The 72,089-nt window shown below is 37.1% G+C and overlaps 4 protein-coding genes across 5 annotated transcripts; 3 read left to right on the top strand and 1 right to left on the bottom strand.

Moving 5' to 3' along the window:
- Positions 1–15,030: 15,030 nt before the first annotated feature.
- On the bottom strand, positions 15,031–20,663 carry LOC124185541. The gene is made up of 5 exons (XM_046576416.1): positions 20,657–20,663; positions 20,128–20,244; positions 17,043–18,995; positions 16,781–16,924; positions 15,031–15,041 (listed from the first exon to the last, which is right to left on the bottom strand). Exons 1-5 carry the CDS (start codon positions 20,661–20,663, stop codon positions 15,031–15,033), a joined length of 2,232 nt encoding a protein of 743 aa, XP_046432372.1.
- Positions 20,664–20,988: 325 nt separating this feature from the next.
- Positions 20,989–45,551, top strand: LOC124185540. The gene is made up of 4 exons (XM_046576415.1): positions 20,989–21,013; positions 21,338–21,454; positions 22,587–23,728; positions 45,423–45,551. Exons 1-4 carry the CDS (start codon positions 20,989–20,991, stop codon positions 45,549–45,551), a joined length of 1,413 nt encoding a protein of 470 aa, XP_046432371.1.
- Positions 45,552–47,842: 2,291 nt separating this feature from the next.
- LOC124184303 lies at positions 47,843–50,373 on the top strand. Of its 2 annotated transcripts, XM_046573852.1 has the most exons (7): positions 47,843–47,947; positions 48,040–48,281; positions 48,674–48,874; positions 48,965–49,012; positions 49,114–49,394; positions 49,881–50,061; positions 50,169–50,373. In XM_046573852.1, exons 2-7 carry the CDS (start codon positions 48,041–48,043, stop codon positions 50,366–50,368), a joined length of 1,152 nt encoding a protein of 383 aa, XP_046429808.1. In that variant the 5' UTR covers positions 47,843–47,947; position 48,040; the 3' UTR covers positions 50,369–50,373. The 2 variants fall into 2 exon arrangements, with proteins under 2 accessions (XP_046429808.1, XP_046429809.1); XM_046573853.1 differs by lacking the exon at positions 47,843–47,947 and having other exon boundaries at positions 47,957–48,281.
- Positions 50,374–56,350: 5,977 nt separating this feature from the next.
- On the top strand, positions 56,351–63,210 carry LOC124185539. Its single transcript, XM_046576414.1, has 8 exons — positions 56,351–56,366; positions 56,630–56,668; positions 60,643–60,894; positions 61,011–61,496; positions 61,599–61,754; positions 61,838–62,055; positions 62,667–62,826; positions 62,924–63,210. Exons 3-8 carry the CDS (start codon positions 60,687–60,689, stop codon positions 63,208–63,210), a joined length of 1,515 nt encoding a protein of 504 aa, XP_046432370.1. The 5' UTR covers positions 56,351–56,366; positions 56,630–56,668; positions 60,643–60,686.
- The last annotated feature ends 8,879 nt before the right edge of the window (positions 63,211–72,089 follow it).

Here is a 72,089-nt window from a genome sequence, read left to right as displayed (position 1 = left end):
TTAAGTCTGGTCCATCTCGAGCTAGCACGGCCACAGGTTTTTTTTAAAATACGCCAAGTAATTAATCCAAAGATGAGGAATTCCAAGAGCCTTCAATGAGCCTCAATTATGACCCTAAAACTTTTCCGAAATTTCACGTGTTTTCCGTTTCTTTCGGTGTGGCGGTTCCAGGTTTATGTCGAGCTGGCACCGCCACAGGTTTCTTTTGAAAAACGCGAAGCATTTAATTCGAAAATAGAGCATTTAATTAACCTTTAATTAGCCCTTGATTATTCCATAGGAGATTTTTCGATTTTCGAATGTGGCGGTTCCAGCTTAATATGGCTCTTTTGATATTGCTCTTATTCTGCACGAGTAATCTATGATGCGTTTATATGGTTGTTGTGTAATTCTATCTTATTGAGCAGATAACTGGCATATGGGGATATCCGAGCGGTATGCTCGGATAAGGGTAGTTATGAGGTCCTCGACGTCATTACAGTTAATGCCTATCAAATATTGGAAAGCGGGGCCTGTAGCCTTTGATTGCGCAAATTTGGCGAAAGTCATTTTATCCGAAGCTTTTACAAGAGTCTCCACGCGATGTAATTGTTCTAGGAATGAGTCAAAGGGCATGTTGTGGCCGTCGAAAGGGGGGATTGTCGGCAAGACATCTTTTACTGACCAAAAATTTGATCCAGTTTCGTTAGTTGGTGCCATGTTGATTTAAGCAGGGTATTGCAAGTACAGGAATAAAAATATCAACTTAACACTAAGACTTAGAGTAGACTTACAGGGCGACGGTACACGAAAAAACAGATTACAGCATGGTTGTAGACAGCTGGTCGCAGGTGAAACTTGAAGAGGCGATACACGTCATGCGTCGGCACGAGGAGGGTATAGATGAGGTACTCCGTGGCGTGTGGATAAATAAGTGTGGTAATCCGGGTCTTAGGGCGATACTACTCTCGGGTCTAGATTCTCGTCTTAACAAGGTTGCAGGAGTCCGAATGAGCGGGAGGGGTCCATTCAATATTTGCCGGTTCGAAAGGTGATGTGTTCAGATGCGGTGTGCGGCTTGACTTGGCTATCGCACTGAATTTGCACTCGCTACACAGTTATTCGACGTCGTACGTAATGATGAATTTCAATAGTACAAAAATGTGACGGAGTTATTGAAATTGGGGACTCTGCAGAGCCTATGTTCGTGGCGAGTTGAATAGGTTCAGCATGCCTGTAACAGTACTTTGGGGCCGGAGTTCATTTGCAACACGGCTATCACTGATTGGTACGGCGTTAGAAATTTTGAGCACTGAACACTTTCGTAGAAAACATGCAGCAATGCACTGAGGGGTAGGTCGACAGGCAAAACCGCTGCCACCAAAATGTTAAAGGGTAGAATGCGTAGGCTCCGATGAGCGGTAATCGGAGCTTACTCCACGCCCAGCCAAGGTGTTATTTGGCTATTATAGGGTCCGTTCACGTCGACTATGCACTTGCGTGCTACTACTCCCAATGCAGGAAGTGAATGGAATAGAACGGGATCGGTATTTAGGGAAGGTAAACAATTTAAAGTATATGATTGTTTATTAGTAGTCAATCCAACAGAGTCGGTAGAGGGAAAAAGGTATAGTTTTGGTTTAGAGGGATAGGTGTCTTACTTGGGCGCCAGGATAGATCTGCGAAGCTTAGCGGGATATAGAAGGTAAGCTAGCCGCGAGTTAGAGAAGAATCTGCTGACTTGCGAACCATAAGAGTAGACTACAGAGCGTAATGTAACTAAGAGTGTGGGAAAGGAATATGAAGTCTGGAGGACGTAACATGTTCATCAAATGGGAAAAAAGTGTTCTGAAATTTTTTGTTCATTTTCTGAAAATTTTTCTCGTGGTCAACGAATAAATATGAATAATTGCTCAATATTAATAATAAATAAATGAATAATTGATGAATATATGAATTTACATGGTATTCGCATTTTGAAACTTCGATCTGCCCAATATCGTATTCCTAGCGAAACGTCTCTGCTTCATGAAGGATCGCCCTGGGTGTCAAACGCATATATTTACAACGGTTCTATGCCCTCAGTTCTATCCTACGGCTAGTTCATTGCGGGGCTGCAGCACAGCCCTCAAGGTCTGGTGCCTGTTTGTCCAGGTATCAGTTGCATATTACCGTCTTAACAGCTTAGCGTCAATTTTTTCCGTACAATGGAGATAACTTTGCGTTTTGTTTTCTCATTTTTTTTTGATACGTATTAGACATTGAGGTATGGATCAATTCTTTGTAAACCTCCAGATGGTTCTTATAATCATTAAACGTGATGCTATTTACCGTTGAATTTTTACATCCTTGACAGGCTTACTCACTTTACCAGCGTTGCCATATTTTCGGTTCATCCTCATCCGTGGTGGTAAATGTGTACCGTTTCACATAGATCTATCGTATTGATGAGGAAATGTCTTTGTTTGATTAAGGGTTGTCCTTACAGCAGTTCTATGTCCGCAGTTCTATTCTACGGTTAGTTTATTGTGGGGGGTGGCGGTGAACCTCTCAAGGTGTGGCGTCTGTTTGTCCAGGTACCAGTTGCATTTTACCGTCTTGCCAACTCGGCATCACTTTTTCAGTACAATGGAGCGAACTTGGTATTTTGTTTTCTTATTTTTTGCTACGTATTAGGCATTGTGGTATGGACCAACTCTTTTTAAGCCTTCCCAGGCGGTGCTTATAATCGTTAAACGTGATGGCGTTCAACGTTGCACTTTCGGCATCCTTGGCACGTTTGCTCACTTTGACGGTAAATGTGCCCAGTTTTACTTGTATCCCTGATGAATTCGGTTATAATTTTTCCATTGTTCCCATCCTTTATCAGGCCCCGAGGTGTGAAATGCTCGAGACAAAAGAGGTAAAATCTTTCTGATCCTTGTGAAGCTTTATAGTGTAAGTGGCGATGCGTAATTTGAATATTCGCGGCCTTATTAGGCCACTAAAATGTCATATGAGAGGAGACAGGTGACGCGGCGCCCAGTGGCGTTAATTGCCGATACGGTCGCGGTACTCGCTCGGCCAGTGAAAGGGGGAAGATCTTCGGTGACAACGGGATCTCTCTCTCTTTCTCTCCGGGGACGTTGAAGAGACCAGTTGAGTGACAATCCATAACAACCTGAGAAGGAGGAAGGGAGGGGAACGTGAACTGGATACCGTCGGCATATCCCGATCGATTTGACCACCTGACGAGTCCAAAAATTAATTCTCCGCCAACCCACCACCCGAGAGTCCCTGGAGTTTAAAAGAAAGAGCCAACAATCGACAAAGCACCTGGTCAAGATAAGTTGCCAACACAATTGTAATTTCGCACTGGAGGAATTGTACTGCTAGGGAGCTGACTACAGGTCGGAAAAACGTTCCAGCGAAAATAGCTTTTAACCATTATGTGTAGTAATGCGCCTGGTGTTTCTGTTTTGTTAATATAGATATGTAGGTAGATGTACATGGATCGTTAGGTGATTTTTGTTATTTACTCTCTCTTTCAGAGACGAGACCGATAATAAATTATTCAGTTATTTTCTTAAGGGAAAATTAGACGTCGGTTTATTGTATCCATATCCCTAGGATTTAATATTCTTTTTGCTTTTGTATAATCTCATAATAAGGTATTCGGATATCCATTGGTTCAGGCTGTAACCGATCGGTGGGTCGTCCGGGTGAGTTGATATATCGACAGGATTGTTGAACCAATTGTCGAGTATAGTTGTCGTGGCTATACGAGTAGAGAAAGCAGGAAGCGGGTAAAGAAACATACAAAATATATAGTACACGAATAGAAACTCTTTATTAAACTTTCATATATTTATATAGTACGTGATTCTTGCTCGAGATTTCGAGAGCGACTGACTCGCCTCAGAAGGAGACCGAGGTACATGTGCGCGCGCAGGCGCTTACAGTCGAGCAGGATAGCCAATCTCAACAAGGATTATGCCTCCACTCGAACGAACCGTATAGATTATTTACGTCAAAATACATGAGATACGATTCCACGTTACCAGGATCAAAATCTTTGCCCATAAACCTGTTACTGGCCCGAGCGTGTCGATTAGAACATTGTGCTACGCAGCTTCGAATGCTCCTTACGATAAATAACGCCATTTCAGGGTCGTCTAAAAGTTGTAAATTTACTCCCGTGTATTTCAGCATAGCGTCGAAAGCAAGTCCAGGCTAAATCATATGTTTTGAGACATCCGGTCAGATCACCGTTTTTACATTTATCAATCTCTATAGTTCTGCATTGGCTCTAAATGGAATTCTCCCTAAACATTTTTAGCATGCTCGTAATCGCCGTTTGAAATATTTGCATCTCAGTAGATGTAATCATCATCTTGCTCCTCCGTTCGCGCAATCGTATAGTCGGGTAAGCCTTTACCTGATTTTTTCGGCGAGCTAACGTGTTGTGCAACGAAATTTCTATACTTTGCGCTTTTTAAATCGTCTCGAAGACTTCAACGAGTTTCTACTTTTGTGAGTACTTTATAGAATGTATGTGATAATGAGGATTATATTGAAGAATAAAATTTACAATTATTCATCCTGTATTTTACAGCAAAATAAGATTCATAATATTTTTACATTTTCCCACCAGATAAATTTATATGAAAAAAATAGATAAAACTTATAAAGATATATGCATAGTTGTATCAAATTCTATTTTTTTTTCTGGTTATGTAAATAATTTCATTTTTAATTCTATGTATAAACTGGTATATAATTGTAATAAATTGTATTTCCTAGATAGTTAAATAATTGTATTGAATATTCCATTTTAATTCTATGTGTATATCGCCATCGGGTCCTGGTGTATAATGCAGGAGGCATCTGCGACAACTGGCGATCTTGTCATCCATTTTCATATTCTCAGACAGTTTATCCCACATATCATTGATGGCGTTTGGTGCGAACGTGTAGATGAATGCTTTTGGTAAAAAAGCTATATCCTCAGATATCATTGCCCTTAAACCGTCCAATTCTTTGTACAGACGGAAGGATTTCTCGAGGGAGCTGGTACACTCCTTCAAATACCAACTCCTAAGTCGCTGCAGATTTTCAAAGGCGCAGTTGTATGCCGGGTAGTATTCAGGATTGTCATCGTACCAAATCGATCCTTTCTCCGCATGCTTCCAGATATTCTTCGATGGGAAGTATCCATGTTTCAAGTCATGCCAGGATGCCGCTTCCACATGCCTCAATTTTTTCAGTGCAGGGGATTTGATGTGCAAATCTTCCATATTAATAACCCTCGTTGTACCATCGATGATCTCCGTCAGCCATGCTTTCTTCTCCTCCCCTTTGACGTATACGTAATACGCACATCTCACCATTTCTCTCACAATCTTTGGCACATCCTCGTGCAATTTCTTGCCAGCATTCCATGATATTCCGTGGTAATTGTGTGTCAACCAGACATTAGTAGCTCTACATTCAAGTGATAAGTTTGCCAAATCATAGGGTAGCTTGTAAATGATGTAATCCAGACCCGAAACTTCTCTAGCATTTTTAAAAATGCCTTGTGCAGAAACAGGTGTTTGACAAAGTGGCTGTGAAGAAAAGTCTCCATCTTACATCGAGCATTGGAAACATCACGCAGAGTCGATCGGTGGATTATTGCTTAATCGATAATGCTGTGGAGGCACCATATACGAACCACAAACCTGTGGCAACACCCGGTAACAATAACTGTCGGTAAGATCAGTGGTAACAATTTCGTGGTGATTGTGTGACGAGGAACAATAAAAAATTTAAAATGTCTGCTCATCCGACGGTGAAAAAATCGAATTGGCTACTCATCTAACTAAGCAAAAAATCAAAATGGCTGCTCATCTGACTAAGCAAATAATTCATTGTCAAACTGAACTGAGTCGGATTATTGTAGAATTTACGCGTTATATGTTTATCGGCATTGGCCAAATATGACGAGAGTTTGTCAAGACTGCTGGCCATGAAACGGAAGGAATCGATAAATCTGAAGCTCATCATCGACCCTTCGATTTTTATTTTGTATTAATTAATTAATTTATTTATTTTCGAATTCATTAATTTTGTGAGTGCGCGTGTGTGTGTGTCAAATCCTATGAAAATAGTAATCATGCGGAAAACCGCGGAATGATCAAACGGACAGGGGGGAGCGAGGGCGTAGCGCCGCGGGTTTAGGGGGGAGCGAGGGGGGCAGCGCCGCGGTTTTAGGGGGGAACTGCGGGCCAGCGCCGCGGGTTTAGGGGGGTGCGAGGGGGGTAGCGCCTCGAGTCGAGGGGGAACGAGGGGGGAGGTCTGTGTGCCGAGGGGGGAGCGAGGGGGGAGCTAGGGGAGAGCTAAAGGGGAACTAGGGGGAACGCTGCCATTGTGTGGTCCAGAACTGTCGTATATACACTACTTCTGTCGATAAGCTCTGCATCGAAATGTTGCGTCAAGTGCGCATCAGATTGCACAACAGGCAAAATTGATTGCGAATCAATTTGTCATTCGAATATTATGCAACGATTACATATATATTCATATGTTTATTTACGTTATAATTGATAACAACAATGGTGAGTACGGGCGTTAACGTTGTATTAAATTTATGTATAAGCAAAATTAGGCGTGCGTTACGCCGGGAAGCAGTATTGAGACTGCTCACACGGCCGCTCGCCGGGCTCGGCGACAGTGCATATAAAGTGCATATAATCGCGTAATTTGAGCACTGCTGCCGATAAGGAAGCCAAGCGCGTAAGGCGGGCTACGCTACACGATGAATTTCGTACTCATTTAAATGATCCCCGGCAGGTTCCTACGAGAGGATATAAAACTGTTACATTTTATGACAAATGTTCCAGCTCTAACACAAATTATTACCAATTCTTGCAATGCGGGATGTCCGTGACAGGTGGTGCAAAGAGATCCGCTTTGAGGCAGATCAATAGATTTTGAATTACTCTCGTCTTGGCGTTTGGTACATTAAGAGGTTCTATTATTTCAAGTTTTGTTGCGATTTTTGTTAATTGCGCTTTTTGCCATGCAATATTATTTCTGTTGGCACTTTTTTGTGATGGTTCTTTGCGGAGATTAAGTGTTGCGTATTTCTTGCGATCGAATTTCGAGTGTAGAATATTAGTGCCTTGCCGAGTAATGGATAGCCATTTTGAATGGCGTTAACAAGTGCTCGAAATTGGTTTGCCGATGACCGTAGTGCTTAATGATTTGATTTCATAACGAAAAATTATGATTAGAGTCAGGATTTTGTTTAACGATCGATTTGTTATGAATATCATACAGCTAAAATCCAGCTGTAACAGGTCAAGTTTCGTCTGTAGATTGTGCAGTGTCGCTTTTCGAATAGTGTCGCGGATCATCATGCGTGAGAGTTCGGAGTAGCGTCTGTATTGTTTCGGATGTTATGAATAATGTTACGAATTTCGGATGCGTTGCGTTTATGATTAAGCTTACGAAATGATGAGTTTTGGATGAATTGTGTTCACGACTAGATAGATTTGCTTTATAATTTCGATTACGTTGTTGAATTCGATTATGGTTGTTATTACGAATTGTTAATTCGACTTCACGGTAACGACTACGCTCTGTATTACAGATTTTATGATAACGGTTACGATTAGAATGGAGAGTTACGGTTACGATTACGCTTTGTGTGAAGGAATTACGAGTATGATTTGATTTGATTTCGGTTACGGATTTAGTTGACGAATTTATTACAATAAAGTATTACGACTACGGGCAAGTTTAGTAGAGTGCAAAAGTTACGGTTTGGTTGAGGGTTACGAATTAAGTTAGTTACGGTTAAGATTACGATATCGAATTTTACGATGATGATTATGCCTCAGTGAATTGGAATTTGACTTCATTGCATATTAACTGCGTTTTGGTTTGATGTTGACGATTGTGCTATGATTTACGGATTCACGACTATGTTTTTTATTTGGATCGAGTTTGTTTGATGAGTTAACTGTTCGATTTGGTTGCACTGTAATTAAAGTATCCAATTTCTAATTAGTAGTTAGAAAGTAAAATTTTAGATCAGTAACGACACAGTTGAGGAAATGTTTTGTTGAATTTCGTAACGTCATAATAATTTTCGATGTGCTACAATTTTACATTAGAGTCTTTTATTCAGCAACTCTTATCAAGAGTATTCATTGAGTCACGAAATACTTTGTATCGCGTTTAAAACAGAAAATCAATTAGGATAATTATGAAAATTCTTTATTTCAATAAGAGCATGTTATTTTGTTATTCCTGAACAGCGGAATCATGTTTGTTTAATTTCGTTTAGGATTGTCGCAGCGTTCTGACAACTTTTTGTTTTATTATCTTTCTTTTGCACTGCTAATGTTGGCAGAATATATCATTTTTGTTTTATTTCGTTAAATTAACGAATAGTATCGAGTGTCTCTCTCTCTCTCTTTCAGATGACCCGTACCCTTTTCACAATACTGCAGTAAGCGGAGGTGTAGCGATAAGACCAAGTTCGAGTTCGTAAAAATTAGTGCAGTGGTGCACCTGGCGCCCAAATAAATTAGTTACGTTACGACCACTTGATCTGGGATCACCGCGAACGACAAATTATTGTAAACATTGGTTCGTAGTTGTCAACTTCTCTAGTTGGGCGATAGAGTAGAAAAACCTAGGTTACAATATAAATGTTATTTACAGACCGTGGCTAGAGTATTTATTAAAAAATATCTTACTGCCAGTATATTCGACAGATATTGAGTATAAATCTTCCTCCACAGTGGACAGGATATGCTGGTTCTTATCACAGATCACTGCACCGACACGTTACCGGCCGAGGGGTTCTAATTGATTTACCCCAGGGTGACCGGTCTATGTGCTATTTACTGACGGTGGGTAGGTCATCGGTTACAGGTCGATTTACCCCAGGGTAACCGGTCTGTGTGCTATTTACCGACGGTGGGTAGGTCGTCATCGGTTACAGGTCGATTCACCCCAGGGTAACCGGTCTGTATGTTATTTACCGGAGGTGAGTGGGTCATCAGTTACAGGTCGATTTACCCCAGGGTAACCGATCTATGTGCCAGTTATCGGCAGTGAGTGGGTTACAGGTGAATTTATCCCAGGGTAAAGAGGTGGTACTTTCCATCAACTTCTCACCGATTCGCATGCCAAGATTTTCAATTTTCTTTGAGCTTTCTCATCGGAAAATCTCCCAGTTTATCGTGTGAAATGCGAGCATGGGGGTTATATGTGTATCGGTCCCTTGAAGCCGATAATCACCCCTTCAACACCCTGCTCCAGCTCGGAACAAGCATCCTCAAGTATGGCATTTATAACAAACCCAACAATGCAAAAACCAATCAGAATAGTGCTGACGTTATGTTGATGATCAGCAAAGCAGAAAAAAAAACATCGAACGTCGGGGGCAGAACGCGCCTTATTATTATTACTAAATTAGAAATACCTAAAAACTATGGGTACAGGTTTTGGGTGCGAAATACCATACGCAGACAAAGAATGAAAATTTTGGAAGACTTTTCTTTATTTATAAATTGCCCAGGCAGCACACTTGCTTCATTTATGGAGCTGCTAGATCACAATGAAAACGTCAATGATATATCTGGTTAGGTACATAACTGATATGTTGTATGTGCCCTTCAAGGTACGTTGACGTTGGTGTAATGTAACCGCTACGTGAAAATGCCATGTTAAATTCACAGAACAGACGTGACGTAACATTTGTGTCTCAAAGCATTCGTCTTTGTGTGGTCCAAAGAATTGATATATCTGTTACATAATAACGTATACATAAATAAAATATATCGTCGTTAACGTCACAGATATGTGTCAAGGGATTCATTCTAGTGTGTTTCAAAGTATTTGTATCTTCGTTACATAATTATTTTCATGTAACAATTATGGACCATTGCTAATGTACTTCATATATTCGAACGGTTCTTTTTTTGTGTGTTTCAAGGAATCGATAGTCTTATTACATAATTATGTTTACGTGAGAAAAATCTTCAACCTAACTGATACATATATATACAAGAAAAAAAATATTCGTCTTCCGAACGAACTCTAAAAAATGTTTTTAGAGTTTCTTTTTTGACAAGTACTTGCAGCTGTTACGCCCCGACGTACTGCCTTGGCGTACCTTTTTAAAATTCCATTTCATTTCATTTCTTTGATTACTTCAATGCGCATATATCATTTCATCAAATCTCATATTCGAATAACAGCGAGTTCCACCCCTCCTGGCAAAAGTCACGTAGAGACCAACAACGATCCCTAGTATAAGGTTCAACTTTCGTTTATTTAGCTGGTACCAAGAACTGAAATGAGGAACTGCTGAGCTAGCATCAGTAGCGCTCAGCCTGGAAGTATCCCTCTTTTTAAATTAAAATTATAATCAATAACTAGGATAAACCACTACCCTTAGAACTATCAAATTTAAATAGATCACTCATTGGAATGTATGAATGAATGTGTGAACATTGCATGCGAATATCTTTTGTTCATATTTTTAATATGTCACCGAGGAGATTGAGAATCGTCGGAACACCGTTGGAGAGCGTGAGGTGACGCTGACCATGTGGACTTGGGCGCCAGAAGGTCGCCTCGCTCCTCATTGGCTAATTACCGTTGTGACCAATTACAATTGCAGCCTCTTGGACCCTCGGGCCCAAGAAGCCGCGTCTTTCGTCTTTCAAGTCGCGAAGTGCGTGGACGTAAACCCGGATTAGCCCTCTCGAGCAAGAGTAGCGTTTGGAAAATCTTAATTGTGACCGGCCTAAAGTCTCGCGCTAATTCGTTAAATTCGAGCTTCAGTTAATCTGTTAATTGCAAAAGACTCACTATCTTCTACATTTCCATCTTTTCTGTTCTTCACTAAATCTCGTCATTTCGCGAATAGACATTTTTATGCAGTTCCATTTTCCTTAATTAAATCAAGTTCGGCCCTGATTCAAACCGAATCAGGTAATCTTAAGTAATAATAATAATAATTACACTATCATTTTCAATAAATAAATCGTTCCAATTAATTTCATCATACATTAAAATCAGAAAACAGACACTTTCAATTATAACTCTCGGTAACAAGATATCATTCTAAATTTACAAAGACTTAGTGACCAACGTTCTACATCACTCGATTCATCAACTATTCCAAATTTGAGGTGAGGCCCCTGGTCCAACATTCTACCGACGCAGACCGACACGATCCGACGGCTCTCAATCTCGTCGACCGATTCACCCAAAAGCTAAGTCAATCCGAGTGTAAATCTTCTAAATTAGACGAATTCTTGTTCACCTTGATAATCAAAACTACTTCAGTAAATTCACAAAAACCAAGCATAGAATTGGTGGCTAGCTTCACTACCCCCAATTAAATTCCACTTATTGTTTCCAAGAATTAACAAATAAGACTAAACGATTAAATATATATATTAAATATATATTTATATTATTAAACGATTTAAGATAATCTAAAAAGAGAGATACAATACAATACAATATTCACGACCAGCTAGTTATAACCATCGTTCAGAATATATGTTCCTGGTACCAAATAATAATATCCATTAGAATAGAACAACACACGATTTTTAATAAACTTGAATACTTCATAAATTGTTATTTTTGGCATATATATATATTCATCACCATTGATTGTTACCAAACATTTCAATAACTAAATTGAACCAGAATATACTTCATCTTTTACCAGTTAAATCTTTTTAAACATTTATTTTGAGCGACCCTCTTCCCATTTTCTTTATTATAAAATAGCCTCAACTATTTAAACAAACCTCACAGACCTGTACAGGTCTATAGCAACACGATCCTACAAATTACCGGCTTACCGGAAGGTAAGTCTTTCTCTTAGTTTTAATTATTATTCATTGTCGTTACGTGGGAGCTAGATTATTGAATTAATCATTAACTACCACCGCTCAGTTCCACCCTCACCCCCACGTAACACAGCCATCAAACCCAATCGAAAAAAGAATTATGAATTTTATTTGCATCACCCGCTCGGGCCCCGCGACGTTGAGGGTTCGCGGCCGCGTGGCGGCGGTTGCTGTGTTAAGTGGGGGTATAGCGTGAGTTAGTTAGGATCGAGCGCTTGGATAGGTAGGACATGTTGTGAAGCTTTTCTTTCTGTTCGTGCGTCGCGATTGCATCATCTTTTTCGTTCCGCGTAGTTTCAAGGTTCGCGCGTGCCTAGTTTTGGTTTGTGGGGACGCGGTCCATCCTCCGGTGATCGGAGGTGCCCGTTCCCGGGGCGAACGTCGACGCGGCGACAGATCTGTTGCTCGAGCATCTCAGCGTTGGATCCCCGAGACGTCGGGGCCGCTGGATGCACGGCTGTGGGCCATCTTGGACGCTCCCCGTTACCCCGCTTCCACGTGACCGTCGGAAGTTGCGGCGTTTTATTTATTTAAATCCGTACTTGGTAAACTAGTTTAATATTATTGAATGATCATTCAATTTAGTTAAGAAAAAACATGTCAGCGAATTTATTGCCTTGTATTCTGTCAATTTGATTTGTGTTGAATAAATATTTGACTTGCTTCGGCTTTTCCTTCTGTCTCGTGAGGCAAATTATGCCGCAGCAAGTATCCTGTCCTTGTCTCGCAAATTAAGGTTTTATTCATTCGCCCTCTCACTCACTCATCCCATCTCGATTAGCGTTAGAAGAGAACTCTTGATAAGTGATTAAACACTCGAACAACCATGCTAAGAGCGTTTACTTATTTCTCGCTGTAACACGTTGAATTTTGATATGCTCTTACCTGTATATTAAGCAAAATGCGTGTAACGGCAATATATACTCGTTTCCCACATTGTTACTTGTATGACACTACATGTTGAATTTCTATATTCTAGTATCTTTGTTATGCTTTGGCATTTCAAGCTGGTTTCGTTTATACACATTCTATTTCAATGTTCTGGGTGGTAATAAACAATCCTTTCTATATATATATATATATATATATATATATATATATATATATATATATATATATATATATATATATATATATATATATATATATATATTCATCGAAAGGTTGTTTTGAGAACCGAAATTTATGGTGTGTATAAATGACGAAAGATCATCTGAAAAATCCACTTATGTGTTGTAGAACACGAATTTTCCCCAAAAAATCAACACTTTTCGTGCAATTGTATTTTCAACACCTAATGGTTGTTTTGAAGACCGCACATGCTGTGCGTCTTTTCAGGACCAATGTCAACCCATTGATTGCATAATTGTAAAATATTCTCCATATAATTCCTAATACATAAGTGAAAACCAAATTGGCCAAAAAAATTTTTTCAACAAAATAATCGACGTTGAATATAGAGAGGTAGTTTTCGGGTCCAGCAATTTCATCAAATTACAGTGACGTTAGCAACAATTTATGAACGATATTACATCCATTGGCATGTATCCAACAAGGACTCAACAATTAGGCACAAGTTTGGCACAAATCTGATCTGTTCATCACATTTTTTGCGAAAAAAGCCTGGTCCTAGAATACTACATAAAATGTAGAATCCTCATATAGGTAAAGGTGCTTATCAGACCGAAATATTTTCCACTGAAACATAATTCAGGATTGAAATTGATTACCAAACGTACAATTTCTAAACAGGTATATATGCTGTGCGACACCACTTTAATGATTTTTGAAAATTTTGATAGTTTTAGGCTGATTTTTTAAAAATAACTATGTGGGTCTGAAAACTGCCATTAGATACGTAACGCAAATATATTTCAAGGTACCTTCCAGGACTCTGGGTGTAAAGGTTCTATTCAGGACCCCAACACACATATTTTGTGATCGAACGAAACGTGACAACTAAGTAGATCCATCACTACACGTGCAAAAATACATATTATTCGACAGCTTATATCATTTTCTATGAATTCAATAGCCTTTGGCCAAATTTGAGAAACAATAACTTTTGTGAGTCTGGAAACTGCCATTAGATGAATAATGTAAAAACACTTGGCGGTGCTTTCCAGGACTGTGGCTGTAAAAGTTGTATCCAGGATTCTGATATCCAAGATTGTCACAATTTATAGCAAACACACTTCACTTATCGTAACTTATTGCGTCTCTGATTCCTTGCCCATAATATCCTTTACATTACCTTATCGTAATCTATCATGACCTACCGAAATTTTCAACCAAGGTACACGTTTTGCAATTTATTTGAATGTGGCAATAAAATCCATTTCCACATGTGCAATACCGAAAAATGTACAGAGGAGTTTCTACTCAACAGCTTACACTGTGTCTTATAAATTCATTAGCTTCAAGTCAATTTAAAAAAAAATGTTGTTTGGATGTGGAAACTGCCATTGCATATATGATAATATAAATCTAACGGTACTTTCCAGGATTCTGCTGTAAAAGTTGTATCCAGAACTTAAGACACCAGGGGAAATTTTCGATGGGACATAATCGATTTCGATTGAATATTTTAGGGATTCGTGGCAAACACGATAGACTCATCATGTTTTATTGTGTGTTCGACTTCATTCCCACAATATCTTTGAATTCCTTATCGTAGCCTCTCATGTTACATTGAACTTCTCAACTATGGCAGGTACTTTGCATTTTATCCAATACTAGAAATAAAATCCTTTGTCACACATACAAGTATAAAAAAGATACAAAGTTGCTCATATTCAATACTTTAAATTGTTTCTCACGAGTTACCATTAAATGTATCACAAAAATACATTCAACGGTGCTTTTCAGGACTCGGGTTATGAAGGTTTTTTCCAAACCTCACTTCTCCGATGCGCAAAGATGAATAATGTTCTACTAGTAGTCGAATTATACTCTCATAATTGTTCGTTTGTGTGGAATATAATGAAATAAATGTGGAAACAACCTCTGCATGAGAATTCACTTTTCCTTTATCACTATGTATTGATTTCACATATACATATATTGTTCAATCAACAACGCGATATCTAGGAAAAAGTGAATGAATAGTACAAAGACTACTCTTTAAACCATTTTTTGTACTTTAATGTCTGCCTGAAAAACAAAATTTGGAAATCAATAGACATGAAAATAAATTACTCAATAGGTCGTTAGAACAACCTTGACATGAAAAATAATTCCTCATCGATTAGAACATAGCAGTGAAGTTCATTTGGATTTACAAGTATAATGCCCATAAGAAAGGAGAAAACTCACAAGGTTAATAAAAGGAAAAATATTTCAAGCAATTGTGGAACCTTTAGCCACTCTTTTTATTTTATTCACAGGTATAGAAATAACAGTAAATATTAGCTTCTGTAAGCCTATTGGCCTGAAAATACTCAGTAAGACTGTAGTGCTATACCAATCCCTGAATACGTATCGATATTTATAATTTGTACAGATTACAGTGTACATAATACGGAAGAAAAAAAATTGAAATATTTTATTTTACCAAAAACAAAAGTGAATCATAAAAGAAAAAAAAAATACGTAGACTATCGTTGAAAACATAAAACAAATAAATTGATATTTCTTGAACTATTTCTTTTACCTCAAAATTAAATAATGGCGTGAACATGGACATCGTTAAAGAAGAGAACTTGTGATGTCTTGTACATAACAATTGCAATACGAATCGATACATGCATACAATATTCCTGACAAATAACATCCAAGTTCTTCTAAACAATGTTTACAAAAACGATCACATAAAATAGTAACAAGATTAATCACATATATAAAAAGATAGTTGTTGAAGAGAATTTTTTTATCAAGTAATGCACCAAAAGATTGCTATAAATAGTACGTAGTGTGAACAGGAACTCTTTTATTATTATATCTAGTATCACAGTACGTTAAAATTAAGTTTTCGGTTATAGAAACAAAAACTAATCTTTGGTTTACAAACTTTAAAAACGACGTACATGTCTTTATCACGATATATCAGCTATCAAATCTGTTATCAGATATCATTGAAGTAAACAGTTTCCAATGGTATTAAAATGAGCATCACGTTTTAAAGGATAACTCGTGAAATATCATTGTTATTGGATAATTAGTCACTTATGAAAGTTCAATTAAAATTAGCAAACAAAATATGGCTTTCAAAAAAACTGAAAATGAAGATTTCCTTATGAAATGCGGTACATTATTTTTGAATAACAGATGTTTTGCCCAAACAGCTGCCCACTCGAAAAGGAATTCGAATTGCAACGTTAAATCATTACAAGGATGTGACCTGATGTGTGGTCTCCTTCACTTCCTTCGGCCACTTTGTCTATCATTGGCTGTTGTTCTTCGGTTTTTTCGTATTCTATTATCAATCCAAGCCTTTACTGTTACAGCGTTGCGATTTTGTAAACAATCGTATTTTTTAATTTCCTTCCGAATATGTGGTAAGGGTGGTACAATGTAATTTTCTATTGCTTCACCAAATGAAGCAAGAACGGCCTGGATTTCATCTGAACTCCATCTGCGGCGCTTTGTTTTCTCAAATGGTGATGCTGAAAATTCAAATCAAGATTGCCGAAACGATCATGGAATGACATCTGATGAGTACATAACCAGTAATATCTCGTATAAAAATCACACATGAAGCTTATCTAGTTTTCTACGAAAGGCAACCATAGACTCACTTGTACCTTTTTATTCTATCACTTCTTACAGTTAGTCGTTTTTGCTTAGAATCCCGCATTTTAAAATCAAAGCAATGGTACTATAAAATGCATTTAAGATACGAGACAATGAGATCTTGGAGTTGATGAAGTTGGTATAAAATGCTGTATACTCACTAGAGCGACGATTCGCTAGGTATCCGTGATCTTCAGTTTTTCTTTTCCTACACAAACTTTGATCCGTATCATCATTGAAATCATCCAAATTATTAATGTTTTCGATGTTATCCGAATCATCTGCGGCATTTCCTTTTGTCATGTCTGAAGAAAGAAAAAATGAAAATAGAAATAATATACCAATCAAAGAAAATAAATAATTGAGCAATATAATCGCAGTTTTTACATTTGAAGTAGGTAATAATTATTTGTTTCTACATACCATGGTCACTCTCATTTTCGTCGCAAAAATTGTCGTTTTGGTGATGACTAGACCGTGCTTGTGCGTGTTCCAACATTTTTGATATATCGATGAGTTCGCGACTTGGTATTGGTTGTCGATATATAGTTTTGTGTATCTTTTCATGATGACCCATGTGTTCACATAGATTTTCCAGTGTGTTTTTTGATATGTTCATAGTGGCATATTCAGTAGCCATGTGCTTACGTAATTTTGTTCCTCTCAAAGCTTCAGCATCTTCTGCTCCACATTTGCTGGAAAATTCTCTCATGAGTTTGCATGCATCCAGATGCTTGTGAGCTTTCTTGTCCGAGCTTGTTCCGAACACAAATGGATTTTTATCGTTTACGCCAACATTTGATCGTTCCGCTAATATGGTATTGAAATCTTGCAGTAATTCTACGTCCAAAATGACTGGTACCGTTCTATCAAGCTTTCCACGAATGAAAAATCGAACATATCGTTCGGCGTATTCCTTGTCTGAAGCACATAAAGATTCGAACAAATCCTTATTTGTATCTTTATTCAAGCGAACGTAATTCTTGAAATCTTCAATTGTAATTCTTTCTATTTCACCAGCCCTACGACGGTTGAAAACTTGAGTTGTGATGAGCGTTGCCTCCGCTAATGACATCCATGCGTCTCTGGTTACCTTTACTTCCAAAAGCTCTCTAGCAATTTCTCTTTGTCTTTTTAAATATATTTGTAACAGAGCAATATCATCTTTTTTTGGTAAAACAACCTTTTTTTGCCTTTTTTGTTGGGACTGTGTCTCTATAACAGTTTTATTTACACTGCAACCGTAATCTTCTTCGAGTAAATTCAAAAAGTCTATAGTCAGCTGTTTCTTCTCAGCATCAAGTCGTTTGATGCAGTCACTTTTTAGAATAGCCCCAATTTTCTTCAAGCATGTTCCAAGTGCCGCAGCTGGAGCTGGAGTTTCATAAGTACCGTCTTCATCGCGGAATTTAGCCACTTTATTCACTGCTTTCAGAGCTGTATCATAAAATTTAGGATTATACAGAGATTGCAAATCCGTAATTTCTGGATCTAGGTCTTTTAATGCTATCACAAACCGAGCAAGTAACCTCAATTGACTTCTTATCATTTTATCTTGATGTGGATGCTGGTATTTACGAGATAATTTGTTGCCAAATAATACAATTAGTCGATCATATCTAGCAATATGACCTTCAGTGTCATCTCTCAGTACGGGTAAAATTCTGTTGCTCATCTTGAAAGATGCTTCAGGGTGGTTACGTTTAACAAGTTTTCTCCCCTCTATCAATATCGTTCGAGTATTGCCGCTCTTTGGATTTGCACAACGTTGATAATGATGACGAATATTGCTTTTAGCATAAAAACCTTTACATTTCGAGCATGGTACGAAGTCCTTACCAGCCTTCTTCATTTTTGCCTGAGGTCTTCGACAGACAAATAACTTTCCATTATTTATAGTGATATCTTTGTTATGTACCAAACTGCCTTTGTTTCGAAGCATAGTGATAAATTTTAGTCGCTCAGGGTTTTTTGCAGGTAAGTAACTGAATTTTTTCACTTCAGTTTCGTCACTGTGTACTCGTAGCAAATGTCGAGCAAATTTGGTTTGTTTTTTACCACAGAAAATGCAATAATATAATTTTCCAGCCCCTTTAGAGCCGTTTGACGGATCTACGTTGAGATGGGCATCGTCACATCCGATACTTGTACGGTTTGCAGATGAATTCAAGGTAGAATTTTGCGATGTATTATTTTCTTTAATTGCACTTCTATCATGAGAAGAGTTTGGTACTTCATTCTCGTTCACTTCAGGTTCCTCCAGCTGTTCATCAGAGTCTGGTATTTCGTCAGTGTCGTATTCACTGTCAGTCATCGGAACATATTCCGAACTGTCATCTTCATCCTCGTCCTCACGATCATTTTCGCTTGTTTCATCTGGAGTAAAATGGGTGAGAAAAAATTATAAAGTCATATTTCGGAAAGTACCTACACATGTATACATGTGTACAATCGAATTAAACTTAATCAGAATAGTATTCTTTTTATACAAACAAAAATGTCCCTCTAATTTGTGGATTCGTCCGCACTGGCAATAAGTTTCAGGCGAATGCAAAATGTTACCCGTTGAATGAATTCTAAGCTAAGGATATTCATATTTGAAATGGCGTAATGTGTGTGTTGATAATAATGTGTTTATTAAGCTGCTTTCAATATCATAAAAAATTTCCGTTTAGTGCAAAGCTTACAGGTACCTCTTGGGCATTGACCAGTGATGGTCAATCAATTCATCCTACGACAGAGCTAACAAATTACCTAATCATGACTACAAAAGCTTCCTTATTCAAGACAGTAGGTTCTTTCTGTTTCCACGAAGTTGGCAAGCCAAATATACCTCGAATACACTTTTTTTCATTTCAAACTGCAAGACCTCTCTCATATAATGGCTAGTAATCAATAGTATAGTATCACTTGACAAATAAGATATTCCACGAGTCTTACAAAAGGAATTTGAGTCTTGAATTTGTACATAAAATCTACACTCCAAACTTTTTCAACAATTTTTGAAGCACCCAGTATAATAACCAAGGGACTAGTTTTCTAAATCTAAGACTTGTAAGAAATTAAACAAAAGAAAATCACTGGTACACGGTCGCCACAGCAGAAAACAAATCAATAGCTGTTATGTGTAATTGGGAGATTAACTCAAAAACTGAAAACAAATTACTTGTTGGAATGATATTGAATTTGAACATTATATTGAATAATCTCTCTTCAAAAGTGAAACATGAAACTTGGGCAGATTTGCTATCTGGCTTGTAATAAGCGCTTCACCTAACTGGCTCGCTATCGTTATGAGGTTTGTACTCGGTGGAGTAATACTCCTCAAATTGATTCTGAGAAGATTGGACGTGCTCAAAAATTGATTAGAATATTATTTCTTGCGTTTGAACTCCCGGCCAACATGACAAAAATTGATTCAACTTCAATGACTGAATTCTTTCCCTTAAGAAAAAAATTTCTAGCTATACACAATGCAACCATGATGCAGAAGTTTTTTCATCCTCACCTGTGTTTCCTGATGCTTTTTTATTCTCTTCCTCTTGGAGGGGGAATTCGTTGACCTTCTCAGCAGGTTCTGCGTTATCTGATTTCGCAGCCAACCCTAAGAGATATTCCTTATCGTCTGTGACAAAAAAAATACAAAATTCAGACCACTACTGAAATATATTAAAAAATAACTCCCAGTGACCAATACGGATCGATTTTCAGATTCAACACTTCTGACTAAGAAAATCAATTTTTATCCATTTTTTAGCAAGCTTCACTGGGGCCTTTTTCACAAGGAAACCTTTGTTCAAAAATTTTATCTTAAAAAATCGTCAACGTGGTGCGAGGTTTAGTCAGGTTACGATATTACAATTTTCAGTTATCAATAGATTAATTACAGACACGTGCTGTGTCAAATTATCACTAACTCTACTTAGCAAGGAAATCTGTAACGATTTGTAAAATTATCGTATACGAAATATTGATCAGTTGTACTCACCGCCTGAAGAAATAACTTCTACTTCATAGCTGGTTGAACGATACTTTACCGTACATGATGAACCCTGCCTACGAATGCCCTTTGTAGGGCAGACATCATATGACCCGTCCGAATATTGGATTAAACTCAACATTTCAAATCACAAGATCATTCGAAGATCGAACGGGTGCAACTGCGTGTGCACCAAACCACGCTTCTACCTTAAGTTTGAATCGCTGGCGTCTCCGAATCGCGGGCAACTTCAGCCAAAGGAGAAAATTGTTGCAGCCGGTCGCCGCTACTGGGCGCATGTGATTGGTCGGCCACTTTGTAGACGGATTTTGATTGGCTCTGAGATCAACGAGTAGGCAGCAGTTACAAAAGAAGGAAATTAAAATCAAAATGTTGAGTTTACTCAAATTATGCGGTAGAAGTTATTTTTTCAGGCGGTGAGTACAACTGATCAATATTTCGTGTACGATAATTTTACAGTTCGTTACAGATTTCCTTGCTAAGTAGAGTTAGTGATAATTTGACACAGCACGTATCTGTAATTAATCTATTGACAACTGAAAATTGTAGTAAGGTTTCCTTGTGAAAAAGGCCCCAGTGAAGCTTGCTAAAAAATGGATAAAAATTGATTTTCTTAGTCAGAAGTGTTGAATCTGAAAATCGATCCGTATTGGTCACTGGGAGTTATTTTTTAATATATTTCAGTAGTGGTCTGAATTTTGTATTTTTTTTGTCACAGACGATAAGGAATATCTCTTAGGGTTGGCTGCGAAATCAGATAACGCAGAACCTGCTGAGAAGGTCAACGAATTCCCCCTCCAAGAGGAAGAGAATAAAAAAGCATCAGGAAACACAGGTGAGGATGAAAAAACTTCTGCATCATGGTTGCATTGTGTATAGCTAGAAATTTTTTTCTTAAGGGAAAGAATTCAGTCATTGAAGTTGAATCAATTTTTGTCATGTTGGCCGGGAGTTCAAACGCAAGAAATAATATTCTAATCAATTTTTGAGCACGTCCAATCTTCTCAGAATCAATTTGAGGAGTATTACTCCACCGAGTACAAACCTCATAACGATAGCGAGCCAGTTAGGTGAAGCGCTTATTACAAGCCAGATAGCAAATCTGCCCAAGTTTCATGTTTCACTTTTGAAGAGAGATTATTCAATATAATGTTCAAATTCAATATCATTCCAACAAGTAATTTGTTTTCAGTTTTTGAGTTAATCTCCCAATTACACATAACAGCTATTGATTTGTTTTCTGCTGTGGCGACCGTGTACCAGTGATTTTCTTTTGTTTAATTTCTTACAAGTCTTAGATTTAGAAAACTAGTCCCTTGGTTATTATACTGGGTGCTTCAAAAATTGTTGAAAAAGTTTGGAGTGTAGATTTTATGTACAAATTCAAGACTCAAATTCCTTTTGTAAGACTCGTGGAATATCTTATTTGTCAAGTGATACTATACTATTGATTACTAGCCATTATATGAGAGAGGTCTTGCAGTTTGAAATGAAAAAAAGTGTATTCGAGGTATATTTGGCTTGCCAACTTCGTGGAAACAGAAAGAACCTACTGTCTTGAATAAGGAAGCTTTTGTAGTCATGATTAGGTAATTTGTTAGCTCTGTCGTAGGATGAATTGATTGACCATCACTGGTCAATGCCCAAGAGGTACCTGTAAGCTTTGCACTAAACGGAAATTTTTTATGATATTGAAAGCAGCTTAATAAACACATTATTATCAACACACACATTACGCCATTTCAAATATGAATATCCTTAGCTTAGAATTCATTCAACGGGTAACATTTTGCATTCGCCTGAAACTTATTGCCAGTGCGGACGAATCCACAAATTAGAGGGACATTTTTGTTTGTATAAAAAGAATACTATTCTGATTAAGTTTAATTCGATTGTACACATGTATACATGTGTAGGTACTTTCCGAAATATGACTTTATAATTTTTTCTCACCCATTTTACTCCAGATGAAACAAGCGAAAATGATCGTGAGGACGAGGATGAAGATGACAGTTCGGAATATGTTCCGATGACTGACAGTGAATACGACACTGACGAAATACCAGACTCTGATGAACAGCTGGAGGAACCTGAAGTGAACGAGAATGAAGTACCAAACTCTTCTCATGATAGAAGTGCAATTAAAGAAAATAATACATCGCAAAATTCTACCTTGAATTCATCTGCAAACCGTACAAGTATCGGATGTGACGATGCCCATCTCAACGTAGATCCGTCAAACGGCTCTAAAGGGGCTGGAAAATTATATTATTGCATTTTCTGTGGTAAAAAACAAACCAAATTTGCTCGACATTTGCTACGAGTACACAGTGACGAAACTGAAGTGAAAAAATTCAGTTACTTACCTGCAAAAAACCCTGAGCGACTAAAATTTATCACTATGCTTCGAAACAAAGGCAGTTTGGTACATAACAAAGATATCACTATAAATAATGGAAAGTTATTTGTCTGTCGAAGACCTCAGGCAAAAATGAAGAAGGCTGGTAAGGACTTCGTACCATGCTCGAAATGTAAAGGTTTTTATGCTAAAAGCAATATTCGTCATCATTATCAACGTTGTGCAAATCCAAAGAGCGGCAATACTCGAACGATATTGATAGAGGGGAGAAAACTTGTTAAACGTAACCACCCTGAAGCATCTTTCAAGATGAGCAACAGAATTTTACCCGTACTGAGAGATGACACTGAAGGTCATATTGCTAGATATGATCGACTAATTGTATTATTTGGCAACAAATTATCTCGTAAATACCAGCATCCACATCAAGATAAAATGATAAGAAGTCAATTGAGGTTACTTGCTCGGTTTGTGATAGCATTAAAAGACCTAGATCCAGAAATTACGGATTTGCAATCTCTGTATAATCCTAAATTTTATGATACAGCTCTGAAAGCAGTGAATAAAGTGGCTAAATTCCGCGATGAAGACGGTACTTATGAAACTCCAGCTCCAGCTGCGGCACTTGGAACATGCTTGAAGAAAATTGGGGCTATTCTAAAAAGTGACTGCATCAAACGACATGATGCTGAGAAGAAACAGCTGACTATAGACTTTTTGAATTTCCTCGAAGAAGATTACGGTTGCAGTGTAAATAAATCAATTAAAAACAATACAATAATAAGGAAAAATGAATAGATGTTTTGTTCAATATCTATAACTGTGTATAAAATAAAAGGAGTGGCTCATGGTTCCATAATTGCTTGAAATACTTATCCTTTCATTAACCTCGTGAGTTTTCTTCTTTCTTATGGGCATTATACTTGTAAGTCCAAACGAACCTCACTGCTATGTTCTAATCGATGAGATATTATTTTTATCATGTCAAGGTTGTTTCAACGACTTATTGAGTAATTATCAAGTGAATAATGACATTTAATTTTTGATGTATTTGTGTACATGCTGACGTTACATTGGGTGCTTTCCAGCTACTGACACAACCATTGAACTCAAATAATACTGGAACGCACTTTCTCATAAGCTACTGCAGTAGCCAAGCGTGCCGAGAGCCATAAGCTGCGATTGAAAGCGAATAATTTTTCGAAGAAGTTATCGCAATTTTTGTTAATTGAAGTTTTGAAGCAAGCATTACTTCGCGTGCGATTAAATATTGAATGAATTCTGAAAGTAATATCAAAATTGAAAATTATAAAATTATTATCAAACATAAAAAATTTGCGATTATATTTATTTCAGAAAATATTTGAAGGTTCAATTACACCCGAAAAAAGTTATTTGCAAAATTTCAATTATCAAAGAAAGCTATTCCTGTAAGAAAAAAAATTGCTCCACATGATAACCCTGAAGTGATACACGTTTTAGAGTCCTGAAATCAACCATGGTATTACGAAATACATACTTGGGTGAACAGAACACTATAAACTAACAATATTCCGTAAAATCCAGTACCGAGGTGAAATTTGAGGCATCGAATTTGCCGTCGGAACCAAGTGTACTCTGTGCACACTCTAGAAAAACTTTCTTTTTTGTAGAAACCGCGTTAACCTGAAAGCAATGCGTGTCGGAGTCCTGAAATCAACCGTTGCATGACACGATGCACTTGCTTCAGTTACTTGAGAATGTTGCGTGATATCGTTTAGGGTAATTCGGCGATGAGCTGTGATTTCTCATATGAAAAGTAAAGTACTGTCAAGACCTGAGTTTGCCGGAAAAAACGTAGGGGTGTTTTTGGAATTATTATTATTACTTTGGACATTGGAGAAAACCCGATCAAAAAATCGTAAATGAGCCGTAGATATTGTATTCATCCCAACGCGTAATTTACAACCGAAATTCGTATCTCGAAGAACTGCATTTTACAGACGGCGGCGCGGGGGGTGGAGGTACTTCGAATGGTAGCGGAATGGAATGAAAATCTGATGTGAAACGAGCTGTTATTCATAAATAAAACGATATGTCATTACTTCAAAGCACAATATAACCCCAAAGATCTGCGTTTCAGTGATGCTCATACTCTACTTCCAGAAAAATGCATTCATATATTCTGTTGCAAAGACTGTTGTCATCACCTGCAGAGTATGGTGTGAAAAATTGGAGTCATAGTTTTAATTTCCTCGTTTGATCTCAAAAGAATGTCGAGAGTCCTCACTCTTATTTGAATACATATTATTCTCAGTCCTGAAAAGAACCCTTCCATAAAACATAACGTGACCGCAATTTTCATATAACAGGTAATTAACATGAAGGTGAAATTATGAGATTGGATTCCGATGCATTATGCAGTGTACTGGCATATAACGAAAAGTATCAAGCGATGGAGGATGCAATGCAGTGTGTATCCGTTCATAAACAAGCGATTTCTCGTAATGAAATGTAAACGACGCTCCCGAGGTTGATTATCATAACCTCAATCGTCCAAATTTAGATAGTTTTTCATTTACGCGATTGACGTCCTAGAAAAATTCATACAGGATTTTAGTGAAAGATAATGGTTGCATACAGATAACTAGGACGTGAAACACTCAAGTATTCACAATTAAATAAGCGATGCATGTAATGTCCTGAAATGAACCCTTGCATAACGCAATACATACGTGGGCAAAGACAATACTTTTATCGTACATTTTCCCGTAAAATTTATAACTGAGTTAGGATCCCAGCCATCAAATTCTCAATTCAAACCGAGCGTACTCTGTGCACGATCAAGAACAATTTTCTTTTTCGTGGAAACCGCGTTAACCTGAAAGCAATGCGCGGCCGAGTCCTGAAATCAACCGTTGCATAGCACGATGCACTTGCTTCAGTTACTTGAGAATGTTGCGTGATATCGTTTAGGGTAATTCGGCGATGAGCTGTGATTTCTCATATGAAAAGTAAAGTACTGTCAAGACCTGAGTTTGCCGGAAAAAACGTAGGGGTGTTTTTGGAATTATTATTATTACTTTGGACATTGGAGAAAACCCGATCAAAAAATCGTAAATGAGCCGTAGATATTGTATTCATCCCAACGCGTAATTTACTACCGAAATTCGTATCTCGAAGAACTGCATTTTACAGACGGCGGCGCGGGGGGTGGAGGTACTTCGAATGGTAGCGGAATGGAATGAAAATCTGATGTGAAACGAGCTGTTATTCATAAATAAAACGATATGTCATTACTTCAAAGCACAATATAACCCCAAAGATCTGCGTTTCAGTGATGCTCATACTCTACTTCCAGAAAAATGCATTCATATATTCTGTTGCAAAGACTGTTGTCATCACCTGCAGAGTATGGTGTGAAAAATTGGAGTCATAGTTTTAATTTCCTCGTTTGATCTCAAAAGAATGTCGAGAGCCCTCACTCTTATTTGAATACATATTATTCTCAGTCCTGAAAAGAACCCTTCCATAAAACATAACGTGACCGCAATTTTCATATAACAGGTAATTAACATGAAGGTGAAATTATGAGATTGGATTCCGATGCATTATGCAGTGTACTGGCATATAACGAAAAGTATCAAGCGATGGAGGATGCAATGCAGTGTGTATCCGTTCATAAACAAGCGATTTCTCGTAATGAAATGTAAACGACGCTCCCGAGGTTGATTATCATAACCTCAATCGTCCAAATTTAGATAGTTTTTCATTTACGCGATTGACGTCCTAGAAAAATTCATACAGGATTTTAGTGAAAGATAATGGTTGCATACAGATAACTAGGACGTGAAACACTCAAGTATTCACAATTAAATAAGCGATGCATGTAATGTCCTGAAATGAACCCTTGCATAACGCAATACATACGTGGGCAAAGACAATACTTTTATCGTACATTTTCCCGTAAAATTTATAACTGAGTTAGGATCCCAGCCATCAAATTCTCAATTCAAACCGAGCGTACTCTGTGCACGATCAAGAACAATTTTCTTTTTCGTGGAAACCGCGTTAACCTGAAAGCAATGCGCGGCCGAGTCCTGAAATCAACCGTTGCATAGCACGATGCACTTGCTTCAGTTACTTGAGAATGTTGCGTGATATCGTTTAGGGTAATTCGGCGATGAGCTGTGATTTCTCATATGAAAAGTAAAGTACTGTCAAGACCTGAGTTTGCCGGAAAAAACGTAGGGGTGTTTTTGGAATTATTATTATTACTTTGGACATTGGAGAAAACCCGATCAAAAAATCGTAAATGAGCCGTAGATATTGTATTCATCCCAACGCGTAATTTACTACCGAAATTCGTATCTCGAAGAACTGCATTTTACAGACGGCGGCGCGGGGGGTGGAGGTACTTCGAATGGTAGCGGAATGGAATGAAAATCTGATGTGAAACGAGCTGTTATTCATAAATAAAACGATATGTCATTACTTCAAAGCACAATATAACCCCAAAGATCTGCGTTTCAGTGATGCTCATACTCTACTTCCAGAAAAATGCATTCATATATTCTGTTGCAAAGACTGTTGTCATCACCTGCAGAGTATGGTGTGAAAAATTGGAGTCATAGTTTTAATTTCCTCGTTTGATCTCAAAAGAATGTCGAGAGTCCTCACTCTTATTTGAATACATATTATTCTCAGTCCTGAAAAGAACCCTTCCATAAAACATAACGTGACCGCAATTTTCATATAACAGGTAATTAACATGAAGGTGAAATTATGAGATTGGATTCCGATGCATTATGCAGTGTACTGGCATATAACGAAAAGTATCAAGCGATGGAGGATGCAATGCAGTGTGTATCCGTTCATAAACAAGCGATTTCTCGTAATGAAATGTAAACGACGCTCCCGAGGTTGATTATCATAACCTCAATCGTCCAAATTTAGATAGTTTTTCATTTACGCGATTGACGTCCTAGAAAAATTCATACAGGATTTTAGTGAAAGATAATGGTTGCATACAGATAACTAGGACGTGAAACACTCAAGTATTCACAATTAAATAAGCGATGCATGTAATGTCCTGAAATGAACCCTTGCATAACGCAATACATACGTGGGCAAAGACAATACTTTTATCGTACATTTTCCCGTAAAATTTATAACTGAGTTAGGATCCCAGCCATCAAATTCTCAATTCAAACCGAGCGTACTCTGTGCACGATCAAGAACAATTTTCTTTTTCGTGGAAACCGCGTTAACCTGAAAGCAATGCGCGGCCGAGTCCTGAAATCAACCGTTGCATAGCACGATGCACTTGCTTCAGTTACTTGAGAATGTTGCGTGATATCGTTTAGGGTAATTCGGCGATGAGCTGTGATTTCTCATATGAAAAGTAAAGTACTGTCAAGACCTGAGTTTGCCGGAAAAAACGTAGGGGTGTTTTTGGAATTATTATTATTACTTTGGACATTGGAGAAAACCCGATCAAAAAATCGTAAATGAGCCGTAGATATTGTATTCATCCCAACGCGTAATTTACTACCGAAATTCGTATCTCGAAGAACTGCATTTTACAGACGGCGGCGCGGGGGGTGGAGGTACTTCGAATGGTAGCGGAATGGAATGAAAATCTGATGTGAAACGAGCTGTTATTCATAAATAAAACGATATGTCATTACTTCAAAGCACAATATAACCCCAAAGATCTGCGTTTCAGTGATGCTCATACTCTACTTCCAGAAAAATGCATTCATATATTCTGTTGCAAAGACTGTTGTCATCACCTGCAGAGTATGGTGTGAAAAATTGGAGTCATAGTTTTAATTTCCTCGTTTGATCTCAAAAGAATGTCGAGAGTCCTCACTCTTATTTGAATACATATTATTCTCAGTCCTGAAAAGAACCCTTCCATAAAACATAACGTGACCGCAATTTTCATATAACAGGTAATTAACATGAAGGTGAAATTATGAGATTGGATTCCGATGCATTATGCAGTGTACTGGCATATAACGAAAAGTATCAAGCGATGGAGGATGCAATGCAGTGTGTATCCGTTCATAAACAAGCGATTTCTCGTAATGAAATGTAAACGACGCTCCCGAGGTTGATTATCATAACCTCAATCGTCCAAATTTAGATAGTTTTTCATTTACGCGATTGACGTCCTAGAAAAATTCATACAGGATTTTAGTGAAAGATAATGGTTGCATACAGATAACTAGGACGTGAAACACTCAAGTATTCACAATTAAATAAGCGATGCATGTAATGTCCTGAAATGAACCCTTGCATAACGCAATACATACGTGGGCAAAGACAATACTTTTATCGTACATTTTCCCGTAAAATTTATAACTGAGTTAGGATCCCAGCCATCAAATTCTCAATTCAAACCGAGCGTACTCTGTGCACGATCAAGAACAATTTTCTTTTTCGTGGAAACCGCGTTAACCTGAAAGCAATGCGCGGCCGAGTCCTGAAATCAACCGTTGCATAGCACGATGCACTTGCGTCAGTTACTTGAGAATGTTGCGTGATATCGTTTAGGTTAATTCGGCGATGAGCTGTGATTTCTCATATGAAAAGTAAAGTACTGTCAAGACCTGAGTTTGCCGGAAAAAACATAGGGGTGTTTTTGGAATTATTATTATTACTTTAGACATTGGAGAAAACCCGATCAAAAAATCGTAAATGAGCCGTAGATATTGTATTCATCCCAACGCGTAATTTACTACCGAAATTCGTATCTCGAAGAACTGCATTTTACAGACGGCGGCGCGGGGGGTGGAGGTACTTCGAATGGTAGCGGAATGGAATGAAAATCTGATGTGAAACGAGCTGTTATTCATAAATAAAACGATATGTCATTACTTCAAAGCACAATATAACCCCAAAGATCTGCGTTTCAGTGATGCTCATACTCTACTTCCAGAAAAATGCATTCATATATTCTGTTGCAAAGACTGTTGTCATCACCTGCAGAGTATGGTGTGAAAAATTGGAGTCATAGTTTTAATTTCCTCGTTTGATCTCAAAAGAATGTCGAGAGTCCTCACTCTTATTTGAATACATATTATTCTCAGTCCTGAAAAGAACCCTTCCATAAAACATAACGTGACCGCAATTTTCATATAACAGGTAATTAACATGAAGGTGAAATTATGAGATTGGATTCCGATGCATTATGCAGTGTACTGGCATATAACGAAAAGTATCAAGCGATGGAGGATGCAATGCAGTGTGTATCCGTTCATAAACAAGCGATTTCTCGTAATGAAATGTAAACGACGCTCCCGAGGTTGATTATCATAACCTCAATCGTCCAAATTTAGATAGTTTTTCATTTACGCGATTGACGTCCTAGAAAAATTCATACAGGATTTTAGTGAAAGATAATGGTTGCATACAGATAACTAGGACGTGAAACACTCAAGTATTCACAATTAAATAAGCGATGCATGTAATGTCCTGAAATGAACCCTTGCATATCGCAATACATACGTGGGCAAAGACAATACTTTTATCGTACATTTTCCCGTAAAATTTATAACTGAGTTAGGATCCCAGCCATCAAATTCTCAATTCAAACCGAGCGTACTCTGTGCACGATCAAGAACAATTTTCTTTTTCGTGGAAACCGCGTTAACCTGAAAGCAATGCGCGGCCGAGTCCTGAAATCAACCGTTGCATAGCACGATGCACTTGCTTCAGTTACTTGAGAATGTTGCGTGATATCGTTTAGGGTAATTCGGCGATGAGCTGTGATTTCTCATATGAAAAGTAAAGTACTGTCAAGACCTGAGTTTGCCGGAAAAAACGTAGGGGTGTTTTTGGAATTATTATTATTACTTTGGACATTGGAGAAAACCCGATCAAAAAATCGTAAATGAGCCGTAGATATTGTATTCATCCCAACGCGTAATTTACTACCGAAATTCGTATCTCGAAGAACTGCATTTTACAGACGGCGGCGCGGGGGGTGGAGGTACTTCGAATGGTAGCGGAATGGAATGAAAATCTGATGTGAAACGAGCTGTTATTCATAAATAAAACGATATGTCATTACTTCAAAGCACAATATAACCCCAAAGATCTGCGTTTCAGTGATGCTCATACTCTACTTCCAGAAAAATGCATTCATATATTCTGTTGCAAAGACTGTTGTCATCACCTGCAGAGTATGGTGTGAAAAATTGGAGTCATAGTTTTAATTTCCTCGTTTGATCTCAAAAGAATGTCGAGAGTCCTCACTCTTATTTGAATACATATTATTCTCAGTCCTGAAAAGAACCCTTCCATAAAACATAACGTGACCGCAATTTTCATATAACAGGTAATTAACATGAAGGTGAAATTATGAGATTGGATTCCGATGCATTATGCAGTGTACTGGCATATAACGAAAAGTATCAAGCGATGGAGGATGCAATGCAGTGTGTATCCGTTCATAAACAAGCGATTTCTCGTAATGAAATGTAAACGACGCTCCCGAGGTTGATTATCATAACCTCAATCGTCCAAATTTAGATAGTTTTTCATTTACGCGATTGACGTCCTAGAAAAATTCATACAGGATTTTAGTGAAAGATAATGGTTGCATACAGATAACTAGGACGTGAAACACTCAAGTATTCACAATTAAATAAGCGATGCATGTAATGTCCTGAAATGAACCCTTGCATAACGCAATACATACGTGGGCAAAGACAATACTTTTATCGTACATTTTCCCGTAAAATTTATAACTGAGTTAGGATCCCAGCCATCAAATTCTCAATTCAAACCGAGCGTACTCTGTGCACGATCAAGAACAATTTTCTTTTTCGTGGAAACCGCGTTAACCTGAAAGCAATGCGCGGCCGAGTCCTGAAATCAACCGTTGCATAGCACGATGCACTTGCTTCAGTTACTTGAGAATGTTGCGTGATATCGTTTAGGGTAATTCGGCGATGAGCTGTGATTTCTCATATGAAAAGTAAAGTACTGTCAAGACCTGAGTTTGCCGGAAAAAACGTAGGGGTGTTTTTGGAATTATTATTATTACTTTGGACATTGGAGAAAACCCGATCAAAAAATCGTAAATGAGCCGTAGATATTGTATTCATCCCAACGCGTAATTTACAACCGAAATTCGTATCTCGAAGAACTGCATTTTACAGACGGCGGCGCGGGGGGTGGAGGTACTTCGAATGGTAGCGGAATGGAATGAAAATCTGATGTGAAACGAGCTGTTATTCATAAATAAAACGATATGTCATTACTTCAAAGCACAATATAACCCCAAAGATCTGCGTTTCAGTGATGCTCATACTCTACTTCCAGAAAAATGCATTCATATATTCTGTTGCAAAGACTGTTGTCATCACCTGCAGAGTATGGTGTGAAAAATTGGAGTCATAGTTTTAATTTCCTCGTTTGATCTCAAAAGAATGTCGAGAGTCCTCACTCTTATTTGAATACATATTATTCTCAGTCCTGAAAAGAACCCTTCCATAAAACATAACGTGACCGCAATTTTCATATAACAGGTAATTAACATGAAGGTGAAATTATGAGATTGGATTCCGATGCATTATGCAGTGTACTGGCATATAACGAAAAGTATCAAGCGATGGAGGATGCAATGCAGTGTGTATCCGTTCATAAACAAGCGATTTCTCGTAATGAAATGTAAACGACGCTCCCGAGGTTGATTATCATAACCTCAATCGTCCAAATTTAGATAGTTTTTCATTTACGCGATTGACGTCCTAGAAAAATTCATACAGGATTTTAGTGAAAGATAATGGTTGCATACAGATAACTAGGACGTGAAACACTCAAGTATTCACAATTAAATAAGCGATGCATGTAATGTCCTGAAATGAACCCTTGCATAACGCAATACATACGTGGGCAAAGACAATACTTTTATCGTACATTTTCCCGTAAAATTTATAACTGAGTTAGGATCCCAGCCATCAAATTCTCAATTCAAACCGAGCGTACTCTGTGCACGATCAAGAACAATTTTCTTTTTCGTGGAAACCGCGTTAACCTGAAAGCAATGCGCGGCCGAGTCCTGAAATCAACCGTTGCATAGCACGATGCACTTGCGTCAGTTACTTGAGAATGTTGCGTGATATCGTTTAGGTTAATTCGGCGATGAGCTGTGATTTCTCATATGAAAAGTAAAGTACTGTCAAGACCTGAGTTTGCCGGAAAAAACGTAGGGGTGTTTTTGGAATTATTATTATTACTTTGGACATTGGAGAAAACCCGATCAAAAAATCGTAAATGAGCCGTAGATATTGTATTCATCCCAACGCGTAATTTACAACCGAAATTCGTATCTCGAAGAACTGCATTTTACAGACGGCGGCGCGGGGGGTGGAGGTACTTCGAATGGTAGCGGAATGGAATGAAAATCTGATGTGAAACGAGCTGTTATTCATAAATAAAACGATATGTCATTACTTCAAAGCACAATATAACCCCAAAGATCTGCGTTTCAGTGATGCTCATACTCTACTTCCAGAAAAATGCATTCATATATTCTGTTGCAAAGACTGTTGTCATCACCTGCAGAGTATGGTGTGAAAAATTGGAGTCATAGTTTTAATTTCCTCGTTTGATCTCAAAAGAATGTCGAGAGTCCTCACTCTTATTTGAATACATATTATTCTCAGTCCTGAAAAGAACCCTTCCATAAAACATAACGTGACCGCAATTTTCATATAACAGGTAATTAACATGAAGGTGAAATTATGAGATTGGATTCCGATGCATTATGCAGTGTACTGGCATATAACGAAAAGTATCAAGCGATGGAGGATGCAATGCAGTGTGTATCCGTTCATAAACAAGCGATTTCTCGTAATGAAATGTAAACGACGCTCCCGAGGTTGATTATCATAACCTCAATCGTCCAAATTTAGATAGTTTTTCATTTACGCGATTGACGTCCTAGAAAAATTCATACAGGATTTTAGTGAAAGATAATGGTTGCATACAGATAACTAGGACGTGAAACACTCAAGTATTCACAATTAAATAAGCGATGCATGTAATGTCCTGAAATGAACCCTTGCATAACGCAATACATACGTGGGCAAAGACAATACTTTTATCGTACATTTTCCCGTAAAATTTATAACTGAGTTAGGATCCCAGCCATCAAATTCTCAATTCAAACCGAGCGTACTCTGTGCACGATCAAGAACAATTTTCTTTTTCGTGGAAACCGCGTTAACCTGAAAGCAATGCGCGGCCGAGTCCTGAAATCAACCGTTGCATAGCACGATGCACTTGCGTCAGTTACTTGAGAATGTTGCGTGATATCGTTTAGGTTAATTCGGCGATGAGCTGTGATTTCTCATATGAAAAGTAAAGTACTGTCAAGACCTGAGTTTGCCGGAAAAAACATAGGGGTGTTTTTGGAATTATTATTATTACTTTAGACATTGGAGAAAACCCGATCAAAAAATCGTAAATGAGCCGTAGATATTGTATTCATCCCAACGCGTAATTTACTACCGAAATTCGTATCTCGAAGAACTGCATTTTACAGACGGCGGCGCGGGGGGTGGAGGTACTTCGAATGGTAGCGGAATGGAATGAAAATCTGATGTGAAACGAGCTGTTATTCATAAATAAAACGATATGTCATTACTTCAAAGCACAATATAACCCCAAAGATCTGCGTTTCAGTGATGCTCATACTCTACTTCCAGAAAAATGCATTCATATATTCTGTTGCAAAGACTGTTGTCATCACCTGCAGAGTATGGTGTGAAAAATTGGAGTCATAGTTTTAATTTCCTCGTTTGATCTCAAAAGAATGTCGAGAGTCCTCACTCTTATTTGAATACATATTATTCTCAGTCCTGAAAAGAACCCTTCCATAAAACATAACGTGACCGCAATTTTCATATAACAGGTAATTAACACGAAGGTGAAATTATGAGATTGGATTCCGATGCATTATGCAGTGTACTGGCATATAACGAAAAGTATCAAGCGATGGAGGATGCAATGCAGTGTGTATCCGTTCATAAACAAGCGATTTCTCGTAATGAAATGTAAACGACGCTCCCGAGGTTGATTATCATAACCTCAATCGTCCAAATTTAGATAGTTTTTCATTTACGCGATTGACGTCCTAGAAAAATTCATACAGGATTTTAGTGAAAGATAATGGTTGCATACAGATAACTAGGACGTGAAACACTCAAGTATTCACAATTAAATAAGCGATGCATGTAATGTCCTGAAATGAACCCTTGCATAACGCAATACATACGTGGGCAAAGACAATACTTTTATCGTACATTTTCCCGTAAAATTTATAACTGAGTTAGGATCCCAGCCATCAAATTCTCAATTCAAACCGAGCGTACTCTGTGCACGATCAAGAACAATTTTCTTTTTCGTGGAAACCGCGTTAACCTGAAAGCAATGCGCGGCCGAGTCCTGAAATCAACCGTTGCATAGCACGATGCACTTGCGTCAGTTACTTGAGAATGTTGCGTGATATCGTTTAGGTTAATTCGGCGATGAGCTGTGATTTCTCATATGAAAAGTAAAGTACTGTCAAGACCTGAGTTTGCCGGAAAAAACATAGGGGTGTTTTTGGAATTATTATTATTACTTTAGACATTGGAGAAAACCCGATCAAAAAATCGTAAATGAGCCGTAGATATTGTATTCATCCCAACGCGTAATTTACTACCGAAATTCGTATCTCGAAGAACTGCATTTTACAGACGGCGGCGCGGGGGGTGGAGGTACTTCGAATGGTAGCGGAATGGAATGAAAATCTGATGTGAAACGAGCTGTTATTCATAAATAAAACGATATGTCATTACTTCAAAGCACAATATAACCCCAAAGATCTGCGTTTCAGTGATGCTCATACTCTACTTCCAGAAAAATGCATTCATATATTCTGTTGCAAAGACTGTTGTCATCACCTGCAGAGTATGGTGTGAAAAATTGGAGTCATAGTTTTAATTTCCTCGTTTGATCTCAAAAGAATGTCGAGAGTCCTCACTCTTATTTGAATACATATTATTCTCAGTCCTGAAAAGAACCCTTCCATAAAACATAACGTGACCGCAATTTTCATATAACAGGTAATTAACACGAAGGTGAAATTATGAGATTGGATTCCGATGCATTATGCAGTGTACTGGCATATAACGAAAAGTATCAAGCGATGGAGGATGCAATGCAGTGTGTATCCGTTCATAAACAAGCGATTTCTCGTAATGAAATGTAAACGACGCTCCCGAGGTTGATTATCATAACCTCAATCGTCCAAATTTAGATAGTTTTTCATTTACGCGATTGACGTCCTAGAAAAATTCATACAGGATTTTAGTGAAAGATAATGGTTGCATACAGATAACTAGGACGTGAAACACTCAAGTATTCACAATTAAATAAGCGATGCATGTAATGTCCTGAAATGAACCCTTGCATAACGCAATACATACGTGGGCAAAGACAATACTTTTATCGTACATTTTCCCGTAAAATTTATAACTGAGTTAGGATCCCAGCCATCAAATTCTCAATTCAAACCGAGCGTACTCTGTGCACGATCAAGAACAATTTTCTTTTTCGTGGAAACCGCGTTAACCTGAAAGCAATGCGCGGCCGAGTCCTGAAATCAACAGTTGCATAGCACGATGCACTTGCGTCAGTTACTTGGAGGATGTTTCATCAGATTATTGACGGTACTTTGGCGATTGAGGATGATTTTTTATATGGAAAGTTTTTCTCAAAACTTCTGTATTCCAGAAAAATCAGAGGGATGTTCAATTGAACGGAAACAATTTTTGATCCTTGAGAAAAACCGCTAGAGCTATCACCGATACTCTAAACATTATTCTCAAATCAACACATTCAACAAACTCAACTCATTTTTGTTCACCTCGCAATCAGGTCACGTTGCTCGTGAAATACTCTTTATGCGAGAAATCATGACCAATCACTTTTCAATTACTTGGATTGAAATAATCCGAAACGCCCTGATGTGTTCTATTCAAGTGCCCTGTCCCATGTGATATTGTTTCTAGGATTCTGACTCAAAGGGTAGATACTGGAATAAAGCTTTCAATTAATTGAAATAGTCTTCATTTTAATTAAGGTATCCAGTTTTTGAGATACATTTTACTCAAGAAATCGTATTGCCATGCTCAATGGAATAGAAAAATACGAATTAACGGTATTTTCTCTACACAAGTATAACCTGTGTTGTAATGGTTGATTCCAGGACCTTATATACAACGCTTGTGTTGCCGAGATTTTCGAAACCTCATGATATTTTAGTAACCTATTTGCTATCATTCTGGTCCACTGAAAATAAAAGTGAATTCTTCTGGAATTTCAGTATTGTCAGAGCACTACCGAAAGCTCGACCAAAAGCCAGAAGTCTTAAGGTTATATCTGAACACTGGACAGCTGTTCACATTTATTGTCCATTACAGCTCGTGTATGACTTGATGGACATTGCATCTGACAGTGTTTCATTGTTTTTTCTTAATGTTTTCTGAAATACTGTGAAAATCTTCAGAATCCCATCGGCGGATTACGATTTGGTCTTCAATGTATACAACGTCCGTCGTCTAGGTTATGTTGACATGTAACACAAATCACTTGATGATTGTAAGTATTTTACTCGAATTTGGGAATTGTGGTTACGTCCTGAGTTGAATTATTCGTTGCCGTTAGCTCACAGACTTTGATTACTAAAAATCTTGATAAAAAATATCGTATTGTAGGCTTTACAGTACGCTTCACATGACCGGAATCACTTAGGAACGATATCTAGGTAAAATAGTAAAATTTCCATAAAATAGGCGGTGTATAATCAAATGTTGGGTTAAATACAGCTGTTTTATTTGATAAAATACATGTCTTGGCCTTCAAATTACCATTTTCAGGTCAAGTGTATAAAAGTGTATAAACTTGTATAAAACTGTATAAAACTGTACATCATTCCATATATCGGCTGTTTCAAGAACTGGTCCTGGAACTGTACAATATATCGAGTTTATACGATTTTATACGATTTTATACTATATACGGACCTGAGATGTACCAAAACACACCTATTGGTTCTTTCAAGGTCAGACCCGAAAAGCACCATAAGCCGTATACATCTTCCAGGTCGGACCTGAAAGGAACCAAATGTCCTGAAAGAAACCACCACGTAACCGAAAATGACCTGGCAGCGACCATCTGATATATATATATATATTCTGGTATTTGTGTACTTTTTTTAAGTAGCGTGCACATGTGCAAGTGCGCATAAAATGAATCGCAGGATGTTACGCGGGGTAGCAGATATGTATTGAGTACGTTATTTTCATGACTCTGATTTGGATATATTACGTAGCAGTTATAAATCTGATCTGTCACTATAAAATATTACTGCGTTGGATGCAACAAATAAGAACATAAATGATACATAACGGACTCGGAAGGATATGTATCTCATCTACATCTGTGATATCGTTGATACGTATCTCTGTTCTGTGCCTGTTACATAGCTGCCACAATGGTTTGTGGCGGACATAATAGAGTACATATACGGTACATGTAGAGCACATGTGATGTAGCTGTGATTTAGGAGGGAACACGATTCAAGTATTTGTTACGTACTGGCCATATGATTGTGCTACCTGGGTGTATACAGTCATACAGCCCTTGGGGATCTGCCACGCTTGGTGACCCCAGGCGGTTGCCGGATGCTTCTCACCCCAACGACCCTCTTGCAGCCACCGGATCTCCAACAAATCGAAGCTGTCATTGCCTCGATTGTCAACCCGATGTTGCTCCTCCTCAAGTGATCCCGCTCGCATCGAATACACCGCATGTCGCTTATTATCTCATGGATATACTAGAATTAGACGGATGAGATCGCGGTATTATTGTTGTTGTTGTTGTTGTCGTTGTTAGACTTGCACATTTCTTCATGATTTTTGAAGAAAGAAAAGTAACTCTTAACTATGTAGGATTTTTATTCGAATTGGTGATTATTCACTGATCGTTGAACTTACCCGGATTCTCCAGAATTCCACTTTTTTATTTCTCCATCTATTTATTCTCCATTCGACAAAAAAGTTTGTAGAAGTGAAGTAACGTTTTTTTTTTCACTGGAAATACTCAATGCCGAATACTTGTCGAATGATGTTGGATGTTGCAGAAACGCGTCTATTTATATAAACTCACCTACCGCCACTACCACCACCCTGCGGGTTGGCGTGGAACAGACGATTTCTTTTTCCCCCATTTTGATGAACAAAAATTAGCGGCAGATGCGAAGCGATTTCACTATTTTGAATAGAAATTAAGGGTGGCATTGCGTGATGATAATGAGGCTCAGGCTCATTCGTTTGCAGACTCGAGCTGTATCATTGTCTCGCATACTTACGGGTCAAGCCGCGCATTGGGTGAATCCATCCCCAATAAATAGCTGTTACTGGCCCATCCAATCAGAGTTACCACGCAATGTTTGTGTGTGTGTGTGTTTGTGTACGTGCGTGCGCGCGCGTGTGTGTGTGTAGGGTGTGTGTACGATTGGGATGATCATTCGCTCTCCATCCTCTAGGGTGATGTTTCTGTGGAAAATATGGTTCAGGAATTGTGCTCGGATCTCATGGCGTCGATGGCGGAGGCGAACGCTCACCTACATACGGTGGTGCGGGATGCAACTAGTCACGAATATATTGTACACTGGATCGAGATCGGGCAGCGCATTATTCTAACTTTGAAAAATCTTATAAACCCACCAAATACGCGCACCTCCGAAAAGCAGTCGATGCAGAGTAAAATTTCACTGCCACAATTTTGGTTGACAAAGTTTATACAGCTTCGTCGGTCCATCGTTGGCGCGGGGATTGGCGACACCGATAATATTCACAATCGCACCCAATGGGATGATCTTGACGGTGCATTCTATAGCAGGATTCGTACCGGTATCGTCAATAATCTTAAGTCCAAATCTTGGTTCTCATCCATGTTAAATGTATGAATAATAAATTTTCTTGGGAACTTGGACAGAATTGATCAGATTCAATTTATCAAAATTTGCAACGTTTCGTTGGTTTTATTTATTTTCCAACTTCATCAGGCAAGTTTTGAGGTTAAATCGTCGTTAAAATCCTCTGGTCCATAACATCAAGTCAAAAATATGTTTAAATAAGACTAGACAGATATATACATTTTTTTTTTCAATAAAATTATAAATTCATTGTGCCAATAAATCAATTTAAATAAAATAAAATGGACAAATATAATGATGGACAAATACACATGTCAAACGTAGTGACTCTTAAATCACAGACCTGTGACATGTGTATTTGTCCATCATTATATTTGTCCATTTTATTTTATTTAAATTGATTTATTGGCACAATGAATTTATAATTTTATTAAAAAAAAAATGTATATATCTGTCTAGTCTTATTTAAACATATTTTTGACTTGATGTTATGGACCAGAGGATTTAAACGACGATTTAACCTCAAAACTTGCCTGATGAAGTTGGAAAATAAATAAAACCAACGAAACGTTGCAAATTTTGATAAATTGAATCTGATCAATTCTGTCCAAGTTCCCAAGAAAATTTATTATTAATAATCTTAAGCATCGCGATCTTATGGGGTTTTTAATCGATGCCGGCGTGCTCACCAATCGAACATCTGAGGAAAGTACAGCGGAACGAGGGTCAAATTAAAGTTAACGTCAACCTCACGTGCAAATTTGAAAACGTGAAGGGGGCCAGAGCCGAGGATATGAAATCGTTTACCACCAAGAATGAGATAATAATACCTCCAACGGGTCTCGCAGTCTGGTTTAATGATAAAATAATAAATTAGCTGCTGGTGAAGGTTGAAGATTTTGAGCAACGGGATTCCGGTTGAAGTATGATAGAAATTATCAATGTGGTGATTAACATTAACCGCCACCAGCCTCTCACCGGTGGTCTTTCAACCTTTGTTACGCTACCTAAGAATATTCAACGGAAAAGGGCTGTGGTTAACGTTCAAAACAAAGATGATCGTTGCTTTCTCTGGGCTATGACCGCAGCTAGACACCCTATAAACAACCATTCGGAGAATGCATCCAGATATAGGCTGTATATCAACGAGTGGGATTGTACAGGCATAAGTTTCCCCATGACCTTGCACAGTGTGGAGAAATTTCTAAAATTGAACAATCTTAAGATAAATGTGATTTTTGCGATAGTGTAAAAGGGGAAAAAGTGTAATTGTACCGCTCTATTTGAGTAAGAATTTGACAAATCCAACCGATGACGTGATTCACCTACTTATGGTTGAGTGTAGTAATGATGACGAGGAGATGGATGTTGGTGATATTGATTTGAACAATTACACACAGCGATTCCACTTTGCTTGGATTAAAAATCTGTCACGTTTGGTTGGCAGCCAACTGTCAGTCTGTGCTCAACAATTTTTGTGCGACAGATGCTTGTGTCATTTCAGGGTACAGAGCAACTATGATAGTCATAGAGACCATTGCATGCGATTGAACAAGGTGCGAATCCTTTTCTCGGATAAAAAGAAAAATGTGGAATTTACAAGTTTTCGAAACAAGGGTCGGGTACCGTTCGTCGTCTATGCGTATCTCGAGTGCATATTGAAACCTGGTGCAAACAAATCCCACGAGCATATTCCGCATAGTGTGGCATTTTACGTGCATTGCTCATACGATGCTTCATTATCGGGATATGTGAGCGAACGGGGGACCGATTGTATCGAATGGTTCGTTACGCAGCTTCGTGACTTGGCCGTTAACGTAGAATCGCGAATTAAAAATATCATCCCTATGAAATCGTTGACTCAAGTGCAACGGCATCGACACACGCGCGCGAAAAATTGTTACATCTATGAGAAACTGTTTTTGCCGTACGATAAAAAGTGTCACGATTATTGCCATTTCTCTAGCGAATATCGTGGCCTTGCGCATAAGGGGTGCAATTAAAATTACAAGAAAACACACATGATTCCCGTGGTGTTTCACAATTTTTCTGGATACGATTCCCATTTCATACTCACATCTCTAGTTACATCTTTTCCGCGTGAAATTACCCTGCTGCCTATCAATAAAGGAAGGTATATTTCGTTTACGAAGCGGGTTGACGGCACCTTTATGCACTTGAGATTCTTATAGCGTTCTCGAGTAAACACTCCAGATCCGCTCTCAGAGCGCTCCCCCTTTTCTGCCATACACTTTAGAAAAAGATGAAAATATACTCTGTGCACACCAGTGTGATCAGTCGAATTGGCTATTATAATATTGCTTATGATTATCGTATTAATATTATTTTTTTAAGCTGATTGTACGCATCAGTGGAAGAAATTTCCTATATTTCCAACTCTTGTATTTTTTAACAGATATCGTTTGTTATATTCTTTAAATTTATTTGTCATATTATTACTTATAATTTATAAAATGTTATATTACTTCCAACCTGTAAAAATGAGTCTCATCCAAAGTATCACAAACAAATATCACTGGATACATTATCAATTCTCACTTCAAAAAATATCGTAAAAGGGCCAAGCTCAAATTAAATTGCAAGATTTGCAGTGATACTTGTTTGCGGTATTTTGATTTTGAACATTAAGAGGTGTGGCCCCGATAAATGTTCAAACCGAGCATTGTTGCATGACTAACTTATTTCAGGTTAGAACAATCAAACCGGTGAGATTATTTATCGGTATCATGTCACGTCAATGTTGTGATAATGTATCCTGTGATATTTATTTGTGATGTTTTATTATCATTCGTTAGAATGTTTGATAAGGTTAATTTGTTAGTCAAAAAACATAAGCAAAGATAAGGTTTTATGGAATGTATCTTTATTTCTGTTAATTAACTCCACATCATAATTTTTCAACCATCAATTTCCGTCAACGATAGATCCAACTGTAAAAAATTGACACTTTCACCACAACAGTATTGCTTTTGGAGACAAAACGAGGGAGTTCATTAAATTATTTATAACAAAATAGATAGTTTCAATTTTAATAATTTTTCATCTTTAATGATCTAGACCTCAATATTTTCGGTAGGTGAATATTTTATGCAGTATATCAGACGTTGCCAAAATTATTTTTTTGCAAATCTTATAAATTTACAAATGATGTACGTTACAAATCGCAACGCTTCTATATTTACATGAATTGCCTGGCCAGCAAATTGCGTTTCAATACACCTAAACGCCGAGCTTCATCGTTTATAATAAACTCTGCTTCAGGCTCAGGTTTTGTCACGTAATGTTCAATTCCATCCAAGAAGTCGTTCCTTTCAATACATAAATTATCACGCAGCATGATAGTATAAATTTCGATGTCTTTAAAACACCCCACATATCTCTTCTTATCAGTTGCCTGAATCTTTGCTTCAAAAGCCCGAAAGCATTTTCGATTAAAACTCTCGTTGAAAAGAACCGCCTGTTGTATTCTCTTTGTTCATCTATTAAATTTCCGTAATCTCGGATCGGTGTCATCAAATTTTCACATAACGGATAAGCAGAATCTTCGAGTATGCGACAATCTAGGCCCATTGATATCACGGTAGGGCGAATAAATGACAAAGTAAATACTCTCGCGTCATGAATTTTTCCTGGTATTCCGGTAAATACATCAAGGAACGTCTTCTTCGCATCGCATATTCCTTGCAAAGTCAATGCCGTTGTATCGTGACGATTAACGTAGGTCGACTTGATTTTATGTGCGGATGTACGGATGTTTATAAACGTACCATCAATGCATCCACATACTCCTGGATATCCTGCAATCTGAAATTTATATGTATTGTGAAACTCGGTCTTGTTGCTGCCCCTAATTATACCTGGGTGAAAGTATTCCCTAGAATCTGATGGATTATTGTAGAATCTGGAAAAAATTTCACAGGATATTTCAGATCAATGTAGCACAGATGTGTTTTAACATGTTAGTCATATATTCGCTACTTCACCTCCTCAAATTCCGCACAAATGTCTTGTTTATCCTACAAGGTACGAGGAAATCTGATAACCACCCTAGAAAATTTTGCCAATCCTCTAAATATGGCCAACGATGGCTGCAATTGTTAACTACCGAGCCTCGAAATAAATTGTAGACCTGAATCCGAGCCAATTGTACCACCGACGCTTAACCAACGCCTTCTTCCATTACCGAAAAAAGTTTGAATGCCGAAGGTTGATCGAGCATCGGCTTAACATTAGCGATAGATCGTCGGTATTCATTGGTTCTTCTACTCTCGGGCCAATGCTAATTTTTAATATTAATTCAATTGTTGATTAAGCGTTGAATATTTTTTAGTAACCAGCATTGGTCGAGTGTCGGTTTAACATCGGCGATATGTCGTTGATATTCGTTGCTTCTTTCACTGTGGGGCCAACGGTAATTCTCAAAATTAATCCATCTGTTGATTGAGCATTGACCATTTTCATCTCATCAACATTGGTCGAGCAACGGCTTCACATCGGCGACAGATCCTTGTTATCCGTTGCTTCTTCCACTCTGGGGCCAACGCGAATGGTTAAAATTAAATCAACGGTTGATTGAACGTTGAATATTTTTCAGTTACTAGCATTGGTTATGCGTCGGTTTAACATCGTCGATATATCGATGATATTCGTAGCTCATTCCATTCTGGGTCGAACGCTCATTCTTAGTGTTAATTCTATTCTTGATTAAGCGTTGAATATTCGGCAAACGCCAGCATTTCTTTAAGATTGAGACGAAACCGGCTCCACGACAAACGAGAAATATGCCAAATCGAGACTTGCCCAACTTTCGATATTTACCGAATTTTGGCGCCTGATAAAAATGTCGGACGAACAATGGCTTGGTCATTGGCCCGTATTTTCGAACAAATCGTTGACCAATATAGTTTTATCTAACCTAGCTCTTTTTAGAATGTATACGTCTTCGTCATAATATCTTTTCCGATCATTGTTTTCATTATTATCAGCCGTGGGAAAAATACGTGGCGTAGTATATGTACCAGCAGTTGTTATCCGATGACTCCACAGATTCTCGATTTATCTAGCATAGAAGCTAGAGTATATTTTTACACTCTATGTATTCGTGTTCCTGTGGTGGGCGAGTACACGTGGAGAAATAACCTCTAAAACAAAATTTTAACGACAAACCTTATCGGTTATTTCTTTCTTTTAAAAAATAAAATACAAGTTCGCGGATGAATACATAAAGCGTAAATGTGTCAAAAAAATACCACGGTGCAAAAAAACGTTTATTGGAGAAAGAACAAAAATATGAGAAAATTTTCGCGGGTGTATTAAACAATTCTGAAAAAAGAAAAAAGTCGTGCGGTGACGAAAAAAAAGAAGAACCGAAGAAACCGTTGCATATTCCATAAGTTATTTCGGTTCATGATGTGGAAGTTGTCCCATCTGAAATTTCAGAGTGTGAAGAATGCATTGATGACCAAGCAGCAAGAGCTGATGAATACGACGGGATTGCATCTGGGAGTGAAAATCCTGAACAATCTGTCACTGGGAGTGACGCAGACGACGTTCATGGCCCTACAATAAAAGAAAAATTAATAGCACTTGCCTTAAAACATGCAAACACATTGACGCATGCTGTCTTGACAGACTTTTTGTTATTTCTAAGGTCGAAAGGGTATGTGAATTTACCAAAAACTGTAAAGTCTCTCTTAGGAACTCAGCAATGCACGAGCAATATTCAACCTATGCTGTCTAAAAAAGGCACCGCAGGACAGTACATATATCTTGGCCTGGAAAAATCTTTGAGAAAAAAAATCCCGCCACACATTTTCGATTCCTCCAAAATTAACGTTTTTATAAACATCGACGGGGTTCAAATTTACCAAAAGTCCAGCTTGCAATTTTGGCCGATCTTAATGAAAATTCATGCTGAAGCTTTCGTGAGCACACCTACGGTCGTGGCAATATATTCAGGGGACTCAAAGCCAAATTCTGTCATGGATTTCCTGAAAGATTTTATTTCAGAAGCCGATAAATTGATAACCCATGGAGCAATCATCGAGGGGAAAAAAAATAAATTTCGAATTGAGGCGATAATCTGTGATTCACCAGCTCGATCATGGATAAGATGCTCCAAAAGTCACGGTAGGTTTCATGCCTGTGAACGGTGCACGGTAAAAGGTCTCACCATCAATAAAAGAAGAGTCTACCCTGAGCTTGATTGTGCAAAAAGAACTCAGCGCTCATTCCGCCTGAAAGAAGATCCTAATCATCATTTGCCTGGTTTGTGTTCTCCACTGCTTTTACTGCCAAGATTTAACATCATTTAACATTAAATCTATGCCACTAGACTCCATGCATCTTTTATATTTGGGCATCATGAAATTACTTCTTGATAAGTGGATTCGTCGAAGTAGCCCTTACCGGATAAGAAGATCACAACTGCGTCGTCTCAAAGATTTGATGGCTTCGCTTGAGAAAAATATCCCTTCAGAATTTCAGCGCAAAGTATACAATACAAACGAAGTGGCGCGGTGGAAAGCTACGCAGTATCGTTTCTGCCTTTTGTACTGTGGAGCTGTAGTTTTTTCGAATATTCTCCCAGAAAACCAGTACAAGAATTTTCTTCTTTTGGTGGTCTCATGCAGAATACTCTGTAACGAAGAATGTGCTGTCAAATTTGCAGACTACGCAAACACGCTTCTACGACAATTTACACAATTCATGCCCACACTGTATGGCATTGACTCTCAGATTATGAATGTTCATAATCTGATTCATATAGCAGAGGATGTAAAGAATTTCATATCACCCCTCACCGATATTTCAGCTTTCTGGGCAGAAAACTACTTGGGAAGGCTGAAAAAACTTGTTCGCACTCCCAAGAATCCCTTGGCACAAGTTGTCAACAGACTGGCAGAAATAGATCCGCTGGAAAAAGTACATCCTCAGTCAAAAAAAATCGTAAACAAAGTTGTAAAAAAACGTGACCAGATTAAAGCAATACACGGAGGAAATTGGATAATTACCTGTTCGTCACCCGATAATGTTTTCCTCCTCAGTAATGGCCAAATCATTTTTATAAATGTTTTACACGCTCACAACGATTAATACTTTGCCGCCGGTTATTTGACCAAAGAAACGGGAGATTTCTTTGAGGAGCCCGATTTATCTAGAAAGTTTGGATTATTCCAAATTATCGAGGTGCAGAAGGATACTTTGACGATACCACTCACAGCAATTGTTACGAAAAGTATTTTTTTCAAAGTTCGCGTTAACGATTACGCAGTAACCTTGCTGCACGCCGGCGAAGCATAGTTGTGCACCCACCGGTGATGTCCAGTACTACACATGCGTGAGTCGTTCCAGTTGTATGTGTGTACCGGTAAACGCGAAGAGTCCGCGTCAATTTTGCGAAAGACAGTGCCGGAAGTTTCCGACAAGAATAAAACGCGTGCGAGAGCGAAAAAAATAATAACTAATAAAAAATATAAGCAATCTTAAGAACAATAAGTGTACGAGCGTAATGATAAATATTCCATAATCACCACGCCGGCGTGCCGGGAGGTAATTTGAGGTTCGACACGGACGCGAAGAGCCCGCGCGAATTCCCAAAGACGTGCAAATCCGTCACAGGGCGAGAAATAATTACATTTTTTCAATAAAATCCATAAAAAATCGAAAGTAAATAATAACTAATAAAAATTAAAAAGAATCTTGAAAATAATAAGTGTACGCGCGTAATATAATCATTCCATAATCACCACGCCGGCGTGCTGGAAGGTAATATGAGGTAAGACGCGTTCGCGACACGTGCGAAGTCGTCAGAGTGCGAGAAATAAATTTTTTCAGTAAAATCCGTAATAAACTGAAAGAAAAACGAAGGAATCAGTGGAATAAACAGTTTAGACTCATAATAGAGTGTTATAAATAAAATATTCAATCACAATTGCAATCACTGGCGTGAAAGGAAATTTGAGGTGAGTACAAATTTATGCTCCTAGATCTAATAAACATCCTTTCCTAATTTTCTTGTCATTCTTTTGCTAATTTCGTTTCTTTTTACTTTCAGGATGGCAGAAACCACAAAAAAATATCATTTTGCGGTGATTGAGTTTGAGGAAAAGTGCGAAGGGGACGAGCCCAGCTTCGACGTAGTTCCCAAGTCGTGGCTGTTCGAAGAAGAGTCAACGATTCAGTGTTTCTATCCGAAGAAGGGAACGATCCACAAAATTAGAAAATGGGCATCCGAAGAGAAGTCACCAGAGAAAAACTGGGGGATATACAGAGTCGCGAGGATCGTCTGCGAAGCGAGTAAGTGTCTAAGTCTATTTAAGTGGATATATTCATATTTTTTTTTGCAATCAGCGTCAAAGTACTTATGCATAAAGACCTTGGTGTGAGCATAGTTGCACTGTGTTTGCACCAAGAGAGACGCCCAATATCACAGGGCGTCGGTGACAAGATGCTCCGCAACGAGAATCTTTTTGCTCAAAATGTACAATGCTTTGTGATTGAAGCGTGTCTCGGATATAATAGTTAATAATAAAAAAATAATGATAATGATTGAGAAAAATTAATCATCTTATTTAGAGACGTGGCAGCGTCTTGACGCCAAGTCACTAAGAATCTCAGCACTATTTCCCTTGACGCACCAATTGATTGTAATTTTCGTCCTTCTGTATTTTGATTTTTTTTTTTTACAGAGAATTGGGAACAGGGTTTATGGCGGCTTAATAGGACTTTTGAACCTCCAAAAGACTCGACAGACATCGACAATACGGAAAGTCAGGCTATCCACGAGTTGGTCAGAATTATCAGCGAAGAAGATATGGGTCAAACTCTCCAAGAAAAGCAACCTCTCCCTTTCATAGGAGACGAAACTTTGCTGAACAATTTAATCCTTGGTAAGTATTCTGGTGTTTGATATCATCCGACAATTCGTAAAATCCAATTTAACACTACTGCAGTACATATTTATTACAATTTTTTTTCAGAGGACCCAACAAACATCACGATCGTGCCGGAGCCAAACAATAATACTAGTTGTATTTCAAAATTCTTAGTGACAAAAAAAAGCTCCTTCAAGACTAAAAATTAATAGAAGTTCTTACAAATATTATTAATAAATTGATATTGTCCACAGAAATACTGAAAGATTTCAACGCTGCTTTGGAGGAAATGGAGGACCGCATCGTCAAGGTGATCAAATCTCAGAAAAGATCTCTCCAATACGACATCGATAAAAAGATCGATGAGTTGAAATTTATGCTGTCCGCATGTGCCAATCTGGGGACGGTCGACAATGGCAATGGCGAAAATGATGTGCGAGCTCAACTCGGAGTCACCATGCCCATCAAAATCCTCGAAGAATTTCAAGCCTTCAACGACGTTTTGGCAGGTTCGGCAGAAAAACGAGAGTCTTTGGTAGCTATTTAACGAATTACTATTAAAAAATGTAATAAATTCAAGATTCTGTTCTTCATTTTATATAAGAAGAAATATGAAGAAAATGTAAAGAAAAATTCGCTGACGTTTAACATGTGAAATATTAAATTTCCAATGATCAATTTTTCTCCAAGTGCGTCTACATTCAGTCGTGTTTTATTTATAATGAATTGTAAAAAAAAATGTATCAAGGAACATGTTTGCAGATATGGGCTATATAGAAAGGCTATAAAAAATATTAAATAAACGAAACTCGACTTCAATTAATACTTGTTGAGATGAGGGAACTTGAAAATTGGAAATTAAATATATCAAATTCTAGAGATCGGAAAATTTTTCTTCGTAGGGAAAAATTGATAGTTTTCATGTCAAGAACATTTATCATGTGTGATTGTTTCCATTTTTAATCAATATACTTTTTTTTCTAATTTTTTTTTATTTTTATTTTTATTTATTTTTTTTGAGAAAAATATGATCCAATTTGTGATTGGCGGTAATGGTAATTTCCGAACAGCTCTGAATCGAGCTTTACTAGCAATTTTGGAGAAGGAAGTGCAACTTTGCTACAGCGGATGCGGTAGGCAAACGAAAAACCAGCCTGGAAAACTTCCCTTCATAAAAACTGTGGTTTTTATTTGCATAAAAGGTAAAATAAAAATAAATTAACGATTTCTCAATCTACTAACTTCACAATTGAATTTATTGTCATAAGAACAAAAGAATTAACAACTATTAACAATTTTACATTTACAGATGTGTTCCTGTCAAGATTTGCCAACGATGTGCCCAGTATCCAAACGCTGGTTTCGAACGTGAGTCGCTGGCTCGCAGGCGCAGGAGACAGAGATGGTGGCCGAGCCCTTCGCCTTTCTGTTCCAAGTATCGAAGAAATAGAGAATCCTCCTCGTCCTCGGCTGCAAAATCTTCAGAATTTTAACAATAATAATGAATAACAGTTATAGTGACAAAGTAAAAAAACGACTGAAGAGAAAAACACTCGAAAAAAAGTTTCATTTTTGTTTTTAAAAATTTAAAATTTTATTTAATTGATTAATTTAAATCAAGAGAATTTTTTTCAAGTTCACGTAATTACGGAAACATTTACTTATTTGTTGCAATGCGTTTCCCAATACTTTTCCTTCCACAAATATTAATTTTTGTTTAACTATTTAATTCAAGTAATTGGAGAGATTGTTTTAAGCTTATATGTTAGTTGACGAATTTGTGATAATTAGTGCTAAAAACGTAAGAGTGACAGGGTAAAAAAAACTCAAGAGAAAAAGACTCGAAAAAAATATTTTATTTTTATTTCAAAAGATGTTGAATTTAATTTAATTATTTAATTGAAGCCAAAAGATTTTTTTCAAGTTTACGTTATTACGAAAACAATTTTCATTTACTTACCGTCATGTCACTAAGGCGTTGCATTGCTCATTACTTCTCTTTAAATATTAAACTTTGTTTAACCATAAATATCTATAAATATTTATTACGAGAACGATAATTATAATGTTTATATCCCTTGTTACCAAAATAAAATCAAATTTATCGCATTTTGGGATAATTTTTTTTCATCTTTATAATCGGCAGACATTCTCCACAGCAATTGGCACGAGGATTGACATAATGTGATAACGGTATTCAAAGCGATGCTGGTTAACTAATGGCCAACCATATTGTCAAGCGTTGGCCCATTAACATTATTAACGCTGACTCGACTGTTTTTTAACCATTGGCATGATACAATCGTTGACCGATGTATTGACAACGGTTGGGCCGTGCCTATGGCCCCAGTACTCATTCAACGATGGCCCAGTGAAATTCCCAAGCGTTGCAAGCTTGGCAGATGCAATTGGCATTTTCCTGGACCAGCGTTGTGCCAAGTGTACGAGTTTTCTAGGGCAGTGAACCCAATTCATCTGTTCAATAAGTCGTTACACTTTCTATCATTGCGTGCGCTGTTGACAAACTCAAACCAAAGAGTTGAGCTACAATGTGGTAAACAGATTTGTGACCTGCAAACTTGTTGAGTCAAACAAATTACTAAGTCGTCGCAAAACAAAAAACAAAGTATCATTGATGATCACTTACCATAAATAACGTAGAACATACTCTTCAACAGTTTTCACTCTCACACCACCGAAAGGTGGTCCTTTGGGATGATGTTAGTAGTACTACAAGGAGAGTTCTACTTACAGATTCCTGTTACCGACACTTTCCGCCATCCTCCCCAGACTCAAACCCTTCTCCGCGATGACGTTACAGTGTGCCGTACCGACTTGAAGTCAAAAACGTGCAACCTTACCGACAATTTTATCCGTCGACGGTCAAAATCGCACTGCTTTACCGACAATCCTTATCGGTCGAAGGTCAAAATCGTGCTGCTTTACCGACAATCTTACCGACCGAAGGTCAATGTCTCTATGTTGTGCTCGCGTGTCAACGGTGGAGGATGCAGCGAGAGGGGTGAGGGGGGGGGGGGGGGGGCGTGAATTTTTTCACTGACCTGGATGTCGGTTACCGTCCCGCATTCTTTTCCCACGGTAGGACTACTGATGTGTAACATCAACCACCTCACATTCCTTTCCCACGTTATCAACCACGCGACATTTCAAAATTAATAGTTCTGAGAATTGTTTTTTACCCACTTGGATGTCACTGATGTGTAACATCAACCACCTCAAATTCTTTTCTTACGGTAGGACTGTTGATGTGTAACATCAACCACCCCACATCATTTTCCCACGTTACCAACCACGCGACATTCCAAAATTTATGGTTCTGAGAATTGTTTTTCACTCACCCGAATGTCGGGGTGATATCAACCACCCCACATTCTTTTTCCACGATATCAAATACGTGACATTCCGAAATTAATCCACTTACCCGGATGTCCGTTTGATATCAACCACGTGATATTTTTTCCCCACCAAATTTCAAATTTATGTGGTGAAAATTTTAACGCAAGTCTGAAGCTGTTCTTTCTGCAAATGAAAAGTGCTCTACAACAACAACGTGAAATTAAGAATATTGAAGAAACTCAACATCTACTGCAAATTAGAACTCAACTAAATCAACTCACTAGAGATTTTGAGAAAACACAAATTAACAGTGACGATCATGGATCTGTCAAAACTAAACGAAATCGCGCGGCTGGAGAGGTTTCTGCCGTTGAAAAAAGTTTCGGACCTTGAAGCCTACTTGCAATACAGAATCAGCGGTGTTCGTCGGGTTAAAATGAAATTTGGTGGTAAAATGGTTCTGAATTTGGAGGACTCGTTTACGATTTTTCTGACAAATCGACTAACGAAAGCTCTCCAAGAAGACGAAGATATATTCCAGAAGATGGTGACAGCAAGTAACGACACTCGGTCGAGTCTACGCTATCTGGGTGGGCAATATAATCAACTCGAATTTGTTTGTGTGTAATATAAGTATGAATTACACATACTTTATACCATTTAATAGCACAACGTTCAATATTAAATAAAAAATATCAAATATTATATGTATTTGTCACTCAGCTCTAATCAGTCCAGTCCACCTTTAACCCAACCAATTTTTGTAATAGTAATTTCAATCAAGTTTTACAACCTAAGAAAGTGATATTCTGAACACCAATGAGCAAAGACGGCGGATTTTAAGCTGCATTTGAACTTCGTAACTATAACGTGAACTCTACGATGATGTTTCAGCGGGCACAGTCAAGGATAGAGTGCAAGGTCCACCAACATCTGAGTTAGCGTACGTTTAAAGCCGCAGATTCTACGGAGTTGGGTTACTATCTCTCTTGGAATGCAAAACATGATTACGTTGGTGTACAGATTAGTTAAGGATGAGATGCAAGGTTGAGACGCAGTTGAGATTTCGTTTGACAAGTTTTTATTTATTTTGTAAAAAAATTTAAAATATAACATATACATAAAAAATGAATATTAGTATGTTTTTTTTTTAAAGATCAAATCTGTTGTAACGAATTTCTTATGCCTATATGGTTTATGTAAAAGATATGAATAACTAGATACTTAAAACAGACTAATAGGTCAAGTATATAAATTTCTTTGATTTAGATATTTAATAAAGAATCTATAAATAAGTATAAGCTTTAAGTTATGTGAAATATTATTGACATTAAATGGTAAGCTCAAAAGCTTGGAAACATAAACAATTAAACATATTTGTATAATTTTTTATAATTTGTCCTTACGATGTACGAAATATTATTACTCTGCCACAAATACAGAACAACTGATCCTCAGCTCAGCGTCACGCGCCACCAGCCGCACGTATACATATAAAGATGCTTGTGTGGCAGTATATGATGTCCAAATAAGCACATTTTTTTAAAGATCAAATCTGTGAAGCCAGGTGTCAGTGGCTTCATCATACGTCATTTTGATTAGAGTGTTTCGGTACCAAAAAAAAGCTTGGGTACCTCGAACGATGGCATCTAATCTGGTTACCAATTCCACCAGTTCCTCGATTTGCTCATCGTTTGGTCGGGTCTGTATTTCTTCGTAGATGCAAATTCTTTGGATGTTCGGTAAATCCAGATCCGGAAATGGAGGTTCCGGGGTTGGGGATAAAGAATATTCACGCTGCATCTCGGGAACCATCGTCTGAAAAGAAATTCGTAGTTATTTGATTTCATTTACTGAAATTGGAAAGTTAAATACTCCCAATCATAAGTGACATGAAAACTAGAAAAAAAAATCAGAAGGAGTAACCCCAGTAAACACAGTTCTGTACTAGCAATGTAACGGCAAAGTAATCGAAAATAACGAGTAATGTTGACCAGAGAGTACATGCATCTTACATTTTAGTTAAAATTTCCCACTCATGAGCATTACTCGTTATGTAATATTTTATGTAACCGTTACATTTATGTTATGTTACTTGTTTGCTGTATAATGCAACTGCTATGTAACGGCAATGTAACGGTAACGTTACTGAAAGTTACAAGTTATATTACTCGAATATTGCATGCAACTTACGTGTAAGTTGTTATTTCCTGCTCATACATATTACTTGTAACGTACCATCTTATGTAACCGTTATACCTCAGTTACATTGCTGGTTCATCGCGTAATGAAACTGTAATATATCAAATAGCATAACAGTTTCGTAACCGCAATTTCGAAATGTAATACAACAGTGAACCTATCTGTTACCTATCAGCTGATATAACTGCAATATTACATTAATTTGAACAGTTATTTAATGGTTGATATTACAAGTACATGAATGGTTAAATAACAGTTTATGTAAATGTTTTGTCATATTCACACGTATCTTTACGCAACAATTGAGGTAAATTCAATGTTGTATCAAAATTAGAGTGTTTTTAATTGTTATGTTACCATAACATTGTGCTTACGTTAAAGAGACCCGTTCCTACAGCTTGAAATACAAATAATTGTACACTATGGTTCAATTACAATTTTTCACCAAGCTATATTCGTAATTACCGTCAAAATATGATTAGTTATTTATTATATTCGACCTTATACATTTTATCGTTTTATGAACACCTTTAAAGTCTTTTTATGAAATATATTGCTAAATTTTAAAGTATAATTAAGCCATAATGTAATTTTAAATATTTCCATTCTATTAATGGATCTATTAATGGATAAAAAATGATTAATAGTCAACATTTCCATATATATATATATATACATATGGAAAATTAAAGTTCTTTATTTTCATAATTACGATGAAGAATACATTGTTTTTCACTTTGCCGATCGACTAGATATTAACATTTTCACAAAATATAATATTAATTGCTATATGGGCTCTGATTGCAAAAACGAATATAATTTCCACTCGAACATCACTTTTATAACCTCAATCAAACCACACGCGCATGTAAATTCGGGTTAATATGAAATTTGCATGCTATTTTTCTTTTATCACTTGAATAACACACATGAAATACACACATATATTTACGAGGTATTATAATATTTTTAAATATTCGATACAAAAAAAAAAAAAATAAATAAAGAACGCAGCAATTATACCTTTTACCTTTGAACACTTCCGAAACACTGGAAATACGATGAGAATGAGATGCGCTGGGCCCAAAGCACGAGGTATGAAGCGCTACGGGGGTCACGCGTCACAGAACACGGTGTACGATACTAGCGACGCTTATGGTGAATTCGCAAAGCTTACACACACACACTTGTTATACGCTTTCTGCGTAACCACCCGCACGACACACAATATTGCACCAACATTGCAGCAATATTGCAATATTGCAGTTGCGGTTGCCACGTTGCAGACACATTGTAGCAATATTACAAGTGACAGCTTCCATATGAAACATTGCAGATGGATTGCTGCAATATTGCAATTCACAGAACTTGCCCGTCATAATTGCAGCAAGATTGCAGTAAGTTTGCAGCAACATCAAACTGATATATACATATGTGCTTTCCGAAAGTTAATGTTCAATTATGCATAGCCTAGGTGACCGCAGTATTCGAAAGTAGGGGGGCTGCATAGGGCGGTGTGAGACGGGGCAAATCAATTTTGTGGCGGATCTCAAAATGTTCAGTATGTCTAACAAAAATCCATTCAAAATATAGTCGTAAGAAAGTCATTCAAGTAATTTATTTATACCTATCCACAAAATTGACGCCCCAAAAAAAAATATACTCTATTTTCTTATTCACTATTATTTTGGTACGTATAACAAACTATTGATTAAAGAGATATTACAAATGCTCATTTTCTTGCCGGCAATTAATTGGTTTCGAAATTACCGCCATTCGCACTTTGTGTCTGCTCTTAAAACCTCACGCGTGGCGTAGTTGTGTTTTCGCGCTAATTCGTGCCCGCCCCGACGTTACGCCCGCGCGCATCCATCTTGACCTAAATAATTTGCAGCCATAAAGTTGCATGGCCGAGCGTTGGGATGAAGACCGCGTGGTCGAGAGTTTGGTAAGTATTTGAATATTTCTATATTTATGTATAAATACGCTTTTATCCCTCTGAAACGTCTGAATTCATACGCATTCACTTTGTTCCCAATTTGTGGTCTTTGATATACATTAAATCAGTGTTAATTGTTTCAATTTTATGAATGCGTCGTCTTGCGCGGTATGTACATACCGATGGCGAGGTTATGTCGAATAATGTGTATATATTTCCCTCCTCTGTAGTGAAATTCAACGTAAGATATAGCGTAATTTTTATGTTTGCAGGTATTATTACTCTACAAAAGCTGTTCGTAGTAATCAAAGGTCAGTACCAGAACATGTTCCTTAAATAACACTAGATTAGAACGTTTTCAAACCGCTCGTAAATTAAAGGAGCTATAAAAAAGGGAAGCGACAGAATCCAATAAAAACAAAATGAAAAACGAGAATAAGTAAAGAAATAAATAATTCATTACCGAAAATTAATTGCTCGTCGATGAGTTGTATTTACATACAGTTTTTAAACTTAGGTTAGGTTAGGTTATTATGTCAGCAAGCCTCCCGGCGTCTGCCCCATTTTTTTCCTTCCCCTTTTTTTTCCTTTTCGTCATCTCAACTGTGGCCCCACAATTTTAGGTGGGTTCCGAACCACCGGGAGGCGCGGATGAGGTACATGAGTATTTTTACTTTGAAAAATCTCAGTGGTACCGGGAGGGGCGCGAACCCAGGCTCTGCGGTATGCCAGTCTGGGCTCTTGCCCACGAGCCACCGCGACTCCCCAGTTTTTAAACTTATAGTTGAATAATTAATGGTCACTGTCTCTCGTTGCGGAGGTATCGAAGAAAATCTTTGAACTCTACTGCAATTACATGTCCTAAACAAACTTGAAACAAATTCATTTAGTACTGCCTATAATTGCTATATGCATAATTAGATAGGAAATTCAAAGAAAAAAGAACAGCAACAATGATGCTGAATATTTACAATTTTAAAGAAGTCTGCTGTGCTTAATCATTTTGTTTTGTTCCCTCCACATCTGTATTTTAACAATATTTATTTTCACTCTTTCCAGACTTGCCCCTCAACCTTCTTTCAAAAGTATCTACTTTCAGCTTAATGCTACAGGTACTTTCGAAACTTTCATAAGAGTTTCGTGTTGAATACGTGTCAAAAATTCTCAGAATGAAAAGAAGCTACACAGTAAGACATGTTAGACGAATTATTCGAAAGGTAACAGAGGCAGATTTAGAGAATGTGGATATAATTGCGCAGGTAGTAGAAAGCCCAGTTGAAGAGTCTTCGGTAACATCGAATACTGAAAACGAGTTAGACAGTACTTTTAACGAGGGTGAGGGGAGATATGTTATTCACGATTTTGATAATGATGATAGTACTGACACATTATCAAACAGTGATAGCCACACTTCATCAAATGACGATGCATCATTTAATGAAGAAATACACAGCCAGTCTGAAATTGATTCCTTCGATGATTCTGAAAGTGACAATGACTTATGCAAGAAATTTAAAAAGGATGTGGCGTTTTGGGCCATTGAACAAAATGTCCCTCAAAATACATGTAATTTAATGTTGAGTCTTTTACGAAAATACACAAATTACAGTTTTCCGAAAGATATAAGAACGTTACTAAGAACTCCTAGAACAACGAATGTGCAACCCTTGGCTAATGGAAGTTATTGTCACTTTGGTTTATGCATTGTCATTCAACAAATGGTACTTGATAGCAACGAAGATGTGCGGAATATTAATTTATTAGTGAATATAGATGGATTGCCATTATTTACATCATCGAAGGCTGAGTTGTGGCCGATACTGTGCTCGAACGATATAAGTAAAAAAGTTTATATTGTAGGGGCTTATTATGGGTATAATAAACCAAATGATTCTAACGAATATCTACGGCCATTTGTAAATGAACTGATTACCATGATAAATAATGGATTTCGTGTCAATGAGAAACGGCTAGAGATTAGATTGCATGCGCTTATTTGTGACACCCCAGCAAAATCTTTTGTTTTAAATGTAAAACCACATACAGGATATTACAGTTGTACTACATGTACAATTGCAGGATCCTGGAAACGAAACCGAATGTGTTTTTCAAATCTAACGGCAAATACGCGATTGAGGACAGATCAAGATTTTGCAATGAGAATTTATGAAGACTATCAAACTGGTTATACGGTATTAAATACTGTGCCGTATTTTGGACCAGTATCCGGAGTACCCCGGGATTATTTGCATCTGGTATGTCATGGTGCCACTAAAAAAGTAATTTTGCTTGGGGTGGAAAACGGTCCTGTATTGGTAAGAATACCGGCGGAATCGGTCAATAGAATTTCGGACTTGCTGCTGTCGCTGCGTGATACAACACCGAATGACTTTGCTAGAAGACCACGGGCTTTGCGTGATGTTCATCGCTGGAAAGCCACTGAATTTCGGAATTTTCTCTTATATACTGGTCCTGTAGTATTAAAAGACATTGTCAAGGAGGATGTGTACAAACATTTCATTACTTTACACATTGCTATTACAATTTTGGTGAATCCAATTTTGTGTCAAAACAATGAGCACCTTGATTATGCCGAGAATTTGCTGAAACATTTTGTTGCTTCATTTGCAACTCTATATGGTGAAGAACACGTTTCTCACAATATACATAATTTGCTTCACCTGACCTCTGACGCAAGAAAATACGGACCATTAGATGCATTCAGTGCATTTCGTTTCGAAAACTTCTTATCCTCAATTAAAAAACTTCTAAGGAAAAGCGAAAAACCTTTGGAACAGTTGGCGAAAAGATATCACGAGATTCAAGTAACTAGGTCAGGTTATCAAGCAAGGGATCATTTGTCTACTTCAAAGCTGTGCTTCACGAATCTGCACTCTGACGGACCATTAGCTGGTTGTTCTAACGTAAAGTTGCAATACAAAGTAATTTCGAGTCACCTATTCAATATAAACTGTGACAGTCATCGTAACAACTGTTGTATGTTAAAAAATGGCAAGTGCATAGTGGTTAAAAATATTATTCAAAGAAGTGATACCGAAATGTACGTAGTTGGAAAAGAATTAAAGTATGTAGATAATCTTTATTCAGTACCTTGCGAGTCTAGCAGATTTGACATCAAAATTGTATCAGCGAGTAACTCAGCGTTACATTTTTGGCCCGTTAACCAACTTAAGTGCAAACTATGGAAAATGCCTTATAAATGTAATTACGTTGTAGTGCCAGTAATCCACAGTATATCATAGTAATTTTCACTAAATAATCAAAACAATACGTCATGCAATTTTTTTCTCCTTGTGATATGTTGATGCATTGCGTATGGTGGTGGCGTATGATACTGTATGCGTATGGTTAAGGGATCGTCTCAGTGTGAAATTTTCAAAATTTTTTTTTTTTTTTTTTTTGCATTATCGTATAGTATACACTGTTCTAAACATTCTCTCAAATTTTTAAATCGAAATTCAAATTATTACGGTCGCTACAGCGTTTCTTGTAGAAAGGGAACGGGTTTTCTACCTGCGCGAGTACTAAGGTGCTTAGGTTCTATAACCTTGCAGAATAAACTGTCCAAGCATTTCAGTTCGTTTTTGACATCCACCACGGATAGACGTACGAGAGAAACCCCCAAGAAAAAAATCAAGACCTGGCATCGCCGATTGATCGTAAGTAAACGATTTATATAAACTTTTCCAACTTCAATCTTCAAACGCGTTTTTCTCAGAATGGTGTTTTTCAAAACGGTTTCCACTCTCAAAGGAAGAGTTTTAAAGATATCTAGTTCCAATTCCGGGAGAACATTTTAAACGTCATTCTTTATCGCGCTATGGAAGCTTTTTTTTTTTTTTTGAAAACTTCCTATTTTTTTTACGAAAAACTGTCGAAAAAAAGGGCCATATTCGACACTTTTTGTTCAAACCGCCGCCATTTTGTCAAATTTGAAAAAAAAAAACCCTCCATAGTGCGATAGCGACTTTCCTACAGATCAATAATCTTTTTGAAATTTTTTTTTCAGATCAAAATTGCGGCGGTCATCGTGGAAACCGTGCAGCACCTTTTTTTTTCACGTGAAATTACAACAATTTATACAACAATGATGCACTCAATAAATAAACTTTAAAAAAATCATTTTGTATTCTTCATAAACGTATTTATTTATGAAAAAAAAACAGGACCGATTAGTTTATGTGAACATTAAAAAAAAAATTCGCGAAAATCAGTGATTTTTCGGAGTGTCACACTGAGACGATCCCTTAAAATACTTTTGCAGAGGGCTGGAAGATTGTAATATTATACTTTAGAAAAAAAAGAAAGATGGCAAATTACTCCGTAGTAGAGTTTGAGGATGGCCTACACTTAGTGCCAACACTGTGGTTGAACAAAGACAAAACCTCATGCTGCTGGCCAAGTCATTTCCGAAATCAATATGATGTGAATAAGGCTGTTATTCGTTCAATTATACCCAACGATGGTGGCAAAGACTGGGAGTATTTCAACGTCAAAAGAATATTTAGCACTGCAGGTATAATTTCATATTGAATATAAAGTCAGTAGTGCATTAACATTACCTGAGTTTTTTCGTTGTAGAATTACAATTGATATTCTCTAATATTTTACGAAATTGATATCCTACTGTAGATAGCTACGAGAAAGGGATGGAGAAGTTGTGCTTAGCTGAAGAGACCTCAAATATGGAGGAAACCGCTTCGTCGAACGATGAAGCCGAAGCTATTCAAGCAAAGAAAAGAAGGCGAGAAAAGGCTAAAAAGCATTTCAGTTCGTCAGATTCAGAGATCTGCGAAGAACAAAGACAGAGCAAACTACAACCATTTCCCCCAGTCCCACAGTTTTACGAAAGTCGGAGCAAAACTGGCAGCACTGAAAGAAAACACCACGCCAATCATGGGTCTTCATCTTCACAGAAAGATAATCGCGCTTCAACCGAACTTGAACGAAGTATTACAGGTTTAGGCGAACCTCCGCTAAGGAGGGGTTACGAAATCAGCAGCTCTGAAGGAAGACATGACTCCAATCGTGGAACTTTATCTTTACAGAAAAAGAATCGTGCCTTCAACGAGCTCGAACGGAGTTTCACAGAGCTTAATGACTCTTTGACAAAATCAGGTACATTTTGTAATTGATTTTTCGACCCAAATCCGCAGCACAATTCAACAAACAATGAGATAGCATTACAAAAATTACCATTATCCATACGTTTCAATACAGCAAATCATGGTACAAACCAACGTAAGTCGTCACAACCTTTGCCCCCGTCACATACTTCAAAGACAAAAATTCCAGAAGATGATGTTACTGAACTAACGACGCATAAAGGACTACACAAGACGCGAGATGATCCAAATGACGTTTTTACAACTGAAGGTATTTATATATAGTTATCATATAGATTGCATTGTAATACTATTGTGCAAAATCTCAATACCATGTCTCATGTTCACATGTAGGCTTTATGAAACTAATGTTGTCGAAACTCAACAAACTGCTACACTATGTGAAAGAGTTAGATGAAAAACTGGTTGTGTTGGATGAGCGTAGCCATAATTTACACCTTGCGGAATTCGATTCAGAAGATGAGGAGGACCTTGGTCTGCCGTTACGAGACGTTGCCGAACTTACCAGATTCGATGAAAAACTGAAAAATGCGACGTTCTGTGCTAAGATGGTATTATGTTTTACAATATGCTGCATTTTAATGAGCATTATTTTGTAGAGTGAAGTATAAAAGGGGCGAAGTTATAGTACAAGAGGTTGGATTCATGAAAACGTATTCCATTTCTTAGATTTTGGTAGTACAAGGCTAGATATAAACTTTCAACACCCAGCGATGAAAATTGAGACGCAAAAGGAGCCTTTCGGAGCACCTCTTAAAATTCCTGCGTACAGGGTCTGCGAAAGGCTCCTTGCATTTTAGTTTTCATCGCAGGGTGTTGAAAGTTTATATCTAGCCCTGTACTACCAAAGTCTAAGAAATGGAACATGCTTTCAAGGATCGAACCTTATATACTATACAAAACCTTACTGTACAAAAATCGACTTTTTTCACTAGGGTCTTCCCTTAAACGTGCAATTCCATAAAAGTTTAGTCAATTCTCTCTGTATTTCATGATTTACAGCTGATTTTTGAAATTAATACGACCTTTTGTCCAAGATGGAAATAAAATGTAGAAACTGAGTGTATGCTGTAAAATAAAAGCTCGTCGTGTTACGCAATTTCAGCGATCGATGCGGAGTGTGATATTTTGATTGAAATACATGTCATGTCATTTATTTCAGATTCAATGGTTGAAAAGATTCGGTGGGACGGATGCCAATGCAAGTACGTCCAAAATGCTTGGAAAATTGATGTCAAACCCACTAGCTCAGCAATACAGTTGGGCTGGATTTAAAGGGAAAAAAATTTTCAAAGAGTTACGATTGGTCCGGCTTGTGATGTGTATGCACTAAATTGATTTAAAATAATTAATAAATTTCCAAACTCTGAAAATACTGCTTTGTGGTAAATGACTATACGCACTATTTTTTAGAAACAGTACGTATAAGAGTGCCAGGAGCATCAGATGTAATATTCGCGGAGATAATAAGTAAGTGGCTTGCTCAAGCGAAACTGAGAAATATGAGGGATGTAGCCAAAACTACAAAACAGAATAAATCTGCTGCAACAAAAGCTGTAAACCGTACTAAGGAAGCTGCAAACGGTGAAAACCGTCTTAAGGAAACTGCAAGCGCTGAGAACCGTACTAAGGTAGCTGCTACTGCAGAAAACCGTACTGAGGAGGCTGTAAGTTCTGAAGAAGATACAGCCACAAATTCTGAGTAATACCGTTTAATTTTTAATCTTCCATAATCCCATTATACCGAGAGAAAAAAAATTCAAGCAGAATTACTTGATTCCAGCAAAAATGGAGCTTGAATAGTGCCAAATTAATACATTCTTAATGTGAGATATAAAATTAATTCATTTATTTTTCTTTTCTTTTCTTTTTTTCTTCTTTCTCTTTCTTCTCTCCATTTATTTCAAATATAATTCATCAAATATTTTTTTGAATCAAGAATTTATCTAAAGAATTATACTTGATTTGAGAAATATATGCTTGAATTATTATTTGACTCTCATATGAAGAATGTATTCACTTGCCATTATTCAAGCTCTATTTTTCTAAGTACCTTTCTTATTTTAGTCTACTATACATCGAGAATAGTTTAAGCGTATACATATTACAGTGATGAAGAAGTTGTTGGAATACATGTAAATTTAAGTCTGGTAGCGACATCTTACTGTATTAAAATGTATTATGTAACAAATGCGCATGCGCGTATGTTCCGACACAGCCAGCGAGCGTGTCCCTTTTGGAGCACAAAAAAACGGTATAGCGATAAGAAAGAGAGCAAGCCTGTTGTATATCCTCACGAATCCATTTGCATCAAGTTTAAGTATATCTTTATTAATAAATACACAATTATAACTAATTGTCTGGCTATTCATTTATCAGTCCACGATATTATTAACATGGTAGCAGTCCGCGGTGTGAATAAAAATGACCGTTGTATGGTGTTGTAATGAACAAAGAAGAACCGGTAAAAACACGTGGTGACGAAAACGCTTTTGAGGATAAGGAAGAAAATCTCACCGATAAAACTTCAGTTTTAGAACAAGAAAAATTAATCAAAGGTGTTAGGAAATTCTTCTTTAAAGTCACAAGAAGAGTTTTGCTGCTGAAAAATTCTATATTTGAAAAGTTTGAAAAGTCTGACGCTAACGAGATGAGCGAAGACAGCAAAATATTTATTCCGATATTTGACGGAAAAGATTATACCACGTGGAAAAAACGTTTATTAATTTTCCTAAAATGGAAAAAATGTGAAGACGTCGTTGAAAGAGAAAAAATCGAAAGTGATAACGCAACCTGGGACGAAAAAGATATCAAGGCAGTCAATTATATATATAGTGCTCTCTCTAACAGACAAATGGAATTTTTAAACGCTGAAGACTCTGCATTTAAAATAATGAGAAAATTGGACTCAATGTACATACGAAAATCTACAGCATTGCAAATCAGCTTAAGGAATAAAATAGAAAATGTGAGGTTAAAAGACTATGACACTTCAGAAGATTTCTTTTGCGATTTTGAAAAAATGATAACAGAACTAAAAAATGCAGGTGCTACAGTTAGTGACAAAGAAAAGTTAAATTATTTACTAAGAACACTGCCAAGTTCATTTAGTCACATTGGAGATCTCATCGACGTTTTGAAAGAAGAAGACCAGACAGTTGAATTTGTAAAAAGCAAAATAAAAGCAGCAGAAGACAAGGAAAAAGAAGAAAATAAACTGAGTAGAAACCGGAGCGGAAATTCAAACGCTTTCGTTTGTGAAAAGAAGTTCAATGGCGTGTGCTTCAAGTGCAATAAACCTGGTCACACACAATATACGTGCCCGAATCACCGTACATCTACATCCACCTCTACATGGCGATACAACAGCAGGGGAAACAGAGGCCGAGATATGCACGTGACGCGAGGAGGCGCACGGGGTCTTTTCCACCATCAGCAACAACATGGCAACAACGTGAACCCAAGCAGAGGCAGGTATCCAACTTCACGCGGTCGCGGGAGCTGGCAACGGCATGGAGAAGATTCTACACGGTCAGTAAGTAATAGCGAAAGGTTCAGTAGCACATTCTGCACTGAAGTAGATTGTAAGTTAGAAAACGATTGTAACAATGATGTAAACGCGGATAAGATCGAATGGATACTTGACAGTGGGTGCTCTGATCATATAACAAATAACATAGATTACTTTAATGATTACATAAATTTGAAAACTCCAATTCCAGTAAAAGTAGGAGACGGCAAAACTTTACAAGCCACAAAAGTTGGCAATATCTTCGTTGATTTTATTGTACTTAATGAGACAAAAAGAGTAAAATTATCTAATGTTTTCTATGTAGAAGAAATGTATCAAAATTTAATTAGCTATGGAAAAGTAACTGAAACGCACAAAATATTTTCAGAGTACAATGTATCAAAAATCTATACTAGAAACAATGAGTTGATTGCTGTAGCGTTCAAAGAAAATGATATTCTTAAAATGTATAGCCTTAAAGATAAGAAAAATGTTTGTAACAACGAAATAGCTTGCAATATAACTGTAAAGGAAAAGTTCCATAAAATGCTTGGACATGTTAATTTCGATTACTTGAATGTACTTTGTAAGGAAAAACTGATCGATGGCTTACCAGATAAATTTGAAAGTGATTATTTAAAATGCGGTACATGTTTACAAAATAAAATGCACAATACAAAATTTGACAACGATAGGCACAGAGCCAAAGAATTATTGGAAATTATTCATTGTGATTTGAATGGGCCACAAATAACTGGAAATTTAGGTGAAAAACATTTTGTATCTTTCATTGACGATTATAGTAAAGTAGCCAAAGTTTACACTATTAAAACAAAAGACGAATTCTTTGAATGCTTAGTTGAATATGTAAACCTAGTAGAAAATTTAACAAAAAAAAGGGTTAAAAAAATTAGATGTGATAACGCTAAAGAAATAGTATGTAAAAAGGTTTATAAATTCACACAGGAAAAAGGTATTTTGATTGAGCCATGCCCTCCGTACGTCCATGAACTCAATGGAACTGCGGAGCGGTACAATAGATCTGTGATGGATATTGCAAGATGCTTACTAGCTGACGCAAAAATAAACGTAAAATTCTGGCCTGAAGTAGTAAAAACAGCGGTTTATTTAAAGAACAGAACTCTTGCTAATACTGTTCAAAGAAAAACACCATTTGAAATATTCACAGGTGAAAAGCCAAATATAAAAAATCTAAGACTATATGGTAGTAAAGTTTTTTGCACAGTACCTGAGGTCAAAAGAAAGCATAAATGGGACAGGAAGGCAGATGTAGGGATTTTGGTGGGATACGAAAATGTAGGTTATCGAGTACTTATGGGTGATAAAGTAACAGTAGTTAAACATGTTGACGTGATAGAGGAAGATGTGAAACTAGTGGGTTTTACTGGAGAAGAAAATGATAAAGAGAATTGTGAAACTGATAGTAAAGATAAATTTATTGAAACAAAGAATGATTGTGCCAAAGATATCGTAAATGAAGAATTTAGTCAAAAAATTGATAACGATAGTATTTACAATGATAACGATGAATCACTAAAGAATCTAAGTTTAAAATCTAATGATAAAAATGTAAATACTCCTTTAAGGAGGTCAGGTAGAGAGAGAAAACAAACCGATATCTATCAGTCACATAAATTTGCAAATTGTATCTACGTTAACTACATTAATGCGAATGTTCCAGAAGACTATTGTGAAGCGATAAATAGTTGTAATTCTAAAGCTTGGCAGGATTCGATGAATAAAGAAATGGAACGCATTAAAAAAATATGGCACTTGCGATCTAGTCAAATGTCCAAAAGATAAAGATGTATTAGATTTAAAATGGGTATATACACAAAAGTCAAATGGAGAATTTAGAGCGAGAATCGTTGTAAAAGGTTTTCAGCAAAGAGATAAATTAGAAAACATATATTCACCTGTAATAAGATCTCAAACTTTAAAATTATTAATGTCATTTAGTGTAAACCTTAATTTGATAGTTCATCAATTAGACGTAGAATCCGCATTTTTAAACGGAGAAATAATTTCAGAGGTTTACGTCAAACAACCTGAAGGTTACGACGATAAATCAGGTAGGGTCTGGAAACTAAATAAAGCTCTCTACGGATTAGGTGAAAGTTCGTTAGCATGGTACAATTGTCTTGACAATTTTCTAAAAAGTATTGGCTTCAAACGAAGCAACAACGATCAATGTTTATACATTCTCGATGAGCGTGAACTAGATCCTGTTTACTTCATATCCTACGTAGATGATGTACTGACTTGTTGTAAAAATATAGAGAAAATAAACAATGTTAAGAAATTATTATTAAAAAGGTTCAATGTGAAAGATTTAGGCGAAGTCAAAACTTATCTAGGAATAAATATAGAATTTAACAAGGCTAGAGATACTGTCACCCTCGATCAAAAGTCATACATAGAATCCTTAGCAAAGAAATATAACATAGAGAATTGTAAACTCTACGCAACACCGATGGAACAAAATTTAAAATGTGAGCCTGCGCAGTCAGTGTCTGATTATTTAAATTATAGAAGCATAATCGGGGAACTACTTTACGTAAGTTCAGGATCACGATTAGATATTGCCTATTGTACCAATTACTTAAGTCGTTTCCAGAACTGCTATGATCAAACTCATTACAAGTACGCCTTACGCGTCTTAAAATATTTGTACTTGACTAGAGAAAAAAAATTAACTTATACGAAAAATGTGAATTGCGCTACACTTGATTGCTTCGTAGACGCAGACTGGGCCGGCGATACTGTAGACCGTAAATCTACAACAGGCTACGTAATTAGATTGTTTGGCAACGTAATCTACTGGAAATCTAAGAAACAAAGCAGTGTTGTTAAATCCTCAACTGCAGCAGAGTACGTTGCTTTATCTGATGTAGTTAGTGAGTTGAAACTGATTAAAGATTTGCTGAAAAATCTTAAAATTGAGATAAAAGAGCCAGTAAAGGTTTATGAGGACAACTCTGGTGCCGTATGCATTGTAAAATTTGGAAATTTCACAAAGAATTCCAAATACATTGAAACTCACTACCACTTCGTTCATGAAAACTATTTGAAAGGCTTGATTGACGTTGTAAAGATAGATAGTGAAAATAACGTTGCCGATATACTAACTAAAGCGTTAGGAAAAACTAAGTTCAATAAGTTTGTCGGCATGCTAAATCTAAAATGAAAACAAACATAAGTTAATTTGCACAGAGCAGAGGTGATCATATGAAAGGATAAATAAAATATCTATTAATTTTTTTTTCTATTAATTTTTTTTCTAATTGTAACAAAACTTAAATTTAAGGAGGCGTGTTGGAATACATGTAAATTTAAGTCTGGTAGCGACATCTTACTGTATTAAAATGTATTATGTAACAAATGCGCATGCGCGTATGTTCCGACACAGCCAGCGAGCGTGTCCCTTTTGGAGCACAAAAAAACGGTATAGCGATAAGAAAGAGAGCAAGCCTGTTGTATATCCTCACGAATCCATTTGCATCAAGTTTAAGTATATCTTTATTAATAAATACACAATTATAACTAATTGTCTGGCTATTCATTTATCAGTCCACGATATTATTAACAGAAGTATAACAATGTTTTTTGTTTGTTTTAAAGGTCACTAAGTGGACCGTGATCTCATCAGAATGTCACAGTGGAAAGGTCACACTAGCAGAAGAGATTGTTTGAAATTATTCTTGCAAATATGAATCACTTATTCCTGAAACAACCAAAGTCACGTTTTACAAGTAATTTTTTTTATCTATTCTTATTTAGTGTTCAGGAAATGGAAAATTTTTGAAGATTGCGTTTTTTTTCTACGAGTAGTAATAAACAAGTCACTTGTGAAGCTAGCCATTCTTTTATAGTGAATTGAAGCTGTTGACCAGAAAAAGAATTCCAGACTAAAATCAAAGTAATACTTAACTCAAATTTTATTGCCGTAGATAATAATAATAATAATAATAATAATAATAATAATAATAATAATAATAATAATAATAATAATAATAATAGTTTCGAACGTTGTCGTGTGTGCCATGCACGATACAGAGCATTTGTTAATGCATTAAATCACATTTCGCAAATAGTGTGGCTTAAGGCCTTTGATCTTTCCACTGTCAATGTGTACCTATAATTTTGAGCATAATATGTAAAGATGAAGAGTGAAAGAAAAATGTTATGTTTTTGGTTTTTAAGTAAAATGTTATATTTTTGGTTTTTAAGTAAAATGTTATGTTTTTGGTTTTTAAGTAAAATGTTATGTTTTTGGTTTTTAAGTAAAGGTCGATCTTAAGTAGACCGTAATCTCATATCTATATTTCAAGCATATCCAAGTGAAAAACTGTTGTGTTTTCTAAAAGTATACATATATGTACAGTATTATCATGTGAAGTGATAAATATAAAATAACGTGCAAGTTGAACTGTGTGCATTATTCTATTGAAAAAAATTCAGCAATATAACATCGAAATATTACTGAAATGTTATATTGAAGGATTGTAGAAATATTGCATTGCAATGAAATAGGAGGACATTGCAACAATGCTCCAATATGTCCGCAACGTTGCCCGCAATATTACTAATGTTGCATGTTACATTGCTGCCAGGTTGCTACAATATTGAGTGCTGTGCGGGCATTACAGGACTTAGGTATATAAATGTATGAATCGCAATGTTATAGCGATATAACACTTTTTTGACAGGCTTCTTCTTTTACCGTAAGAAGGCTGGCCGCACACCTATATAATTAACTTCCCCCATATAATCTCCTATAACTTTTGAAGTGCTCGTAAAATGCCGCCCTTTTTTCGTGCGTATACCGGCCGGCAGGCCCATCACTGGTTCTGAATGGTGGCGGGAATTGCTTAAATCGAAATTCGAGGTTGCACTAATAATAAGTCTCATTAAGGATGTTCTTGCGTTATAATCATGATAGTATATACAAAGTAAAGACAAAACTATCAAATACAAATTTATAAAAGATATATTGTTAGGAAGGTTCATACGAATTTGAAAAAACTCACCTTTAAATTCGTCTAACGTAAAAACAACCTTATAAGGATATGCGGGAGATTTTTATGATGAAAACTTTATTTGATTAGAATTAATGTACTTCGTGATTTATTAAAAATCTGAAAAAATTCAGCAACAATTGGCATGCTATGAACAATAATAACCAATAACATTAAAATCACTCGAAAATTATTAAATAATTGTTTAATCAATCAATCATTTAATAACATAACGATGACCCCTTGATTTTTTTATACGAATTAAATTTGTTAATTTTTCTTTTTTCAACATTTTTCACCGATTTTGAAATTATGTTTTTCAAACTTTCAAAATGGCCGTATATACATATAGCTTTTTCGGATAAGTGTCGTTGAAAGTTTGCAAAACTAATGGTAAACCTGAGCGCAAAAACATATTCAAAATTAATATTTTTTAGTTGATATTTTATAATTTTTTCTCCAAATTTTCCTGCATTTTGAAATATTTCGAAAAAATGATTATGAAATTAACATATCCCGCAAAACAAAATTTATCATAATTCGGCCAAAAATAAAAATACTCAGCGAAAATCAGTGAAAAAATGTAGATCGATTTGTGACAATTTATTTTAAACATTCGCCGTTATTTTGTTTTCATCGATTTTGTATTAACTGTGGTAAATTGTTGTGCAAGAAACTTTACTCTTCAACATGTTTTTTGATTTTTTTGTCTCAGACTTTTGCCAATCCTGAGATTATAACTATTCCTATCCTGTATTATAACTGTTCTCACATTGTTGTAACAATGTTGTGTGACTGTTGCAAGTACTCGGTATACAACTGCAATATTGCAACATTTCATAACCTTCGCATAACCTGAATATTATTAATGTTATAACCATTGTTATACTTACATAGTTGTAACAATGTTATGTGACCGTTGCAAGTACTGGTTATACAACTGCAATATTACAATATTTTATAACATATACATTGCGGAAGTAGTACCAATGTCATATTCACATTCACAGACAGACTGAGTATACGTGTTTTCAATCGCTTACGTTTATTTACCAAATACGGACGAATTAAGCTACGCATAAAATCGTACGTGTGCTCATTCGGTTCCGAAAAATTTGTTAGTTGAGTGTAACGATGAAATTCATTGTGACCTAATACTCAGAATTTTTATTCAAACAAATTTTTATTCTCGGGCTGAATTTTATGGTTATTCGGTTAGCAAAGTGCCAAATATGCCTAAACTCACGTATGCGCTCTGTTCCGAAAACATTGCTCGGGCCGCGGAGGGACTCTTTACTGGAGCTGTTTGTAAACACAGCTTTCATACAGAATGTGTCAGGATTAGATTAAACGCAGACAGTGACTTTGAGGCTATCCAACGACTACGTTATCAGTGCCCAGTTTGCTCTATCACTGACAGTTCGGTTTAGAGTTGACTAGAATCGATCAATAATAAACTGGGTGGACTGAAAACGTGTGAATCCAAAGTGGATAAGATTGTAAATGAGTTAGCATCGCTTCGGGAAGACATTGGGTCACTTAGGTCTGCCCAACAAGATACTGCCGAACGAGTTGAAACAGTAGCAAGTCTAGCTAATGACCTTGACCCCCGGCTTAGCATTGTTAAGACAAAAACAACTGGGGCAAAATCCTTACTTTTAGCGGCTCATGAAGCTGTATTAGTACGTGCCGCCTGTGACCAGGTTTCAAACCAGCTAATCGTTAACGGGCTTCCTGAAGCTGACGGTGAAAACCTTAAAGAATTGGCTGGCACCCTTATTAAAGCACTAGGTATACACTCGGATAACACTGAAATTGTCAATGCATACAGAATGGGCAAAAAGTCAAGAGCTCGAGGGCTAAGTGAAAATGGAAACTCAGCGGCATCGCACTCAATCGTCCTCATGATGAAGAACAATGACTGCTGCAAGAAAGTGATCAATGCGAAGAAAGAGAAGAAGAACCTAACTGCCAAACATGTTAACACTTCTTTCCCAGAAAGCAAAATCTATGTCAACCATCGTCAGCCAGCCCA

This window comes from Neodiprion fabricii, chromosome 6 (assembly GCF_021155785.1).
Source record: "Neodiprion fabricii isolate iyNeoFabr1 chromosome 6, iyNeoFabr1.1, whole genome shotgun sequence".
Lineage (NCBI taxonomy): Eukaryota > Metazoa > Arthropoda > Insecta > Hymenoptera > Diprionidae > Neodiprion > Neodiprion fabricii.
Note: the sequence above shows the minus strand (reverse complement) of the source record. Positions and strands in the feature narration are given on the sequence as shown.

Excerpts from the sequence above, each read along its gene's own strand:
- LOC124185541 (XM_046576416.1), bottom strand. Across the intron at positions 18,996-20,127 it reads AAAAGCATCAGGAAACACAG|ATGAAACAAGCGAAAATGAT; the intron begins GTGAGGATGAAA and ends ATTTTACTCCAG. Across the intron at positions 16,925-17,042 it reads CGAAAATGAGAGTGACCATG|ACATGACAAAAGGAAATGCC; the intron begins GTATGTAGAAAC and ends TTCTTTCTTCAG.
- LOC124185540 (XM_046576415.1), top strand. The coding sequence starts at position 20,989 with ATGTTGAGTTTACTCAAATTATGCG. Across the intron at positions 21,014-21,337 it reads GAGTTTACTCAAATTATGCG|ACGATAAGGAATATCTCTTA; the intron begins GTAGAAGTTATT and ends TTTTTGTCACAG. Across the intron at positions 23,729-45,422 it reads AAGAAGATTACGGTTGCAGT|AGTGTGAAGAATGCATTGAT; the intron begins GTAAATAAATCA and ends CTGAAATTTCAG.
- LOC124184303 (XM_046573852.1), top strand. The coding sequence starts at position 48,041 with ATGGCAGAAACCACAAAAAAATATCATTTTGCGGTGATTGAGTTTGAG. Across the intron at positions 48,875-48,964 it reads GCTGAACAATTTAATCCTTG|AGGACCCAACAAACATCACG; the intron begins GTAAGTATTCTG and ends ATTTTTTTTCAG. Across the intron at positions 49,395-49,880 it reads CAGAAAAACGAGAGTCTTTG|AAAAATATGATCCAATTTGT; the intron begins GTAGCTATTTAA and ends ATTTTTTTTGAG.
- LOC124185539 (XM_046576414.1), top strand. The coding sequence starts at position 60,687 with ATGGCAAATTACTCCGTAGTAGAGTTTGAGGATGGCCTACACTTAGTG. Across the intron at positions 61,755-61,837 it reads TGACGTTTTTACAACTGAAG|GCTTTATGAAACTAATGTTG; the intron begins GTATTTATATAT and ends GTTCACATGTAG. Across the intron at positions 62,827-62,923 it reads ATTGGTCCGGCTTGTGATGT|TACGTATAAGAGTGCCAGGA; the intron begins GTATGCACTAAA and ends TTTTAGAAACAG.